This window comes from Patiria miniata, unplaced genomic scaffold, assembly GCF_015706575.1.
Source record: "Patiria miniata isolate m_02_andy unplaced genomic scaffold, ASM1570657v1 HiC_scaffold_14, whole genome shotgun sequence".
Lineage (NCBI taxonomy): Eukaryota > Metazoa > Echinodermata > Asteroidea > Valvatida > Asterinidae > Patiria > Patiria miniata.
The window spans coordinates 13,727,228-13,799,316 of record NW_024037052.1 but is presented as its reverse complement, the minus strand read 5'-3'; the positions used below and the strand labels follow the sequence as shown (position 1 = coordinate 13,799,316).

Genomic DNA, 72,089 nt, shown 5'->3' with positions numbered 1-72,089 from the left:
GAAGGAAGGTGTGAGTGCATCTGCATCAAAGTACACGCTGTCGCACGAGACCCCGAAGCTTCCTGGATGCTCCTCTCTAGAGCTGTTATTGAGGTGACAGATGTGACGGATTGGGAGATAGTTGACCGACAAGCAGCCAGAATCAGCATGGCAATCTCTCACACACAACACGTGAGATTTTGCGAGAGTTTGTTGGTATGAAGCTACCTGCAGGCGTCTGCTAACCGCTGGTAAGAATTCCCTTTTCACCTGATGACTACATGACAATGTCCCAATTGCAGTAGTGACCGCTACAGCAGCAAAGGCAAGAATCACAAATTGAAAAGAGCAAGGGACTTGCAGCTGTTGAGCATACGCGGCCATTTTTGCTCGTACGATGATTTCGTTTCTGTCTTGTGCAAAAACTGTGACAGTCTCAGCCAAACGTCAACCGTAGTGGTGATACTGATCAAATCGAGTGGAACGATCGCCTGCTCGCGATTGCTGGAGCTCAACTAAAGTGACAGTAGGCAAGAATGGAAACTCATTTTGTTTTTGTCGCACACAATAAGACAGAATACGCGCACAATAAGACAGGCTCGTCTGTATCATCGACGACGACGGGTATCTGGTAAATTACTATCGATTGCTCAGCCCTAGACAACAACAGTTTTTTTTTGTAAAGGAAGCGTAAAATCCATGCACGTGATTGCAATTTCTGGACCGTACGCCTGATAAGTGAGGGTCTGGAGAATATAATTGCACCGACCGGCCTTCCTCTATGATGGAACTGGAACGCGTAGTCACCAAACGGGGTAAATACAGGGTTTTTGTATCTCAAATCACGAGCAGGAGCTACCTCGTTCCCATGGTGTCGAGCAGTGCATTCCCACCACTACCTGCTTTCACATCCAGTGTTATTTTATCATTTTGCAAATCTGGCACACGTGTGCGAATTGGGTTAGGTGCGGAAAAGGAATAGTCTGATGCCCGGCTGCGTTTTAAATCGGTGTATGCGGAGTCTGGGTATTCGTTGCGACGTGAGATCCGAAAACACTATTTTCTATTCAGTCAAATTTAAATGTTACAATCTTATCCATCCAATATGCAGTGTCACACTACATATTATTATAAGCAAAATGGAGAAGGGAGGTTTTTGGTAGGTGGAGTGGACGTAATAATTCAGTGAACGTTAAAATATACATATTTTTTTCCATTTATATTATATAAATTCACTACTTGCTATTGCTATAACGAATCAAGATGCAGGAAGCAAATTTCTTACTCAGTGATTACTATTGGAAACGGGGCTGACAATATTGTAACCCGTGGGGACGAGGTTGGAGCAGGGGTTGTTTTGAAGCCAGTCTGTACTGGCGAAGATGAGATTTCTGGTAAATTTGTAATTATCGGTTGCTCTGCCCCAGCAATAATTGTGGTGTTTTTCCCGAAAGACTCCACGTGATTGCAATTCCTGCTCACAATACGCGCAATACACGAGGCTCGGCCGGTAAATAGTATTGCTTCGACTTTCCCCTTCTTCTATACTTCCTGGCAACGCGTACCAAACAGGCTAATTAGCTTTTGATTGCAAATCACGACCATGAAATGTTTTGAAATCGGTCTGCCTGGTTCTCTGAGTTTGAATTTTTATGGCAAAAGGCGTTTTCTTTAGCATTTATAGACAAGAAAATCTATTTGAACTGTATGAAGTATTCTAAAACAACCATTATTCTTCTCGAAAAAAAAAACATTTATGAATGGGAATAAAAGAGTAACGACTCTGTCATAACGGCCGCTTCAAACCTTGCAGGGTCGTGGCCGTGATGACTTGCAGGTTACAGGTCAGGCAAAATCTATCCAATCAGAGCGTAAATTTATTAGCCCTTCCCAGCGCCCTGTTTGCAGGGCGGTGGGTACGAGCGAAGGATCATTCGGTGCGTGACGCCGTGACTGTAGATTAGATCTAGGAGGAAGACATTATGCACAAGTAAATGTGCCACCATTCCATGGCACATGACGTTAAAGACAGTGTAAGAGTTAAACGAAAGATTGGCTCCCACATACATGACATTAAATTTTTAAAACGGTTGTTTTATAACGATATCAAAGTAAGGACAATTATCTCAATGTAGAAGATTATATCTGTGGCTGCAGCACCAGTTATTATGGTCTGATCGCATGTGGTTATCAAATCGATTGATTTTGAAAGAATATTCAATCACTTAAAACAAATATAATATCCACTCGTCAGCTTGTAAATCAATACAGTTTTGCACTTGTTATTTCATTTGAAATAATGATTTCAATAATTCATTTTATATTGAAAACTGTTGAGAACTTGCAGGTAACAGGTTGGGAAGCACAGCGATTTCCTGACACATGAACATGAAATTCAATTACTTTCCCTCTATCCAGACATCCAATACTACACATTCATATAGCCAACACCCGAGTCAATTCAGAACGCGGAAACTATTTCAATACTGAGATAAAATCGTTTCATGCTCAAAAATAGAATCGAAACAGAAGTTAATGTTGCCCACCATACGCTTATCAAGGAAGTTGATCAGGAACTGTCGCCTTGTTTATATGGTAAGACGAACACAACGGAGACAGTGAATCATATAAAATCATCACATATGGGGGTCTGTTTTCCAATTTGTGCCACATCTATGCAAACAGCCGAAACTGGTCATTCTTCGACACAACATGGTTTTCCGATACAACGGAGCCACTCCAACCAATATCTGCAGAACCGCTTCACACAAGACCTGATTGTCAAAGGAGAAGGTTTATTGTGAGTTTGTCTAATGACTTTATGTCTTTTTTTTTAACTTCAGTGAAGATTAACCATGTTGCCACTTGTTAGCATGCTCCTGTCTATTTTTGTGTGTGTGGCAAACGGTGGTCACTTTTTCCTCCAACCGAGCAGCACTGAGGTGATCGAGGGAAGTACTGTAACATTCACTTGCGGCACCAGGTCTGTAGTTAATTGCCCTGGTGATGGCATACAGTGGCATAGATACATTGCAACAACGAATTTTGTTGCTAAATGTTACAGGGTAGAACCCAATTCTGAGGAGCGGGTGACTGTTGAGCTTGATATGCGTACTGGAAAGTATCAGCTTCATATCAACAACGTGCGGATAGAAGACAGTGGGGAATACTGGTGTCTCCTCTATGTCGATGATTACACTCAACACGCTTCTAACCATGCCTTACTGGTAGTAAAATCAACTCAATCGTCGTATTTGCCGTCAACTGGTCCCTCTACTGTTACACCTGACTTTAAAACATCTGTGGTATACGGAAACAATGTTGACGATTCATCGTCTTTTACATCGCAGGCGCAAGACGAATCTCCCACCACAGACACTTCTGAGGAGCAATCAACAGACGGTTCACCACCCACTTCCGCATCACAAGACGAATTCATCACCACCCTGTTCATGCGGCAACACGAACATTCATCGTCTTTTACATCGCAGGTGCAAGACGAATCTCCCACCACAGACACTTTTGAGGAGCAATCAACAGACGGTTCACCATCCACTTCCGCATCACAAGCCGAATTCATCACCACCATGTTCTTGCGGGAAAACGAACATGCATCGCCTCTTATGGCTGTGACTCCAGATCAGTTCATCCCATCCACCCAAACCGACTCTATCAACACAACACCCAGCCCACTACCCGCAGCAACAGTGACGACACTGCAAAACCCCACCAACAACGAAGACTCAGTACATGAAACAGTCAACACATCTCTTACCAGTACAGAACCCACACACACTCCAAACTCCAATCAGCATCCACCTACTATCCCAACGTCACAAGACCCCAAGCCCGACGATGATGAAGACAACGGTATTGTCTCTCAGCCATATCCAGTATGGATCATCCTCGGTTGCTCCCTCGCTCTTGCCCTCCTTCTGGTTGCCATCGTTTCTTGTACGAGATTCCTGGTCAAGAAAACTCGAAAAGTCGCGAGATCACGCGATGCGCAGGAGAGCCAGGGTCAGGGACATCCCGGCTATGAGGAAGTGACGGTTTCCACGTCCGTGTTTCAAATCAACCCCATCTATGAAGGTCTCGCACAAGACTCGGAGGCTCAACTCAACCAGCAGGATGCGAGAGAGACGCCCGTGGATGAGGCAGGCCCAGCGGTCTTGTACGCCGCACCCGACAAGACTGGACGGGGTGTGATTCGCCATTACACGGCGCCAGCGATGGGCAATAACAGCAGAGCCGGCGAGGCATCGGTGATTGGCACTTCAGTTGCTGAAGGAGTTACCACTGGTGACCCAATCTACGCCAAATCATATAAAGGCGGCAAGAACTAGAGCCACAGGTAATGCGGCATTCTAACCTATTTATTTATTTATTTCTTAGTAACCGAGGATGATCCATACTGGATATGGCTGAGAGACACTAGCCTAATTTGGTAACAGGCAGATATAATGGTTAAACAGGAGGAAACTTTTCTTTAGTCAAAATGTTATCTGAAAGTAACTCATCATTACTCGGTTCAGTAATCACTTTTAATGGATCAGGACATATTTTCACCCCCAAAAAATTCATAAAACCCACCGCCTGAAGAATGTGTTGAATTTAGTTGAAAGCAGACGGGAGTATACATTTGGGTTTTGTTCTCCGACATGATTGTTATAAATGCTGTAGGCCTATACTCAGTGCTGCCCGAGGGCTTGCAAGAAAAAAAATCATTATTTTACTCAGATGGGACTCAAAACCAAGACATGCTCCTGCTCATGATCATGATCTATAGTGCAGACATTGTAACACTCGACTACTGAGCTTGCCGGGGTCTGTTAGCTGAACAGGGGCTACCAATGTAAAACGACGACTTGGAGATATATTGTTCATTAAAATACATGTGTCATAATCGGGCGAGGTTTAACTAACATTTACTTGGAAATCATAATCTTCTAGACTCCACTGTACAATATATATTAAAGTTATTCTAACGCACAAAGCTATCTGTGAAAGTCATGTTTCTACTGAGGAAAATGCAAGTTAAATTAGAATGAGAAATGAAGAATCCTTGTTGTATCATAACTGGAGTACCAAAGTCTGAAAAAAATCCGTATATTCAAGAAAAAAGTTAATTGTTAAAGTCGGTTATTATGTTATTTGCCATTTTGTCTTATTTTAATACTGTAATTCTTTAGCAATTATACTTTTCTTTAGCACTTTCTGTGGAAATGTTCACAAGTATCAAGAAACGAGTACCACAAGTTTCAGGTGTCAGAAAATCTCTTTGGAAGCTCGTCGTAGCAAATTCGAAGGGGGGGGGGGGGAGAACCATTATTTGAACATTAGGGCCGCCCTTCTCAATGTTCGCATCTTTCTCCGTTTTATTACTTCACAAAACCGTAGAGGCCAAGGCGGGCTTCCGCTTATCATGACATTGTTTCCGGTTACACTTTATAGTTTTCCAACAAAAGATGCAGCTAAGGAGAAGGAAACAGTGTCAGTTATTGTGACGTTACGAAATAATGTCGGTTGACGGTACGGATATGATGATGTGGGAGGGGCAGGGAGCAATGAACTCGATGCTGCTTTCAATTCAGGGGACTGATCTTCCTTCGCACTGCTACTGTCCATTCACAACGAGAAATTGTCGTTGGCGTGTGACTTTACGTTTATGCTCAACTTTGAATGTCGTTAATTCAAACTAAACACTGAGGGGCGTCCACAGCTGATCTTACCTTCAGGAAACAGGAGGTGTTTTTCTTCTTAAACCTGCTGTACAATTAAAAGAGATAACACTTCATTTAAGTGTAAGAAATGGTATCAGCAATGCTGTTTTTGCATTCCTGCTTATCGAGCCACGCTCTGTGATGCATATGACATTGACTTATACTTCTCCATCCAGTTTGACGGTTGATGCTGGCAGCAATGTCACACTGACTTGTTGGTCCCCATATGCAACCGGTTCCTGCCTCTATGACCTATCGTGGTACCACAGACGAAACGGGCAAACGACAGAACAAAGATTAGTCTCTTGTACCACGGTGCAAATTGCTCACCTCTTGACACGGATAACAGCTCGAACAGACGACCGTGATTATGATAATAGATATTACCAGATTGATATCCGTAACGTAAAGCCAGAAGACAGTATACAAATAATGAATAAAAATAGTGACCAAGGTTTAAGTACAAAATAGTATGTTCCAGCAATTCCAAAATAGCATTCCTACGCTTCCAAATAGAATTCAATCTTTCCAGGAACAATACAGTTACAGAAAATCTGATATTTAACTTCAAACTATTAATCTTTAAAATACAAAGTATGTTTTCTACTCAAGATGTCCCAGCAGAAGGCGCATATCTCCAGCCATATGGTTGCGAAGGGCGATTTCTAAAGGTTACGTAACACTTTATTTTGAATGAAACTACATGTTCACAGACATGTTCCACATTGGCGGGTGAAATCTTTGAAAATTAATTTCTGCCGTTTGGAAGACTTTCAGAATTCCCCTATAATGATCCAAGTATGTGCTAAAAGTTGTTGCGATGTGTTCATTACTTTTCGTTGAATTGGAAAATAGGCCTCGCTGAAATAACAACTTGGGTAAATTCCTAGAAATTGGGATAAATACATACATTTGGGGAAGTTTTCAAACGATTTCTTCCAGACTTGAAGGTCAGCTTTGACAGTAACCTGTATTGACGTTTCAGCATTGACGACGGCGATTTTTTTTCATTGACGTGCAGTTCAGAATTTCTTCTTTAGTTACCGAATGTAACATTTCAATCATAGCAAGCATATTTTCTGAGAAACACAACGTTCAAAAGGCCATGTTTTCGGGGGTTCACGAATTTCAATGCTCTATTACAGCGTCTTAATACGTAGTCGGATTAGCTTTCCCTGACAACGACCGACGCTTTATCATAGCAACCATATGGCTGTCTCATGATCAGCCGCCTCAGACTCATTTTCCCACCAATAAATGCACAGACAGCCTAAAAATGTCGTCTCTGGATAGCAGTTAAAAGGCAGGCACAGCGACCAAAGTTGAAATATAATTAGCGCGGCTTGGTTCGAAACAACACTTCAAATTCTCCCTGTCTCTGTTCAGTGCTCACTGCATGATCTCTGAGATTTGACTGACACTCCCTCAAAGTCCTGACATGCTAACAGAACTTTCACTGCATACCATTGCTCATTCATGAAGCGCACAAACACAAAAGAAAGTAAAAGTGGTTTAACCTGAACCTATAATCGTAACCAAATTAAAATAATCGTAACCAAATTAGCAAAATTAGCAAAAGGAGGAAAGATCACAAAAGAGAATTATAAATATTCAAGAGTATACTTTAAAGTGAAGTTTGAAGGGGCTGCATCTACAAAATAAACATACAAATGATTAAATAGACTCAAATTCTGACACGAGGGATACGACACTACACGGTATCATCTCCAACCAACACCGACAGCCGTGACGTGAGCGGCCAGCCCCGAAGCACCGAGGGGACAGACGCAGCGAGTAGCGGCCCAGTCATCCACGCAACCTGCCACCCTACCTCCGGAGTCCGGACGGGACACGGCAGGAGCAGACGGTGAATATGCTCAGTCAAAAGACACCGGTCGACAACAGGGACTCGTTTACTCTGACTTGGATCTCAAGGAGCAAACAGAGGCCAGTCATATGATTCACGACCGGGCTGAGAAGACACTCTACGCTGAGGTTCGTGGTGATGTATAAAACACCTTACGAAAGTATTAAGAACTGCATTTATAGGCCTAATGTAACCAACAGTGTTATAGGCTTCCACGCGTATTTTAAGCAAACATAAGTTTGTAAAACCATTGCGTGTGATTTTGTACTTAGGATAAATGGGAATTACTGGACGTGATTTTAACAACGCAATAACCGCAAATCAGCTGAGGATCAGAAGTCACATTATATTTAATACCAGAACCTGACAATTGATTGGACAACTGTTGATTCAACCTCACAATTTGCTCTCCTTTCACTTTGAATACAAAAATCACACACAGGGGTTTACAGTTAATAACGATATATCCAATGAGACATTCTGTAGCTTTAATTTTGGAAAGAAGGTGGTGGTCATGTTCTTTGAAGTACGTAGCATAAAGTAGTTTGATTTTACCTCATATTTAGAAGTACCTTAATTAGGCGATGTTATGGTCAATTATTTGTTTTTAATTTATGCACGAATCTGGAAGAATCTAAAAGTGATCAATATTATGCGGGACACCGTAGTTGATGGATGATGCATTGTGGTAGGTATTATTCAAAATAACTCCATAGAAATTATTATTACACCACGCCGAGATCTTCGTCCAGTCAAGAGTAACACACGAAGAAATATAAAAACCTAAATTCCATTTTTCCTTAAGGTTAAACCGAATATCTTATTTAATTTGTTTTACACTGGCCTTACAAATGTTACGGATTGAGTGTTTGGAGTGTGCCCCTAATAGTTCATGGGCTTATAAATAACCACTCTTGGCCTACATACCATGTCTGTTTAGACAATCATGATGACATCGATACTTTTATTTCCTTGCACAAGTGGGAGTAATGGCTGGGTCAACAGGATGAGACATGTTGAACTTGGCACAATGCCAAGATGACATGTGGGCCCAGAGCAGTGTAATAATACTAATTTTCACCTCATATTAATCGAAGTACTAACGGAAATTTCCAAGAATGCGTCTTTACATGCATCGTTGAAAACGGCCTTCTTTCATTGTTTTCTTCAAAATGACAGCATGCCAGAAAGAATAATTTCACAGGGAGTTTGGTCCCCTTACTATCTTTAAACCAAGTATGTTTTTCAACGATACTTTCGTCAGTTACTTTTTGGATGTCTGCAAAATGATGGACTGTAGCTTAAAGGGCATGTTAAACAAACATTGGCGGGAGGAAATGAAGTTCATGATCTGCCGAGTGTTATTTTCAGTAAAAAAAGAAATAGGGAATATTATACTTCGACCCGTCCGGTAAAACAAAACGGGGATAATACAGTTTCCCCGAATTAAAGCCATTGACATACATTTTTGTAAAAACTGGTTGATAGAAAGAATAACTTGTTTAATAAATGTGCATGTTACATTGCTTTCATTATATAGTAAAGGTAATACTGTAAGTCTAATTTGCATATTTGAAATTTCAACGTGATATCTAATAATACAATAAAAAATGGAGCACTTCGTCCCAATACATGCTGCATTTAGTTAGTTTGGAAAGGGATAGAAGAAAGGAAAACGCTACAGCGGAAGAGTAACTTGGTTGAAATAATTACGATTTCAATACACTGTACATGTGGGAGATAGTTCAACCTTGCAAATTGACACATTGAATACAAACCCAGTTGTGTATTGTTCACTTTTGTAACAATTTTAAGGCAAAGATAATTAATTTGTTCTTAACTGTTCGAGTATGATGTAAAGCTTGGCGTGATAGAATTTCATTACAGTTTGCATACGCGCAAACTGAGTATTTGATTTTACTTTTGAAGAGGTGGGGGTGTATATGATTTTACTTTTTCTTCAGATTTCATTCGTATTGTAATTTATATGTTTTGTTTCAGAAACAATATGAAAAGTGGAACACAACATCGTTCTTATTTGGAATTATATACACCGTTTTACTATAACTGCACGGGAAAAACTCTGTTTACCGATTAAATACTTCTCTACAATCTATGATACAAACTATACCCGGCAGGTTTTGCTCGTTTTTTGTGTTTGTCATGGCACTTTTTCCGGTTTCACTTCATAATCCATAAAAAAAAATTAAAGGAAAGAGTAAATGACTTTTTTTTATTGGTCGTTTCATTTCCGGTTGGGGAAGGGCTGGGGAGCTATAAATAAAGAGCTGTTTTCGGTTCAGGCCAGTTGTTTGTCCATGCACAGCAGGGTGATGTTTTAAATGTCAGTTGTTCATATGCGATTATCATTCGATCAAACCAAAGACTCGAGCCGTCTTCGATGAAATTTTATCCCACGTTTGGTGAACTATAGAAGTATTTCTGCCCTACACTTTGTATTTCTAATTAAAAACCAAAATGATGTTTTTTGCATTTCTGCTTATCGGAGCAACGCTCTGTAATGCGGATGATATTTTCACTAGAATTTCTCCATCCAGTTTGACGGTCGATGCTGGCAGCAATGTCACACTGACTTGTTGGTCCGAGTATGCATCCAGTTACTGTGTCTTTCAACTATCGTGGTACCACAGACAAAACGGGCAAATGACAGGAGACAGATTAGTCCGTTGTGTCAAGGTACTAACTACTCAGCTTGAGACGCGGATAACAGCTCGAATAACCGACAGTGTTTATGACAATAGACATTACCAGATTGATATCCGTAACGTACAGCCAGAAGACAGTGGGCAATACTGGTGTTATCTTTACAAAGGTGCTTCTCGTACGTCTGAAGAGATCTCACTGATAGTCAATCGTTCACCACCAAGGATTGCTCCTTCGTGTCAGGTAGACCCTCCGCTTCCCATCATCGGTACAAGGATCTCATTGAGATGCACTCTCTCTCAGGAAGATCCACCGAGCATCTTGACATGGTACCAAACACCATCATATGGTCCTGCTGAGCAAATAGATCCTGCACGTGAAACAAATCCAAGAAATGTCAATTTGATTGAGCTCGTCCTGAACGAAACTGATAACATGAAGGAGTTCACATGTGTAGCCGGTCCCGATATCAGTGGCCCAAACTGCTCCCTGACACCTCTCCAAATACCAACAGTTGTTTCTGTCTCCCCTTCATCAGTTACTTTCTCGGCACATGAGGAGTCTCCCACACAAGGCAGCTCTGCTCAGAAACCCGATGTCTCAACAACAAACAGTGCATCAGTCACCCCCAATTCACCAAACGAATTCATCTCGACAACAGAATCAAACAACATTAATTTCGCCGATTGTAATCCACCTGAAGGTCTCACGTTTGGGGTAGTCTTTGCAGGCACTCTTGCGTTGATTTTCCTTCTCCTTGTCGTCGTACTCTCATGCTGCTTGGTGAAGTACAAAAAGACTGCCGAGAGATCGCACCAAGCTGAGAGTTCCACTAGAGAAGACCGGTGCACCGGTTCTACGAGAGCTCAGGAGAATTCACAGACGTACCAAGACCTGCAAGAACCTCGGGTACACCACACGTATCAAGACCTTCTACAAGATCCTCGTGTGAAAAGTATTAACACAAACTTTGTAAATGGCAAAAAGTGGGATAATTCTGTAAGATTCATTAGAGCCCTTTGTTTTAATAGGTTAAAGGTAAAATGATTTGGAGGCGAATAATATAAACATTTCGTTAAATGTTCTTGTACATTTCGTGGTTAAAACAAAACAAAACTATTGTTTCAAAATTGGAGCAACTTCCATCTGAAATTTCATTTTTAATCAAAAAAGAATAGGTTTACAACGATTGTAGAAAAATAATCTACGGCACAATATGGATTTCATTATAATGCTTAAGGTTTATTTGTAAATTTGTAATTTTCATAAGCAGGCATATAATCAGTGAGATGTAATTGTTGTTCGGAAACACAGATGTGATGTATCCACGTTTCCGATATAGGCCTATATAAATGTTAATTTGTCTGATTTTTTTTGTAAATTTTGTTAAATAAGCAGTGGCGTATCCAGGGGGCAGATATTGTTGAAAATAAAAAAAATCAGTAAGTATTTCAATGAAAGGTTATAGATTTCTGACATCAATCCTAAAAAAGAAAACCAGCTCAAAAACCATTACAATGCGCCGAGAAAATCGGCATATATTTTCAATTATACATAATAATGGTCAGTTTTGAAGAACGCCCCATTTCGAAGATGGGTACCAGCCCCCACTGGATACGCTATACTGTAAATATGAATGAAACAATAAGGGTGCTAAGTATTTAGCACAGATTTTGGCCTAAGAGCTTTAACACTATTTCAAACTTGTAATTTTTGTCTCGATTTTTTTCAAACGTTGCTCAGCAATTTGTATCTTATCATGCGTGTTAGTGACAAATTTAAAAATACATCACTTTATTGTTATTGTACTTTTTAAAATTGTAATCAGGTTTGTACACTTATAGTTATCTTTGCACAGAAAAGCCCACTTGATTAGAATATCCTGGAAACTATAGACAATTCTTGTATTTATTCTCCGATTTAAATTATATTGAAACATTTACAAGAATCGGTTTTGTTAAGGGAACATTTATTCACTTTATTAGCGCCTTTATATCTCTTTCAAAGTGCAGCCTTAAATGTTCAACTATAGAAAAATTCTGGCATATTTCCAGAATTTAAATTATATTGAAAATTTACAAGAACCCGAGGAGCAGCACTATTCACTAGACGACTGAACTAAAAGAGAAGTAGCCTATTTTGACAAAAAAAAAGAGTCAACAAAATGTGCACATTTCTAGACTCGGCACTCAAAGGGGGGATTTTTATTGTAGGTACCCACGATACAGTCTTAACTGCATGTTTTCAATTCCCTGAAAATATAGCAGCTATATCTTTGTACTGGTTAATGTCTATAGGAACTGTAACTGTCCAAAACGTAGGCGACAATCTGGGGGACGATAAACCCCAACCCCAAGATGTCTTCCCCCAATAATTTATCTCAGTGCAGATAATTTTTGTGCCGAAGTTACCTAAATCTTCACAATAATTCCAAGTGTAATTGCACTAGCATAGCTCGTCCTACACGTTCAAACTTGTTTGAACAGCGCCTTCTGATCTCATAGCAAGGTTACCTCCAGCCCCGGGTGGGGATGGGGGAGGGAACAGATCCCCCACCCCCTTCTCTATGGGGATAAGGACGCCATTGTGATGTCCGACTCCCCAAATTTTATCCCGAATAGGCCTACGGTTTTTCGATTTCCCAAGCTTTTCGTCCAACCCGAATGTTGACGCGGAATCGCGCTGCTGCCAAAGAGGAAGAAACTATGCAAAATATACAATGCAAATTATTTAACCAGCTTATACAAAAATAAAAAGTTTATTATTGAAACCAATTTCCTTGTCAGTAAAATAAAAACTAACGGTCGCGCTTCAATTGAATGTGGCACATTTTAAATTCATTACGCTATAAAGACAATTAAAAAGAAACAAAAGGATTTGTTTTATTATAATTAAACGGGGTTAGGGTTTTGGTAAATTGAGATTTATAAAAATGTGCATTAATTTTTGGCCAATCTGATATGTAAACTGATCACTTTACGTAATGGTACGAGTTTTTGTCAGTCCCACTTATAAAAGCTGGAATTGTAAAGTTATTGAAACTACATAATCTGCATGCTGATGGGACATAATGTAAAGGACAACGCAGTATATTAGCGTATATCCTTTAAATGCCAAACCGCAACCGTATTCCTGCATTTTTCATAATAATTCCATGAGTAATTTATTTTTTTTTTAAAAAGATGTCTGCAGGAAGCGTCATGACATTTATTCAAATCAGAGGTTTAAAACAAAAAGTCCAAATTTGGAGCGTCCTTGGCTAGAGGGTCAGGCAACTTCAGACAAGAGGTCTTTTTGTAGCAGGTTCGGTATGAAGCGGCCAAAACCCACACAGAAATCTGTCAGTCTAAATATATTCGGTGCGTGATTGCAGATTAGATCTGTATCAAAGGAGGAAGAGACTATGCAAAAATATAAAAAACTAAAAATATTGAAAGTTGTTTCCTTGTTGTTGTTTTTTCTAAAAGGAAAACTAAGGGACGCATGACACGTATAAATGTGGCACAATTCCATGCACATGATGTTGAAAGCAGTATACACAAATAAAACGAGTGAATGGCTCCCATACACTTATAATTTTTAAACGGTTGTTTTAAAGAGGTCAAAATATGAATAATGATCTCAATTTATATAAATTACATAATCATTGTGACTAGTTGTATCCTCCTGGTTATCTTAACGATTGTTTTTGAAAGAATAATCAATCACTTAAAAAATATCTTCCCGTCAGCTTGTAAATCATTACAATTTTGCACTTGTAATTCCATTTAGAACTATGATTTCAATCATTGTGTTTATATTGCAACTTTTGAGGACTTGCAGGAAACAGGTTTGAAAGCACAGCGATTTCCTGACACAGGAACATGAAATTTAATTACTTTCATTCTATCCAGACATCCAATATTACACATTCATAAAGCCAACACCCGAGTCAATTTAAAACGCGGAAACTATTTTAATACTGAGATAAAATCAATTCGTGATCAAGAAGAGATTTTAATGTTACCCGTAATACGCTTATCAGGAAAACTGATCAGGAACTGGTTTGTTGATATGGTATGACGTACACAACGGAGACAGTCAATCATATAAAACCCACATATACGTGAGTCTATTTTCCCATGTGTGCCACATTAACACAAAGAGACGAAACTGGTGATTCTTCTTCACTATGACTTTCCGACACAAGTTACCGGTATCTACTCCAACCAATCTCCGCAGTACATGTATGGCTGCTGTACACGAGGCGTATTTATCAAAGAAGAGGGTTTATTGAGATTTTTCTAATGACTCAATCTTATTTACTTCAGTGAAGAAGAAAACTATGTTGGCACTTATTAGCTTTCTTTTTACTACTCTGCTCTGTGCGGCGAGCGAGGATCACTTTTTCCTTCATCCAAACAGCACTGAGGTGACCGAGGGAAACAATGTAACATTCACTTGCGGCACCAGGTCTGCCAAGGACAGTTTACAGTGGCAAAGGAACGTTACAACATTTGAGGTTCTAGGTTCTGAAATAGAACCCAACTTTGAAAGGCGTATGACTGTCGAACTTGATCAGAAGGCAAACAAGTATCATCTTCATATCTACAACGTGCAATTAGAAGACAACGGGACATACTGGTGTCAGCTGTTTAGTAATCCAAAAACTCTCTCCCGCGAAGCAGTCCTCACGGTAAAGCCAATTCCATCGACGTTTTTGCCGTCAACTGATCCTTCCGTACTTCCGGAGTACTTTAGTACAAGCAGTGGATACGAAAGCAGTGTTGACAAATTGTCATCTTTTACCGTGACACTGACGACGCCAGACAAATCTCCCACGGACATTTCTGAGGAGAAACCAACAGCAGATGGTGCACCTTATCCCGAATCACAAGACGAATTAATCACCATCACCCCTCAAATAGCAGATGAAGACAATACCAATACAAAGTACGCCAGCACACTACCCACAGCAACAGCAACAACACAGCAAAACCCAATCAGCAACGACGACTCAGTACGTGAAACAGGCAACACATCTCTTGCCAGTATAGTACCCTCGCACTCCTCACACCCCGATCAGCCTCAACCTACCAAGCCAACGTTGCAAGACCTCGATAGTCAGTTATATCCAGTATGGATTATCCTCGGATGTTCACTCGGCCTTGCCCTCCTTCTGGTTGCCATAGTTTCTTGTACAAGATTCCTGGTCATGAAAACTAGAAAAGTCGCGATATCACGTGAGGCAGACGAGGGCCTACACCAAGAACAACCCAGCGATGAGGGAGTGACGGTTTCCATGGCTGTGTTACAAATCAACCCCATCTACGAAGGTCTCGCACAAGACTCGGAAGCTCAACTCGACCAGCAGGATGCGAGAGAGACGCCCGTGGATGAGGCAGGCCAAGCGGTCTTGTACGCCGCACCCGACAAGACTGGACATGGTGTGATTCGCCATTACGCGGCGCCTGCGACAGACAATAACAGCAGAGCTAGCGTGGCATCGGTGATTGGCACCACTGGTGACCCAATCTACGCCAAGCCATGTAAAGGCGGCAAGAACTAGAGCCACAGGTAATGCGGCATTCTAGCCTAATTTGTTAACAGGCAGATCATAATTGTTAAATAGGAGGCAACTTTTCTCCAGTCAAAATGTTATCCAAAAGCAATTCGTCAGTACTCAGTTCAGCGATCACTATTATGCAGATCAGGAAATTTACACCAAAACAAATCATAACACCCACCACCTGAAGAATGTGTTGAATTTACTTGAAAGCAGACGGAGTATAAATGTGGGTTTTGTCCCGACATGATTTTTATAAACAATGTATACTCAGTGTTGCCCAAGGGCTTGTGAGAAAAATAATAAAATCACTTGTTTACTCTGGTGGGACTCGAACCCACGACATGACCCTGCTCATGATCATGATCTGGTGCAGACATCGTACCACTCGACCAGCGAGCTAACCGGGGTTTTTATAGGTGGCTCGACAGGGTCTACCAATGTAAATATACAACTTGAAAATTATAGTAGGCCTACATTAAAGTACATGTGTCACAATCAAGCGAGGTTTCGCTAACATTTACTTTAAAAATAATCACAATTTCTAGACTCCAGTGTACAATACATATTCAAAATATTCTTATCCACAAAGCTATGAGATGAGAAACAATGAGAAATTAACAATCCTCGACGTATCACAACTGGACTTCTAGAGTCTTTGGAAAAAAAATTGTTATTCAAGAAAAAAAGTTATTGTTAAAATCGGCTATTATGTTATTTGCGCATGTATAATAGGCCTTAGTTTGTTATTCGTATAAACTTTATATGTGAATGCTTCTAAATAAGATAAATCGCTTGATTTTTTTTAACGGTGCAGTTTTAGTATTAGTCATGTAGGATAGTAATATTATAACAGCTTACTATTCTGCAATATAATCACAAACACTAAAGACCGACAATTGTTATAGCTCTTTCTTGAAAACTGTATTTTCATTGGCCTAGAACGATCGCGCGTTAAGTTTATAAAAAAAGTCATAGCACACTTCCCTGTGGGATATCCATAGGGAGTGTGCTATGACTTTGTACGTATACGGTGTGAAAAGTTTTTATCTTTGGTACCCACACTATTTTCACCATCTTTCCACACATGAGTGGGAGCAGCGAACTAGCAGACGATCAGCTGTTTCGAGCACGCGACATGCATGGAGTTGCCGTTAGATTGTTATGATTGGTGTGTTTACTGCTGTTTGTTTTCGTGATTTTTACATCAAAATCCAAAGAATCCAAGACAGAGGTATAACAAACAAAAATGTTGACTGCTATGTGCTGTGGGATTTAAAACAAAAATAATAATCTCATTATTATCGTCTGCTTGAAAATGGTGAAGAAATGATTTTTTTTTTATGAAATATCCATTTTTTTTTTCATTTTACATTAAAAATGCGGTTGTTTTAGCTTGAGAACATTATACTGCATATATTGAAATGCCTAGAAGAGCAAGGATGCTATAGACCAATCTGGGCACGCTATCACTTCTATCACGGAGGCCCCCTTCAATGGCGACTGCTATTGTATTAAAATAACTCACATAGCAATTGCATGGTACAATATGGCGTGCACAATGGGTTCTCAATGGAGGAGGCCTCGTGAGTATAGACCAATCCTGGCACGATATCAATTCCATCACGGAGGCCCCCTTCAATGGCGAAAGCATTGTGCTAGCTATTGTATTAAACGAACTCACAGAGCAATTGCATGGTGCAATTGCGTGAACAATGGGTTCTCAATAGAAGGGGTCTCGTGCCCTGATTCATCTTTGCCACATCATTTAACGTGAGGGCGCTCTTTCTAAACGACAGTGCACGAACTACACAAGGAAACATGCCTTGTTTCAAAATTGCTTGTTAATATCCAAGGACAAATCTTGTTAATTACAAAGACAGCAATGACAAATACCCTTAATTTAAAAAGGGTTGAGAAATATTCAACCCGTAAGTTGTTCAAGTTAATATCAAATTAAAACTTCATTTAGGCTTACCGCAGTGTTTCACTTTCTGTTCATTTTGGGGATAAATTATAATCCGTTGTCCATTGGATGATATTTCCCACCGAAGTTCATAGATGTAACTTATAAAAGCAATCTTGTATGCCATTGTCATTTGGTAAAACAATCGCGCCCTTTTCAAAATCGAGTGATGTTTCGATCCAATTAAATTTTCATTCTCAGAAGCTCCTGTTCAAAATCCTGGTTGAAAGTGCAACCCTTGCCATACATTTTGCAAAAAGCCTGTCATGCAAGGGCCACAATGGTCAGTGACAGCAATAAAAAAAACGGAGATTTGCTCAGCAAAGCTAATTTCCAGGCGTATATTCACGGGTCTGCAAGCATAAAGGGATACAAGAAAAACAGTAAGATTTGAGGCTTTGCATGGTGAAGATACTAAATAATGAAAGGTTTGCGGAAACACCATGTGCGAATAATTTCTCAACTAAGAGAATGGTTCTGAAAAGAACCAGAGGTATAAACTCGACGTTCCGGTCAGTATGCTCTGACCGTCTTCAGGAGAGTGCCTAAACTCTAAGAAAGTGAATACTTAAGTAGCAAAAGGTGAAATCAATGGAGTGTGAAGTTGCATCCTGTGAGGATGCCAAGTAGACAGGATCCCTGAGCAAGCTTGGTGCCCACTGAAGTGGAACAGTAGGGTTGCAGTGTCAGTGGAGGGAGGACCTAGGGTATAGGAGACCCATCAGTCTAAGGTAGTGGCTGAGGACCTAGGGTATAGGAGACCCATCAGTCTGGAGAAGTGGGAGCCAGATGTCGTTGAGATGAAACCCGATGTCTTGCGGAACTGTGTTGTGCTTGCGGATCTCGATGGCTTCCCGTATGCGTCTTGGATGCCAGAACTGGATCGGTGCGATGAGTTCGGCCGCATCCCAATCAACTTTGTGGTCGTTGATGTGGGAATGTTTGACAATGGCCGATTTGTCAAAATCCCCTCGCCGTCCATGTGCTCTGTGTTCCTTGAGCCTAGTGGGAAGGTTCCGACCGGTTTCGCCGATGTAGACTTTGCCGCATTCGCACGGAATGCGGTAGACTCCCGGCTTGGACGAGGAGGCTGAGTATGGAGGCTGCCTTGGAGCTTGTTGCCAGATGAGTGGTACACCTTGACGCCGGCTTGTCGGAGGATGCGTTGCAGATGATGAGAAGCTGGACCTATGTAAGGAAGAGTGACTGAGGGAGATACAGTGGGGGGACCTTGGGTATAGGGGACCCGTTGGTCAGGTTTGCTGATCTTGATGCGGTTGGGTTTGTAGCCGTTCCGTTGTAGTGACGTCTGGATGTGCTTGAGTTCACGCTTGAGGTTGTCTTGGTCGCAGACCTCGAAGGCTCTCTGTACTAGGGTGCGGTTGACCGATGACTTGATGCTGGGGTGATGGAACGACCGCTGGTGGAGATAGCGGTCGGTGTGGGTGGGTTTCCTGTAGACGCTGTGTCCCAGGGTGCCATCCGGATTCCTGGAGATCTTGACGTCCAGGAAAGGAATGGTGCCATGCTGTTCTTGTTCCATGGTGAAGCTGATGCTGGTGTGTTGCTTGTTGAGGTACTGGAGGAAGTCTTGGAGTGTGTCCGGGCCATGGGGCCACACTACGAAGGTGTCATCAACGTAGCGTAGCCACAGGGTTGGCCGAAGATCCGCTGTGAGTAGGGAGGAAGACTCGAACTCCTCCATGAAGATGTCGGCTAGGACCGGGGATAAAGGAGATCCCATGGAGGTCCCAGCCGTTTGCTCGTAGAACTTGCCTTGCCACTGAAAACAACTGGAAGAAATACATGTTAGTAACAGATCATGAATTTGGTCGGGGGACAGGTCTGTGCGTTCAGCGAGAGTGGTATCATGTTCAAGTCTTTCCTTAGCTAGTTTGCAGGCCTCGCCTGTGGGAACATTGGTGAAGAGTGAGACGACGTCTAAACTGACAAGCAAGTCAGTGGGTTGGACAGTGAGGTTTCTGGTGATGCTGACAAACTGGGAAGAGTTGGACACATGGTGTGGTGTCTGACCCACCAAGGGTCTGAGGATTTTGGCTAAGTGTTGGGCTGTGTGGTAAGTGGGGGAACCTCGAGAGGCAACTATGGGGCGCAGAGGGATCTCAGGTTTGTGAATCTTTGGTTGACCAAAGAACCTGGGACAGATCGAACTGGAGGGTCTGAGTCGTCTGTAGAGGGGGGTGGATAATGCATCTGCTCGATGCAAGAGGAGAAGTTGGCTGGCAACTCGCTTCTCGATGGCGGGGATGGGGTTCTTGGGGAGTGGGCGGTATGAACCAGAAGAAAGTATGTCTTTTACCTTGTTGCTGTAGTCCTCCCTGTCCATGACGACGGTGGCGTTGCCCTTGTCCGCTGTGAGGATGTGGATGGAGTTGTCTCGGCGAAGGTCACTGACAGCGAACCGCTCTGGTTTGGTCAGATTAGGTTTAGCTGGGCGAGCCTTGCGGAGGACTTCATTCATCTTGATGCGGACGTCGTTGGCTGCTGTCTTGGTGAGGTGTCTGAGGGCTGGCTCCGGGCCAGGCCATCATTAGTCTTGTTCCTAGACGTTACTGTGTTGTTTGTTAGGCATGAACAGGGGCGGCGGAACCGGGAGCGGCACTTGCCATCCCCAACCCAACCCCCCCCCCCCACTCAATTTCACAGGCCAACAAATGTGCCCCCTCCCCCCTCGAGATGAAAACAAAAATGCCCCTCAAACGCACACAAATGAAAGCATGATTGTGCTACAAAAAAATATGACTCCTCTCTTGTAAAAGAAATTTGCCCCTCACAAACACAAGTGCCCCTCTCGCATTAACTAGATTGTGCACCTTCTCGAGAACTAGAAGGAAAAGTAGCCCTCGAAAGCGCCAATACCCCTCTCGCGATAATAAAATTGAGCCCCTCTCGAGATGGAAAATTGGCCATCAAAAACAATAATGCTGCTCTCGCGAAAACTTCTCAAAATAGAAAACCGCCCCTCAAAAGCACAATTAGTGCCCCGCACGCAACATTAAAATTATGCTCCTCTAAAGATGGAAAACTTGCCCCTAAAAATAATATTGCTCTTCATGCGAATAAAATAGTGAAGCAACAGCGCCTCTCTCACGATAAAAAGAAATGGTCTCTCTACATAAGTAGATAAAAGAAACACAAAGAGCGAGATGGACATCGTATTCATAATTTGTTTCTCGTCATATAGGTTTATAGCAAAATTAACGGGACCATGTTCTTTTCCTCCACTTTCACACCGATGGAAGGTGCCCCTTTCTCTGAGCAAGTGTCCCTAATTCTTGGTGTTGCCCCCTCCAGTTTGAAAAGCGTTCCTCCGCCCCTGGGCATGAACATTTACACTTTGGCAAACTAGTGAGGTTTTGCGGTAACACCACGCTGAGTAATCTCTTTTTAGAAGTTGTGCGGTACTGAACAGCAGTGTTGTAGGTCTCGAGACCGGTCTCGAGGTCTCGAGACCACTTTTTGCTGGTCTCGGTCTCGGTCTCGGTCTCGGAAGCTGTGATCTCGGTCTTGGTCTCGGTCTCGGTCCCCTTTGGTCTCGATATTTTGTCTGGTCTCGGGTCGAGACCGGCAATATGTAGCTTTTACAGCTCGATCGATTACTTTGTGTTCACTTCGTTCAGTACCGTTATATATTGCGGTCGGTTTGGACTCGACTGCACGTTGGCAAGTCCCCAAAGTACTAGCCTTGACCAAGGCTATCAACTTGTTCCCATATGAGCTTGTTCCCGCTACCGCACACCGCGCGCGCAGCAACACAATGTTGTTCTATATACCGTTAGCACCAACGACCCTTGCGTGTGCTTTGTGTGCATGTACGTACGCCCCACACTCACTTCCGCAAACAGCCGTACAGTAAATCGAGGTATCTGCCGCCTCGATTTACTATACGGCTGTTTGCGGAAGTGTGTGTGGGGCGTACGTACATGCACACAAAGCACACGCAAGGGTCGTTGAGGCTAACGGTATAGTACAACTAGTGATTGTGTAGCGGCGCGCGCGGTGGTGTGCGGTAGCGGGAACAAGCTCGTATGGGAACAAGCTGATAGCCTTGGTCAAGGCTACCAAAGTACATGTAAAACTGCAGCAGTACCAGTCACACAACGATTTGGAACAAGTTCGGCATTTATCTGTTGAGTCGGCCACATAAAGCAAAGTATAAACTTGTAACAATTTATGCAATAAGGGTCAACCATTTTCGGGGATTGTGTAGTTTAGCCCACCCCTGTGGGCGTAATCACTTGCATTTTGTATTCTGATAATAAATGAGGTGCATGGGCGTCGCGAGGAGGGGGGGGGGGGGGGCAAGGGGGGGCACTTGCCCCCCCCCCCCGAAAAGGATAAAAAAAAAATTAAAAAGGAAGAAAAAAAAAAAAAAGAGGCGCGAAGACAACGTGGTGTAAATGTAATGAGTTGGGGGGATGTCCCTGCCCCCCTCTAAAACTGATAAATCGAGAATGTGTTGAGAAATACAAGCATTTTTTGGCAAAAGAATTTTTTTGCCCCCCTCTAGAAAAAATCCTGGCGACGCCCATGATGAGGTGCTTCAAATTAGTTATATTTTCGACCCCACACAATATTCTTTTTAATTTGGGACAGTGTTTTGAAGAAAAAGTAAATTTTCCTACCTGATTTTCCAGCTTTGAACTCACACACTCTGACCAGTTACCACTCACTGTTGCCATGAGAGTGTATGATGAGACCCCATTTTCTGGCTGCTCATTTTGAAGTACCCCATTATTCCTCAAAAATTAAAAATCCCGTTCAGAAAAAAATTAAAAATCCATATCTGGCACATTCTGGCTACCACCTCGCAACTTGTGGGTCTACATGTACAAGTCCACATTCTGTGACAAAAATTTAAAAATTAATTCAACATTTTCTAGCTCCCATTTTTTAAAATCAAGTACACAAGTCTTGTTAGAAGTTAAGTCCTAAATTTATTTTAGGAAAAAAAGGCAATGTAAAATTAAAATTGCATCTTTAAATATCCATTAGAAGTCATAGCTGAAACCAAGGGGTGACTGTGGAGTTTAGGATCCGAGTTCCTATAAAACATCTACCTATGAAACATCTACCTTTAACTTTTTACTTTTGTCACGATTGGGTGTAGACAACATGTCAAAGCCCACATTTCTTAAGTGTAACTACTTTTTGCTCAAGTAAGGTGTCATGTATCAATTTGTCAACATTGCCACTGGTCAAAATTTTGGTCTGTATTCTTTGTGAATAGAAAGGTTACATTTTTCAACTATAATAACGTGTCTTGTTTTTTTTATTTCGACTATTGTTATTTATTATCAGCGGTCTCGGTCTCGGTCTCGGTCTCGGTCTCGGTCTCGGACCATATTGGTCTCGGTCTCGGTCCGCCTTGAAGGGGCTGGTCTCGGTCTCGGTCTCGGTCTCGAATCTTCAGGTCTCGGTCTTGGTCTCGGTCGCGGACTATCCGGTCTCGACTACAACACTGCTGAACAGAACCGGTTATGGCTGTGAAACTCCTGAAAAGAACCGGTTGGTTGTGAAACTCATTTCAAAACCGCCCATCTTGCTCCTCATTGTTACCGCAAACCCTCACTAGCTTACACAACCGCCATGCACAGTTTCAACTCTTATTCACACTTTCGCACTAACATATTCCAGCATCAAAGTGGGCAATGATTTACAGGGACAGAGCGCTAAGGGACGGCAACGCTACTGACCAAATTCCAATACAAGTCAAAGGGAATTGATAACGTGCACTAGGGAACATGATCCATTACATAATCGAATACATTATGGAATCGATATAATCAAACAATTTCAGAGTAGTTTCTGTGTCTTAAATAATTTTATGAATGGGGGTGACATCTGAGAGAAGGACAAAGCCTTCTGTAGAGGAGCACCTTAGACTGCTGTCAAATTACAAAAAAATATGCATGTAATTATACAATCTATTTCGGTTGCAAAACTTACATTGAGATGATGCTCATTTCCGGGTTTAATAAATACAAAGTAACGGATAACAAATAACAATTATTCATACTGCAGTACTATATCTTATATTAAGCCTATTACTCGGAACTCGATGATTTAGAATGGAGAAATCACACAAATGTTAGTTTGAAAACTCTTGCAACATTAAGATTCTCTTAATAAGCCGAAACTCGAGTGGAAGTCAATCGTTTTGCTTGAACGAATTTCGGAGTGGAGTGAATTTCCACTTGGTTGAAGTAAGAGACACGGGATCTTAGGTAAATAATCCTTTGAAGCGAGTGACTTTGGTTATTCTTTGCGTCACCTAGAATCGGAACTTTCGAAAGGTGCCAGATTGAGGTGTCCTTCGGAGATGAGGATTTTTTTTTTTATATCAACGATATCGTCCCCTTGTCCCTCTACAATTTGTTTGTGAAATGTAAATTAAAAGAAAGATACAAAGGTACAGAAAGAGTGCCCTAATGTTCATAACATTAAACGAGGTTCTCAGTCCCCCTCCTCCCCGCTTTTCAAATTTGCAGCGACGAGCTTTCCGTAAGAAACAGTGGCGTAGCACGATCATTTTTCTTGGGATGGTAAACATTTCTTGAAAAGGGCACTTGCACATCCGTGCTGGAATGTAGACACGTTTTTCTAAGGACACTTTGCGTCCATAAAATCAAATAGGGGGGTTGGCGGGGGTGGAAGGTACCATCTTTCGATGGAGCTCTGTTCAAAACCGACGATTATGCACAATAACGGACAATTATATGGTGCTTTTTAGGGCAATACATGCGCGAAATTTAAAAAGGTACCCGGTACGGCCGATGGCACGAAAAAGGGCACGACTTCGTTTTAAAAAGAGCACATCTTCAGAAAAATAGGGCACTTGTTAAAAAAAGGGCACTCTAGACAAAATATGAGAGGAGATGGGAAATGGATGTCGTTTGGGAAAAAAACATCAGCGGCCGGGGAAGGGGGATCTTCCGCTCAATGAATCTCTAAATAATTATCAGCACCCAGACTCCAAGCGGTCTTAAACAGAGTGATTAAAACCTTCCGATAACACATGTATTCCCTTAATTACACATGATGGCGGTGTTTTTGCAAACAGATGATGTCAATTGGGTTAATTAGATAATAGCAGTTATACCGGGGAGGTACACAAATCTGGAAGATTATCAACTTGGGGTGTTAGATGAAATAAAACGCTGATTTGCTTTTCTTTGTTTAAGTCACTGCAGTTTTATTAATGCTTCATTTTGAATTACGGAAATTACTCGAAAGGCAAGAGACGTGTCGATTGAGCGTGAGGGCACTCTTTTTACCCGCCAGAGCATATAGACGAATCGGGCAGGTGCTCACTCTACACGTACGATCTGAAGCCCAATTCAGAGCTGGTATTGGCAAATATACTCTGAATTTTTAGCAGAACATAGCTGCATCTTAATAAACCAAGGCTAGCTTGGAAGTAGTGTGCCGGGAATTGGTAGCATTGCGGAAAATCATCATCGTCGTTTTCTTGAATCGAGACGGTATCAGCGTAGCACCACTTAGGCCAACAAAAGTCTCCGGTTTCTGGTATGCGCGCGTCGCCGTAGCCATGCGTGCGTCGGCAAAATGAAAAAGTTTTCTTTTCAGTGTAAGATGATGTCTCAAACCCGCCAAACTCACTGGTTTGACTGGAATCCTGCTGCTGCACAATTTTTTAGATGGGGTTACGATCCAGTGTAAGCTTTATGTGGCCTCTGGACTTCCATATATTTTGCACTTAATTTAGTCTGGCACCAATTGCAGTCATCAGCCAACATTTGAGGGGAAAAAAGTTTTTAAAAAACCGCGTCTCCGCACTACTTTTGGGGCAAGCTCCTTACCAGAAACCGGAGACTCTTTTGACCTTATTAACGGCTACTTGAATACAGACTAGCTTGATAGCAAATTTGTCAGTCGTGTCAGCTTTGACATAGAACAAGACACCATCCGGGTTCATCGGTTGTCACCATGGGATGTCACTTCCCGACAAAATCTCAATAACCTTGCGTGCCGGATGCGCTGGGTGGGCTAAAACCACATGAGATAGGAAAACCATGACCTTTACAGAACACTGCATACTGCCAATTGTAACAAGGTGATCCCTCGTGTTTGTGTATTACTTTGTTCGCGCAGTGTCACCAGGTTATTGGTTCCCTGAATGGATATAACATATTGAGGTTCAAAGCCAGCTTCACACATTGACGTCTAATTAACGTCAATTGGCAACTGCTTTCAGAAGTAAGCTCGATGAAATGACAGCTGTTGCACTAAGGAGTGTCAAAGGTACCATGGAGATACACCTGTCGACCGTGTTGCATCTTGTCAGCATCCTGACCTCCATTGAATGTGTGGACTTTACGAGCAACCCAGCAAACCAAACGGTAGTGGAGGGAAGAAGTGTACGGTTATCCTGTGGCTCGTCCTATGCCACCTCAAACACATGTAGTTCGTACTTGCTGTCTTGGTTTTACAGACCCAGTGGTACCAGTCCTGTCAGCAGAGTGGCTGACTGCGATGAGGTGTACACTCCCTTCAATCGGCGCTCGATAACAGCTGGCGTTGACAGGCTATATTATCATCTTGATATCCCTGACGTTCAGCCAATAGACAGTGGCCAATATTGGTGCAATCTGTATTTCAGCCCAGGTAGTATCCACAACAGGGTATCTGCAATGGCTTGGTTGACAGTAAACCCACCCCTACCCAGATTCTCCCCATCATGTGAGGTACAGCCCCAGCAGACCAGCGTCGGCACTGAAATATCCTTGACGTGCACTCTCAATGAAAATGACCCAATCAGTTTCTTGACTTGGTACGAGGCTAAGACAGAGAATGAACAGCTTGCAATTTCATCGCAAAAAACGCAGCCAGGGCAGACATACACGATACAACGAGTCTTGCGACCGACTGATAACATGCAGGAATTCACCTGTACTGCTGGACCTCACACCAATGGACCGAGCTGCAACCTGACGCCTCTTCAAATACAACCCCATATTACCATCGCGCCTCCCTACCTGACTCTCTATGAACGAGATAGGGCGGTGTTCACCTGCAACTTGGAGGCGATTCCCCCTGCCACTCCTGAAATGTTTGGCTGGATGGTTTATCTGGAGGGCTCATGGGTAGATGTAACACCAGACAGTCCCGACCACCAGTTTGAATTGTCATCTGGAAGACAAATTCTCGAGATCCAGCAAGTTACGGTCGATGAGTTTGACAAGGCTAGGATAAGATGCATTGTATTGCTGTACGGAGACCAATACCTGAGTGCCAATGACTCTTTCTTGACAGTTTTACCGTCTGAAAACAAATCACCAGAAACTGGTCCAAATGACGACGCGTCTCAGGGACCTTCGGCAGAAGGGATCGTGGGAGGCACCATAGCAGTCGTCTTGTCTCTTGTCGGCATAGTTTTCCTTCTCATCTATTGGGTTAAGATTAAGCGAACCCATCCAGAAAAGGCGGTGGGCAATCAGATAGAGATGCCAGGCAGGACAAATCAGCTTCATGACGGTACTACAGAACCCGGGAATTCCCCTACATATGAAAACATCCTGCTAGACAACGAGCAACCTCCCGAACCTCAACACGGTACTGCGACAAATGAAAACCCGGCGGATACAGAAGGGGTCATGTATTCTCTTGCGGGTCACACAGGGAGCGGTAGGATCCGGAGATACAAAGTACCGATCTCGACCATCGAAAAAGACGCCGAGTCACCGGCGGTCAATGCACACGCCTCGGGGCCAGCTTTAGACAACAGTGAGCAGGTGATTTATGCCATGCCCTTCGAAGACGAAGAAACGCCCACTGCATCTGGGTTGGACGCTGATGCTACCAGTTGCAGCAGAGCATCAGAGGGTGATGGGACTACAGAGAACAGCAAGCAGCCTCCCGAACCCCAAAACGGCACTGCGACAAATGAAAACCCGGCGGATACAGAAGGGGTCATGTATTCTCTTGCGGGTCATACAGGGAGCGGTAGGATACGGAGATACAAAGTACCGATCTCGACCATCGAAAAAGACGCCGAGTCACCGGCGGTCAACGCAGACGCCTCGGGGCCAGCTGTAGACAACAGTGGGCAGGTGATTTATGCCATGCCCTTCGAAGACGAAGAAATGCCCACTGCATCTGGGTCGGACGCGGAGGCTCCGAGTGGCAGCAGAGCATCAGAGAGAATTGGGACTACAGAGAGCGCTGCAGCGGAGGGCGAGCAAACTATGGCAGCAGGGGGCGCCCTCTATGCTGACCTGGACGTAGATGACCCTTCGGGAGCAAGGACAAGGCGCGAACAAGAGGCTCCACCTGCTGCAACATACGGGGAGATAGTGTACGCTGAAATACACAATGTCCCATAGAGAAGAACTGTGTGTTGACGTATTTTAACACATTGAACTATATGCCCCTAAGATATGCTATTTTGCCGAAATTGTTAATGATGTAATCAATAAACAGCAAGACTAGTGATTAGAAACTAATTACACATAAGAGAAGCCATGTACTGAGAAGTCATACTTATTGAGATTACATTTTATTGCTGAAACTATATCTAACTTTAAATACTCTCTTTCTTGGAATTTGGTCACACTAGCATCAAATGGGATAGGCCTATACAATATTTGCTTTTGATGTTATTTTCAGAAATGGACGGATTTGGGAGTTGGTATTTTTAGCAGATATTGATATACTGACTTGTTTAAAGTTTTGTGCTCGTAGACGCTGGAAAAACCAGGAAAAACAATCATGTTTTTGTAGTCTGGTGACCTGACCCTACTTACGATGAAAAGGAGCAATTTATGGACGGGGAACTGTAAGGTTGGGAAATCGTCTGGCTGGAAGGTGTGTAATTGATTGCAAACAAAATGTAGACTAACTTCATATTGTAAATTAGGGGCAGTATTTTAAAAAGAACAGTTTTGTCCAACGCTGGTCGGCCGACCAGCGTTGGAAATTGATACAAAATACCACTTTTCTTGAAAGCGACAGTACACCAGGTGCCATGATTTTACAGGACGCAATAGACGTTATAGATGTAATTCAGTAACAATCCAGTAAGGTTTTCCATAACAATTTGGTATAAGTTTTGTTTTCTTGATGTTTGCAAATGTTGAATATTCTCTTAAAGGGTATGCAACATCGATAAATAAGGAAATCGTTGTTTGATGCCTGTGCGTTTAAAACAAAGTCATTTATTAGAACATTTTTTTGTTGAGTAATGTCTACCTGGAAAGTATTTGATTTTCTCTTCGTAGCGGAAGTTCCCCGGCTAGTTATTTCACCAAGCAAGCATAAAAGGACGGGATGCGACAGGACGCATTCTTTTTGAACTTGCTTTTCAGTAAATGGGTTATCCATGACTACAGTTGCCTCGTTTCGAAGTGTTGGTTCAATTTACTTGGGATAAAAAGCAACAGACACAAGAGGAAATGGGGTAAACGTGCGGTAAACATTGAAAATTGTCGATTTATTCTTGATAATGTCAGGCTTATTGATATGTACAACAAGCATTCTGTTAAAATCATATTGCCCCATCGCTAAGTCTAAATAATAATATTTATACTCTTTAAGAGTCGCTTTATATGATATTTTATTGTGATATAATCTCCATAATTTCATTTTAAGGGAAACGTAAAAAAAAAAATAATAATAATCCCTCCAAACCTTGTACTCGGTCGAGAGAGTTGGGAGGCGAAGATTGGATACAAGGTTTGTTGAATTTGAATATTAATGCTATTCCACAATCGATTAACTTATGATTTTAAACTTTAATCTGATCTTCTCCCTCCCAATGTTATATCGTGTAGCCTGACCTGTCAACAAGAACCCTCGCTTTTCAATACTAAGAAAATTGTCACAGGGTTCTGTTGGGTTTCCGAGGGGGAGAACGAACAGTTTGAATCTGACTTGTAGAAGAATCTAAAAGAGCCTCCCAGGCCTCCAACTTTACCACCCCTGTGGCTGTTTCATGCTATGCCCAGTACTTTAGTAGAATTTGAAGTATTAATTCATAACAACTATACACGTCATCTGTAAGTTAAACTTTGTTTCGAAAGCATATTAAAGCAAGCATGTGGCACGAGTCTAATCACGGTTCAAATGCCATGTTTCAACAGTGATAAATCAACATGGTCGTTCTGAAATTTCATTGTAAATAATTACCAAATACATGTATAGAGGTTTATCAAAATGGATCGCATATTCTGAGCCAACAATGCTATGCTAAATACAGAAATAATAATTACTGTGTACTAGATGGAATTCAAATTAAAGCTATTCCCCACCTTTACAATGAATCAATGGCAGTAAGTTCTAATGTGGCCGAATCACAACCACAAAGAAGCAACGTTCAAACAAAAGGGAACAAAAGAAGGAAAGGGGCAGGTCCTCATGAGTGTAGTAAAAACGAGCTGGTGTGTGCGTACAAGCATTAAATTCACTGTGTGGACTTTCGAACAAAAGATGTCCACATAAACCAGGTAGCAGCGACGTTGTGTGGACTTGCCCACGTCCGCACAATGTTTCACCCTCTCTAGAAAACAGGTTAAGAGGCATTTGGGGGTTTTATCCTTTTTTTTAAATGAAGAGAAACACACAGGGGATTCATAGTAAAACAAATTGGGTTGGAAGAGTTTTCACAGTGCGAGTAAAGTGTTTTTGATTTCACTGGTTTTTCTTAACTACATTTGTTAAATTCTTATCTCCAGTCCTCCATGTCGGTGTTCCTCAAGATCATTGTCGCCAGTAATGCTCGATGTTCACTGTTGTTACCAGGTTTGGGTCCAAAGGGAAAGGAGAGCAGTGTACATTTTAGTAGAAAGTAGCACCAAGTTGGTATCGTTCGTAAAAATGGTAAAAAGAGGATTATTCTTAGATGTGGTTTTTAGGTGCTGGCGCGTTTATTTCGAAAACACCAAACACAAGCACTGGAAAAGCGTCGCCAGAATGGCAAGTAGTCCACCCGTCCACTCGCTGGATACGCCACTGTCGACACCATTCCGATCTTCTGTAAAAATATAATTGAAAAAAAAAAAACACACAATTACCCAACCGAAAGCACATGACTAGATCCTTTGCTACATTTCGCTTGATCAGGGGCGGGGGGAGCAGGGGGCACTTGCCCCCCAGATTTTCCCAGGCCAACAAAAGTGTCCCTTTCGCAGTTACAATTGTGCCACCTCGAGATAAAAACAAAACTGCCCCTCAAACGCACACGTATGAAAGCATAAATTCTGATGGCGCTTCAAAGAAAATTGTCTCCTCTCTTGTAATGCAGAACTGCCCTTCAAAAACACAAGTACCCCTTTCGCATTAGATTGTGCACCTTCTCGAGATGGAAAACTACCCCTCGAAAGCACAAATATCCCTCTCGCAATAATACAATTGTGCCCCCTCGAGATGGAAAATTGACAATCATAAACAATAGTACTCCTCTCGCGATCACTTCTCGAGATGTAAAACTGCCCCTTCGAAAGCACATTGCCCGCTCGCAACATTAATTGTGCCTCCTCTCAAGATGGAAAACAGGGGCGGATCCAGGAATTTTCGCAGGGGGGTGTTTCATAGGCAAAAAAATCAGAAATGTAGACAGGGTTTTTTCTCCGGACATTTGGCCTCTGAAAATCAAAGGGGGGGGGGGGGCCTTGCACCATACTTTTAATGGGGGCGCTGTTCAAATCCGACGTTTATTAACACTATAAAGTGTACATAATACCCACTAACCAAGCTGGCTCTGTAAGTATTTTGTGCAAAGGCGGACATTATTACCCGTAAAAAATTCTTGGAAGTCACAGCAGGGGGGGATTTCGCATTTTGTTATAAATTTCTTTGAAAAAAAAATTGACAGAGCTAGAGCTTTTTTTATTTTTTTGAACTCCAAGCCCCCCCCCCCCCCGATCCGCGCCTGCCTAAAAAAAATTATAGTGTTCTTCACGCGACTAAAATGGTCACTGAAATGGCAGTGGCAATCAAAAGCAACAGTGCACCTCTCGCAATAAAAAAAAATGGCCTTTCTACATAACTACGTAAAAGAAACACAAAGAGCAAGATGGACAACGTATGCATAATTTGTTCCTCGTCATAGGTTTATAGCGAAATGAACGGGACAATATCTTTCCTCCACTTTCGCACCGACGAAGAGTACCCCTTATCTGAGCAAGAGCCTGTTTTTGGTGTCCCCCCCCCACCCCCAGTTTAAAAAGCGTTCTGCCGTCCCTGCATGCTTGACGTAGATTGAATCATGTTCTTACCTAACATTGCCCGAAGATCCTCCACGTAATTATTCCAGAAGTAACACTGGTCACTCTTGAGAGCTCGGCTTGAAGATAGGTTCAGGTCTAGCACCTTGTACTCCAAACCGGGGCTACTGAAAACGGGCCAGATGTACTCTAAAATCGGCGGAGAATTCGGGGACTCCTTGCTCGGATTACTGAAACAAAAACAGTGATACATAGAAACACGTCCAATGAATGAAGTGCGGTTCGCTTAAACTGTTCCTGCTGCACAAGATATTGTCTGAGATGAAATGGCGCAAGGTATAACAAAGGGAAAGGTTCCATTATGTTCACTTTTACTTTTAGGTGAACAATCGACCATGTCACATTTGTTTGCAAAATTTCGTGTTGTGGTAACGAGGCAACGCCTTCACAGGGAAATGACAGTGCATGTCTCTGGAACTATGGATAGAAAGAAAATAATTTCGGACATTCATGTAGCAGCATATTGTTACATTGGAAAAACATGAGGACATGAGACTGATAATAGAGGAATATGGTTTGTATATTTCAGAGAAACTCATCGCAATGTCCGACAAGGGTTTGTTTCTTTGTTTACTCACCCACTCTTAGCGAAATTGGTCCACAATTTCATGAAGTTGACAGAGAGCACTTTCTCGTCATTCGTTAGATTGACCGAGGGGTTTCCGGGCACGAAGGCCGCACCGAAGACGAAGGGGAGCTCCTCAGCGTGGCCCGCCCCGACCCAACCCGGCTGAACCCCCTGGAATTTATAGTAGGACACGGTCGGGACGTGTGGCATCAGGTAGCGGTACACTTTGTCCTTGGTCGAGTGAAGTCGGGCGAGTTTGTCGACGTTGCATGTGAAGAGCCAGTCGCCTGAAAATTCCACCATTGAGTGGAAATAATCAGCGGCTTCGTACTCGGCTTGCGACCAGTCAATGTACTTCATTTCGGCAGCATCAAACACTGCTTTGTCATAAAGATCTATGGAAACAAAACAAAACAAACACAAATACGTAGTGATTACACGTACTTCTGTTAAAGTTGAGTAATTTCGGACTGTCGCTCGAGTCCCACCTATCAGGCCGGTACGAGGATTCCTCGGCGTTAAACGACGGAGGATATCATCCGCTCCTCCTGGGAGGGATGCCAGTCCAACGCAGGTATGGCTAGGCTTACATACTTCTGTGGTACTGTCGGTATCGATTAATTAAACTCTTATGAAAGACAACAAGTAGCTATACCGAGAAACAATTGACAAGCATTACATGACATAGGCTATATGACTTAAAGCTTTGCATGGCGGATGAAATAAATTAGAAAGTTTGCGGGTAACACCATATGGAAAGTAATCTCTTCTTTGAAGAAGTGTTATTCTAAAAAGAACTGATTGGTTGAGTTTAGGACTTGACGCAATGACAAGCAACTAGATTTAAAATCCCCACCTATCCTCTGATTTGAGTCGCAAAAGCTAATGCCAACACGTGCATTATACTAAACCCGATTTTTCACCCACTTTCATATTTCGTAATACAGAAGCTTAAAAATCTTACCGAACAACTTGAAGGTGTACACAACGAGCGCATCAAACAGTGTCCTGTTGACAAAGGGCGGGTTCTTGTCGGTCAGGTACTCAACAAATAAGGGATTAAACGCAAAGAACAAAGTTCCCTCGTCACGATTCGTACCAATGAGCATCGGCACGTGGTTGTAGGTTCCAGAGGCGTACGCTTCGAGCGGGGTCATGGTCAGGAATGTCCCGTCGACGTTAGGATACATTCGATCGTAAACCTGCAAGCAATAAGCAATTCTGACTTAGGACTAATTTGTGAATACAAAGATGAGCATTTCCTCGGCGCATCCCATAGTTGGGCATGCCTCGGAAGTACAGGGATGACATATTGATTCGACTAATCGCAGCATGGAAGGCTATCCTGGACGGGTTTGTTAATCGGAAAATGTCCAACAAAATCTTGATAGTCAGCACAATGGTAACTGAAAGGAAATCAATGAAGTCAAGTTCCCACCTCGTGTAAAATAACATGGGGATTTTCTCTATCAAAATGTGAAATTGATCATTAAACATTCTCTTCATTTAATAGGACTTTTAAGCTGAAGGAAATCAACGTCGGTGATGTCATACCGCTAATTGAGCCTGTATAAGATCATTGCCGTCTACGTCTTGCAGACAGGTTATTAGAGCTGCGCTGTCCGAGGTACTGCAGCCAACAGTCTCGCCCAACTGGAAGGCCCTCTCGCGGAGCACCTTGTCACCGTCTTCGGTTAATGGCCCAACCTCTTGTGAAATTGACCCACCACTCTACAGAAAACAATGTTGATATAGTAATTACATTTAATGATACAGGGTGAGTAAAAACTGCAATAATGCAAAGGAGCAATCTTTTTTTCCTTCAAAGCCAATTGAACCTTCTAAGAATGACATATTCGTGAGTAACCTTGGGTGAACAAAATAAAGTTAAATTGCATTTACCGTTTGCCATTGTGAACCTTTTTAGTGCGGCACCCGATTTACGTTTTTGTCCAGGAGGCAACAGAATTTTGCATAAGAGCGGAAACGGTACAATGAAAGACATTAGAGACAACACATATTTAAAACTGACTGAACCTTCGCTTAAGCAATTTTTCTGTTTCACTTCTTTATGTTTATGCAAAGTTTCTGTGGTCTACACTGTAGTTACTGTGTCCTTCATTGCTCACAAAATTGCCGCTCTGCCCTCTACTTGGCAACCCTGCAAGGCAATGCATGTCTCAGCTCTAGACATCATGGAATAACGGCTCTGGGGGACACATTTTGTACCCTTATGCAATTTTTAGACGCCTCGTGGACAAAGATGTAAATCGGATACCGTAGTTAAAAGGTTCGTAAAAGACAAACGGTAAATGCGATTAACTTCCTTTTTTTACACAAAGTTATAACGAATATGTCATATTTACAAGGTTTAAAAGTTCAAAAATTCAACTTTGTTTTGAAAACAGTGTTTTTTTTTCGTATTGCTGGGGTTTCTTTTACTCACCCCGTATCAAGAAGTTTTGCACGCACTGCATAATACGTATATGGTCAAAAGTGGTAGGCTGGCTTTAAATTCTCCCAAATGACTAACGAGGTTAACGTTGTTATTGTTTAAAATAAAAATTAGGGCAATTTTGGAATACACCCCCAAAATAGATGTGCCAAATACGTATAAATGATGTGAACGGCAGCAGTGTCACTATTTTCTCAATTATTTCTTAATCACTGTTTACCTCTATTATTGCTTGACTAAACAGTCCTTTAGCCATCTCAGACAGCACGAGGAATCCGACATTAACTGCTCCAGCACTCTCACCGAAGATCGTGACCCGCTGCTTGTCGCCGCCGAAAGCTGTCGGACGGAGCATTTATCTCGTTAGCATTGGAAAAGATTTCATTTCACTTGATACTTGAATTGAATTTTGCAAGCTGCTTACTGACTGGACTGATCTGAAGAATAAGCTGATTATATTTCAATTCATAGAGCTAGCTACAACACTTCAGACTTAATTTCTCGTTCTTGAAAATCGCTGAGAAGCTATACGATGCACGTCAATTCATAGCATATTGGTGACAGGATAGCCTCAATGATCATCAGCTTCTTAAAGAGCATCAGCGCGGTTCCACTTCCTTTTGGGTTTTTACATTTTAAGTAGCATTTGTTTTGTTACGTATAGATCGAGGACTTCACACGTTTTATACATGCTTGCTTTACAAAGCGTGGACGTTAAGTCCACAGTCTGTTTAAGCTTATAGCCTACCTTCTATGTTCTGTTGGACCCACTTCAAAGCCATGACATTATCCAACATTGCAATATTGCCTGGTGATGCTTCATCATCTGTAGTCAGAAAAAATATATAAGGTAAAAAGAAAAAGAACAGGGTACCCCTACTACAACCATAATTGCAAAAAAACTATACATGGTGAAACCCCCCCCCCAAAAAAAATGCAACCCTGATACATTTGCCTTTAAAAAAAGGGGGATTGGTGGATTTTTTTGTTTTTGGTATCAGATGAAAAGCTTAGAGCATTTTACCTGTTGACAGGAATCCGAAGACGCCGAGGCGATAGTTGACGGTGACTATGATGACGTCACCCACAGCAGCCAATGGCAGTCCATTATAGACCCGCTGTACCGCAGACCCAAAGGTGAATCCTCCACCATGGATCCAGACCATAACAGCAGCTCCACCAGCCTGAAAATACAACCATGTATGATAGTAAACATTTTACCAAAAAAAACCCAGAATGCTGCGGGTTCACACCAAAAAATCAAGCACTTTGGTTCCATGTTAAGCTTCAGAAACATTATTCATATGAGACCAATGATTATTGCACTTCCATTTGGTTTTGACTTTGCAATGATTCTAATGATGGGAAGCTAAAATATAAAAGGAACCGAGGTCGAAAATAATAACATCACTTAGTACATCACAGATCAATCCAACATTCCATACGGTGACATTCACAGCCTACTATGAAACAAAAATAAGTTGGTCTCTGGTCAGCGCGCGTGTCGATTTTAATCATGCGCGTCAATCTTTTTTTTTTCCAAAATGTTCCGCGGTAGCTCCAACAGCGCCCTCTATTGCCGCACCTCCTCATTTTTTTTTTACTAAAGAGCACCAAGGAATGGAAAATTGCACCAAGGCAAATGATCGAAAGCACTGAGGCAGACCACCTTGTCTGTACAATCCAAGCTTGAAAAAAAAAAGCCGCGTCGCCGCGTCAATTCCGGAACTTCGGTCTGACCAGAGACCGTATATTTTTTTTGGCCTAATGTTGCTTTATCCTATGTGACTTGCACTTAGACTGACAACCCCTGCCCCATTCATCCACTAGATGACGAGGACATTAAAATAAGGTAATTCTGACGTCAGCCCATGCTTACGGAAGGACAATCCTCCCACTTTGACTCACCACTCGTTGGTTTGGAGCGAAGATATTGAGCTGAAGACAGTCCTCGTCCATCTCAAAACCCAACGTGTAAGCGTAGAAGGGATCTTGAAGACAAGCAGGCCTGAGGTAGGTGGCATCAAAGACCCCACTCCATGCCGTCTTCTGTACTGGAGGCTTGAAGCGCAGCTCACCGAGAGGCGGCTCAGCAAACGGTATCCCCTTGAAGACATCCACCTTCGTGCCTCCTGCTCCAGTGAACTCATCTTCCATAAAGGTCTCGGTTGTGCCCTCAATTACACCTTGCTCCACGGTCACCCTGGGCTGGGAAGTTGTGACTGCTACTAAAAAGCTGAGGACGATCAGGGATTTACCCAACAGAAACACAAAGAATGTGTGTCTACTCATTGTGAAGTTGACGTTTGCTTCGACAAAAAAATTCTAGTTGTTACACTGATGCACGTTCACTCGCTAGCGCTTCGAAAGTGACGATGCAGACGAAACACGTTCCTTTTTATGAACAGCGTTCCAGGTTCGTGTACCGTGCCCCACAGGCTGTAATCTAAATCACGTGAAAATGTTCATCGTGTGCAAAACAGTACGAAAATGTGTGCAAAATGATAACAGTCTGTAAAGGCACGGCAATGCGTTCTGCCATGGCTCTGTTAATAACTAACCTTGTCCACACAAACCACGGACCTCTTACCGTATTGCGCATGCCCCATGCGCAATGAACTGAGAGAACTCACACGCACAATGTCATTAACGCGGGGCCGGTGTCATATGAAAATCCGACTCCTATGAAAATCGGACTCCTTTTCCCTATTATTTGTTAATCCCTCACACACTCTCTTACGTATATAGGCCTATAAATATGCTATTAACGCCTGCGCAATACTACCAATAAGTCCATATTTCATGGAGTTGGATATTCACGCTACACCGGCTACGAATCCAAACGTTAATTGTATAGAACCGGATTTCTATAGACTTTATAATTTCATAGGCCACCGGTGACAAGGTCAGCTATTGTTGTTTTGTTCAAGTCTGTCGAGTATTGGTTTAAATATAGCACACGAGCCACGAGGACAGCAAGCTATCTACCCGTTGCACTCTCTGTTACCTTTTGCTTATAGAAATAAGTTCATGGCAAAAAAGAGGGAAAAGCATTCAACGCCTCCACTACACCTGCACCCTGTGAACCTTTGTATAGAGGGCCACACAGTGCCTGCGGTGTCTGTTTACATACACTTTTGTTTAGTACTAATTGCGAGAATCATCAATGTTATGGGCAATAATAAAATGCTAACTGGCAATCTGAAAGTTTTAGACACGGTCCTAACTCAGGCGATTCAGACTGCAGTGCGTTACCAAGACTTTGCCATGGTGAGTCCATTTTTAAAGCTTATGGTCGACAAAACATGGCCCATTTGAATGAGTGTCTGTAGACAACTTGAGCTAATTCGTTATAGATTGGGGCCCGGCATAGCGTTCTGCCACCTTACCCCCAAAAAGCCACCGTATTGATAACAAGAAAGAAATAGGGCAAAAAAATATCCTCGAAAAACACGATTACGAAACTACTGACCGGAAAAACGAACAATTTCAAATGTTCCGCGCTGCGAATTTGTCGACCATCTCCCACAATGCACTGCGAAAAATTAACCTTCCGTGGCAAACTTTTGGTGACGCACTGCATTGTGAATCGCCAGAATTGTTTGATAGTACGGATGAGAGGGTTTGTTACCCCAGGTACGGCACGTGATTAACTTTGCAACTGTTTCGTGTTTCGTGTTTATGAATCACGTGAACGTTAACATCGTGTGTGGCCATGACACGAGATAATGAACACCGTTCGCACGCCATGTCACTGCGCTCAAGTTCGTGGAACCCATCCGCCCAAAACCAAAGTACTCCATGAACATACGGGCCTTTGATCGTATGGCTTATAACTCAATGTGACAAACAACGTCAGAGAACTCACAGACTAGATAAGTATGAGGCTGGGAATCCTGAGCAGGTCCAAGTACGGCGCTGGTATAAGTTCAACCAACTTTAAATTTGGTTTAGTAGATCTAAGTGGACAAAAGTGAACTTTTTTCGACCTTGTCATGACCATTGTTTGGGTCTATGATTAACTTGACAGACAGTGTGGTTAAAAAGCCAGCTTCTCAATAAGCGTGATGCAATAGGCAAAAACATTTCAACAGAGACGAAAAAATCAAAGATTTGTCATATTATAACAGAGCCTAACCAGCCCAGTTTAAGGGTGGGTCTTCATAGTTTGCTAATAGTTAAAGAGGTTGTGAAATGCTCGAAGACATTTCCGTCATTTTTTTGGGTATATGTAGCCTAAGGTGTGATGAAATAAAAACGACTATTGTTTCTGTCATGAAATGAGTACAAAAGGTACTTTTTAGAGCTGTTTTTCAGGTCCTGTTTCGACCCGAATGTGCAATTTGTGTAAAAGTCGTCGTTGCGGGCAGCAAACAAAACACAGTAAATCGTGACGTAATAAACAGGACTCGTATATGCTACTCTACATCAAGAGTCCTATTTATTACGTCACGATTTACTGTGTTTTGTTTGCTGCCCGCAACGACGACTTTTACACAAATGGCACGTTCGGGTCGAAACAGGCATAACAGGACTTGAAAAACAGCTCTCAAAAGTACATTTTGTACTCATTTTATGACAGAAACAATAGTCGCTTTTATTTCATCACACCTTTGGCTACATATACCCGAAAAATGACAGAAATGTCTTCGAGCATTCCACAACCTCTTTAAGAATGATTTTTTTCTGCCGGAATTTCAATGAAAATCATGAACTTGCGTAAAAAGATGATTTAAAAAATTTGTTTTACTTCTAAATTAGGATGTTAAAACTGACAAAAAAACAGCTTCAATAAACCCATGTTGAATTTGCGGATGGTCGTTCAAGCCTTCTTGATCCTGTTGCTATCCGGGGCTGTACAATGTGATGTGATGCAAGAACGTTTTGCATAAAGATTTCTTTTAAGTAACAAAACATTTCTGCTTCTAGCGTAAAACCCTGGGTAACTGCTACCTAGAACTGTACTCATGACAAGGCACTCTTACTCGTACTCATGGCAAGGGACTTATACTTGTACTCATCGCAAGGTACTCTTACTCGTACTTGAAAGGTACTCATACTGGTACTCATGGCAAGGCAGCCTTACTCGTACTCATGACAAGGTACTCATACTTGTACTCATCGCAAGGTACTCTTACTCGTACTTGAAAGGTACTCATACTTGTACTCAACGCCAGGTACTCTTACTCGTACTTGAAAGGTACTCATAACTGGTACTCATGGCAAGGTAGTTTTTACTCGTACTCATTGCAAGGTACTCTTACTCGTACTTTAAAGGTACTCATACTGGTACTCATGGCAAGGTAGTCTTTACTCGTACTCATGGCAAGGTACTCATACTGGTACTCATGGCAAGGTACTCTTACTCGTACTTATGGCAAGGCACTCATACTCTCACTCATAATTATGGCAAGGTACTCTTACATCGTACTCACGGCAAGGTACTCTTCGTACTCATGACCACAGGTGCTAAAATCTGTGCCTGGGATTGGGGGATGACTAAAATCACAAAATTTCCCGGCTGTGGAAATTCGAAAAGCGGGGGGTGGGGGATGGGGGTGGGGGCCGGGGCTTGGTTGCTGGACACCACATGACACTAGGGGGCGCTGTTTATGATACAGATGTACATCTTATGTTTACTTACGCATTTAAAGCAATTTTGTACTTATTTGCTCTTTTTTCAGTACTGTTAAATACATTTTGTTTGTTAAAATGTTCGAAAATTACCTCAATATCCTTCTTTTTTTGTTTCTTAACACGAAAAGTAGGGGACGATCCAATGGCCCATCCCCGGCCCCTTGATGTCCTGTTACTCGTAATCATGGCAATGTACTCGTCATGGCAATGCACTCGTCATGGCAAGGTTCTCGTACTCGCATGACAGGGTACTTATCCTTGCACTCATGCCATGGCAATTACTCGTTCTCATGACAAGGTTCTCTATCTCGTTCTAAATGACATGGTGTTCGTACTCGTATTCATGGCGAAGTACTCCTACTCGTTCTCATGCATGGCAAGGTACTCTTACTCGTTCTCATGACAAGGTACTCTAACTCGTACTAAATGGCATGGTACTTGTACTTGTATTCATGGCGAAGTACTCCTACTCGTTCTCATGCATGGCAAGGTACTCTTACTCGTTCTCATGACAAGGTACTCTAACTCGTACTAAATGGCATGGTACTCGTACTCGTATTCATGGCGAAGTACTCCTACTCGTTCTCATGCATGACAAGGTACTCTTACTCGTTCTCATGACAAGGTACTCTAACTCGTACTAATTGGCATGGTACTTGTACTTGTATTCATGGCGAAGTACTCCTACTCGTTCTCATGCATGGCAAGGTACTCTTACTCGTTCTCATGACAAGGTACTCTAACTCGTACTAAATGGCATGGTACTCGTACTCGTATTCATGGCGAAGTAGTCCTACTCGTTCTCATGCATGGCAATGTACTCCTACTCGTTCTAATGGCAAGGTACTCTATTTCGTACTAAATGTCATGGTACTCGTACTCGTATTCATCACCTACTCGTTCTCATGCATAACAAGGTACTCTTACTCGTACTCATGACAAGGTACATAAAGTTACTCATGGCAAGGTAAGGTACTCATGGCAATTGGTTCTCATGGCAAGGCACTCTTACTCTTACTCATACTCGTACTTAGTACGATGACCATTTTCAAGCTCCGAGAGTACTACACATTTAAATGTATTTTGAAGAAAAAAAACTGAAATAAATACACAGGTGTTTTTGATAATTGGCCTTGTAATAACACCCCCATTTATACAGCAGAATTCCAGTCTTATATTGTTCAGGCTCATAGCAAATACCCGAGGGAGTTCGCACTGCCCTCCACCAATTGGGTTTATTGGAATTTTTTCTTTTTTTCTAATTAATACTTGACAAAAAAACAAAATATCTTATAAATTATTACCCGATGCCATTTCCAGAATCACGCTGTGAACACTAAATCGCATTTGGGAAAAAGGTAAAAATTGCGTTACAACGGAAAAGCATATTACAACGGGTTTGCTACGGGCAGTGGCGTAGTAGCCCTGGGGAGGGGGGACGATAACGTCGCCATTCCCATCAACCGCCTCTAAATTCAAGTGTGCCCCGCCACTTATTTTGCTCAATATTGAACCTTTAAACAGTCATCTCAATCAATGATATTATCATTGCTTCAATCAATAATGTTTCTTGCATCTGTTTCGTGGCGAGTGACTTAACTTAGCGCACGCATCCTCACATGTCCGAGTTCTCGTTCTTCAGGGCGCTGCGTCTGATGAATGAGTCGTGCGCAATGCAGCCAAACTAGAAATATTAAAAAAGTCAACTTTGCACACTGTCCTCAGTCTCATTTGAAAAATGAAAAAAAAAGTTACATGAGTATTTATAAATGTATCTATTAGGCCAAGCTCTGTGGTGCACGTGTGAGTAGTGTTAAAACATTGCGTGACATGGCCACACACGATGTACGAACGTGATTCGAGCACAAGTCACAGGCTTCATGGTTCCAGCAAGACTGATCACCTGACCTATTTTCTGTTGCATTGCATGTTATTCTTTAGCACACTGTCTACCACGAATTACTCACAGGGACACATCGTCCTGAAATCGCCGATATTGGTGGGTTGTTAAGATCGTTTACCTATCTTTTTCAAATGTCTGGTTGAAAGCAGGGGCGGAGGAATGGGGTCACTCCCCCCCCCCCCCTCCCCAAGATTTACCCAAGTGCCCGTCTTGCCGACATAAAAGTGCCCCCTCAAGATGAAAACAAAACTGGCCCTAATATTTTAGATAATTTTATTCAGTAACCAGTTCCAAAATGATATAGAGAGTTCTGATATGAACGAGGAATATGAAAGTCAAGCTCCAAAACCCTAACATAATAAGAAGTAGGTTTTGAAGCGCGCGCCTAATTTTGGAAGATGGTGCCAGGCCAGCCCCCGCCTCCCCCTTCAAGTAGTCCTGTAGCCCATAGCCATTTTGAAAATTATGCCTGCGCTCCATTGCAAAATAGAGCAATATTTTAGGGCCCAATTTTATCCGAATTTCACAGTTCAAGGTGAGTACGAAAAAAAAACCCGAAATGTCGGGACCATTTTTTAGTGAAGTTCTGCATGTAGCACTTTCACAATCTAGGATATAAAAGCCCAATTCATAAGCTTTCGCTTAGTACAAGAATCATTCAAATCACTTATGTACTTTTCAAGTTACGGAATTTTAAACACAACCACCGTTTTAAGGTTCTGTCCACGGATCACAAAAAAGTTCAGTGTTCTTTCAGCAAAACGAAAACAAATCACAAAGGGATGTGTGTGAATTGTTTACGTTTTGATGAAAGAACGCACGCCTTTTTTTGTAATCCGCGGACAGAACTTTAAAACGGTGCATGTGTTTAAAATTCCGTAACTTGAAAAGTACATGAGTGATTAGAATGATTCTTAAACTGAAAAGAAAGCTTATGAATTGGGCTTTTATATCCTAGATTGTGAAAGTGCTACATGCAGAACTTCACTGAAACATTGGTCCCGACATTTGGGTTTCGTGGGTTTTTTTTTGACTCACCCTGTATAGTACGAGCTCGCACTCCTGTGCACGGGTTCTGCCCATCTTTTTTACAAACCTTCAAGCTCATGGTCCACAAAATGCTCGAATAGCAAAGAAATTGAGGGCATATATACAGATTGTGATTGGGCATTCAAATCGTGATTTGGCCGCGTAGTCAATTCTGGGCCCATTGATAGGTACAGTCTGCACCAGTCAGTGTGATGGCGACATCATCTGAAAGCGCGCCCTCTCTAATTTTGCGATGTGTATAGTTATGGTGTATGGGCTGGATGGACAGGACGCGGGGTTTTCATTTGCAGCACATATCTTCAATGGATCATGATTATTCCGCTCGTTCGCTATTTATTCATAACAAAATACGAATGACGTTACACCATTGCAATCACTCAGTCATGCATGTACATTTTAAAGTATTTCAAAGAACGGCTTTCGTGGAGCTGCCACAGTGGCCGGGGCCTGTATCGCAAGATGTGGGGTTCGAACCCATGTCCGTTTTCATCATATATTTTTGTTGTTTGGGATAGGTTGTCAATTTGAATTGAAAGAAAACACAACGAGAATCCACACAGCGTGCGTGTGGTTATTGGTTAAAATACGATGTAGGCCTATGCAGCAGGGGGAAAAAACGCGGACAGGACTTATTTCGTTTTAGGATTAGGTAGGGACGGATTAGGAGAACACTCTGAGTGAGATGGTCGGTAGGCGTTTGTTTATGGTGTAAATCGAGGACACGCACGTGCAACATCTTCGGTGAATCAAGGACAGGTAGACGACAGGAACCAAATCGAGACCACCTCGATTAGAAAACGTGTACAAAACCAATGAGAGCTGTTGCAAAAAGTACAAAGGAAAAGGAAAGAGGAATAAAAGAAAATTCCCGATTTACACCATAAACAAAGGTGTATGTATGGTGTGTGCGTGAGTTTGTTTCTGTAAAGGGGCCCAAATTCCCGAAGGTCCCCAATTTGGCGATCAAGTTCAAAACATATGGGAGTTCTTCCCAAAATGTTCAAACAAGAGAGGGACAAAAAGGAGATTAAAGGCAAATACACACTTATAGGGGTATGAGAGGGGGCTAGACTGATATTCTATCCGTACTTTTAAGAGAAAACTGTGGTTCGGATAATGTGCTGAAGATTTCGCCCGATTTCGCGTTGATGTCAAGGTAGGGACAATAAGAAAACTGTTGTGACATGGTCCGGGTCTGTCTGGAGGGGGGGTGCCTCGGTATAATTGAAATTTTTGATGATGGTGTATTGAATTAACTCTCGCTGAGGGTCGAGCTATGATGAGTGTTAGTATGACATGTGCAACATTGTGTGGATACTTTTATGTTAGTGGAGTTGGGCGTTGAAACTAACCACCCCAAAATTAAATTTAGCGGCTGACTAATGTCATGATACTAGTCAATCGGGATGGGGGAATAGTTCCAAAATGTATTCATCAATTATTGCTTTATAATGCATGAGAGAGCATCTTAGATTTCAACATTTCCGAGGCCATACCTTCGGACCCCTTAGCAAAGCGTGCCCTCTGTACCGTGCTTCTATGCAGAATTATCGTCTGTTCCCGATGGCGTACTCAAGTTGTAATAAAGCCGCCCTCAGGTGCGCAACGACGGAACAGTCGGTATCAAGCAGAAACAAAACAGGTCACAAAACTGAGAAATCCTGTGATGGTCACAGAACACATCGCAGAAGTTGAAATTGTTATACTCTTGCGACTGGTGATTTTCTTTTGAGCGCCAACTGATGCCGATCGCTTTAATATCGTCGCAGTTACACTCAGGTCGCACAAAATCGGCGACTGAGTTGTTCCCGACGCTCGTAGCTCAGACGCAGCTTGATCCTGAAAAGTCAGTCGCCGACTGATCTGTGTCGTCGCAAGGTCGACCTGAGGCCAGCTTTAGGTATAGTACCGCGCGAAAAGCATATGCAGTTATCAAACGCCAATGTCTAGCGTTAATTTGGGGAATCCCTAGTTTATATTTATCTCTACTATAAGTAAATTCTTGTAATCGACCTACACCCTCAGGCCTATCCCAGCACTGCTAAAATTAACAATGACAGGCATTCGAAGCTGCAGCAGTATAATCACTGTCAAGGCAAAGGGCAATCGATATCCAGGCAACGATATATCATGCAAAATACGGTATTTCGCACAGTCGAAAGATTAAAGAGAACTACGTCTTGTAAAGAGTCAATCTGGGCAACAAAATGCGATTTAAACGAATTGTCCCTTGGATAGGGCCATTTAATCGCACAATTTTATGATAAATCTTAATATTATTTCTGTTGTAGGGTACCTTGGGACATTTGAAAATGCTGCTCTCAAGTTGTACAGCCGGTATTTTTGCTTTCCAGCTCAAAAACTGTTTGTTTGGTTTTTTTTTGGGGGGGGGCTTATTTTTTGAGAAACAGCTAAAATCATATGTTGGGCCTCTGTTCTCTCAAAAATGGTGACCAAATTTTGTCTAGCCCCCAAAAATAAATTCCTTAAAAAAACAAATGCACTAGCAAAATGTAAGAATGTGAGGTACATGCCAACATAAATAAATAGTAATGAGAAGGGTGCATTGTACACTTTTAGTTAATATAGTATGCCTGATTGTAGGAATTTATCAGCGCTCCCCATTGAAAATATGGCACTGTGTTGGGTTTTTATTTTCCAAAAACATTGCGACATGAGGTAAGTTTCCTTTCAAACAGAGCTTTGAAATAAGTAAAAATCTTAAACATAATATTGGCGATTTCAGGACGATGTGCCCCATTAAACTACCGTTGGTATGTGTCGAAAATGTTACTTATCAACAGATCGTTATTAATCATTGCCATACAATGAACACATTTTTGGCAGTGTCAGTGGGTGGAGTCGCCATTATGGAATAGAACACACCGATATCTCAACGGGAACATTCTGCACATCAACACGATGACTGGAAAGACATTTTTTGTGTTCCTGATCATCCGCAGCTTAGTAGTAGCCACAACATCCCAGCCCGTGGTTACGGTGCAGCAGGGTGCAATCAAGGGCACAACCCATATCTTCATAGAAGATGAGTTCACAGGAGCAGGAGGCACGAAGGTGGATGTCTTCAAGGGGATACCGTTTGCTGAGCCGCCTCTCGGTGAGCTGCGCTTCAAGCCTCCGGTAGAGAAGACGGAGTGGAGTGGCATCTATGTTGCAACCTACTTCAGGCCTGCTTGTCTTCAAGATCGTAACGTCGGGTTGAGTTTGGTGATAAACGAAGACTGTCTTTATCTCAATGTCTTCGCACCCAATCAACGGATGGTGAGTCGAAGTTGGAGGATACTCGCCACATAGGCCCGAGAATGTTTTTATGTCCATTATATGTTTTAACAGAAAAGGAAGGGGTGTCTGTCGTAGGTATGCGAGTCACACATGCTTGGACAAGTTAGCGGTCTCAATTCTTCTTAAGCTTGTCATGAACCCTAAATATGGCTGTCACATTTGCCGGGACTCTCACAATAAGACAAATGAACTATATCCTTTATATTTACAAATTACTCTTACAAATTTATTTGACAAATTTACACAACATCAAAATCGTACGTTCTGAAATGTCAAGGGGAAATCTTCGTTATGAAATCGTATTAATAATCAGCTTATAGGTACATATAAAACCACCTCAAAATATCAATTCAGTTTATGCAATGGAATTATAGCAGGTAAGTAAATTCACTGTTTAAAATATCTAGCAATCTACTTTCCGTTTTTCACAGCAAATACAACTGACCGATTCAAACTTCCAATTCAATATCTACAATCAAATATCTACGGTCAGTATCAGCATCCAGTATATATATGTACGTGCCTAGCAATAAATCCACACTATTAACAATTCAATCCATAAATCCACACTATTAACAATCCGTTCTGTGTTCACCTAAACATCACTGGCTGCTTAAAACTTTCCTATTCAAAACCTACAAGTCAATATCCAATTCAACGATTCAATCAAAATCACATAGAATGACAATTCCTGGGGTTTTCTCACAAATATTAAACTAAACCAATTCAACAATCTCCATTCCTTTTAAGTCAAAGAACACTGCTACATGTAGCTGGACACCACAGGTTACATCAATACATCAATACACAATATTCACAAATTATACATGTACATCCAAACAACAGCACCTGTGCAGCAATACACAAGAGTATATGCACAAAATAATGCTCTTAATATCCAGGCAAATAGTTGCATCAAACTATTAATTTATATGAAATGGTACACTCAAAATGTGCGTAAATATATCAGGTGATCAAAGTGCAAAAAGTATCATTAAGAAACTATACGATTCTAAATCAATATGCTGTTGAAGTTTTGCTGATAGGGCTTGTCACATCTGCGGTAGGTATCCCGCTCTCATCGTCTAGGTCAGAGATGGGCCAATCCAGTCAGAGGGACATGGCGTTGCAAGTCGGCGGTCATGGGACCAACCCTCAGAATTCACCACTTAATAGGGCCAGGTAGTACATCACAAGTACATCAACTTCAGGTACATCCATATAAGGACCATCTCTAATTAAAATAATTAACCAACTCGATGCCAGTATTTTCTCCAAAGAAAACATATTCACATATTTCAAGGCTTGTTCAAGCAACAACAACCAATACTCAATAACCAATAATTCAAGCAATAATGGAGAAACAACAAAAGGAAATGTAACTTATGATTGTCCAATTGTCACGCTGACCTATGCTTGTCCGAGCCACACCTAAGAACCTCACAGAACTGCAACTTTTATGCTGATGGCCGAGGGACGGCACAAGCTGCCAAAAATGGCTACGCCAGCATGCACTCCAAAACACAGTGCTAACGCAACAATAGCATGTATAGCAATACTCACACACACCCACTTTGCTCCGTCTTATATCAGCCAACACCCACATTTACCGCATACTGGAAAGCACTCAAGCTCGCCAACTAAATTCCAGCACCAAGCCCAGGCTGAACAACAAAAGTCTACTGGCCAGTGTAGAGGATTAAGTTAGGATTACAAAAGATTAACTGTACAATTTGCAACGACAATCATGGTCCTGCTGTGGAAACTTAGAATAGTTAGAAAAGTTATGCTTAATCAGAATCAGCTGTGACAATGGCTCAATTTCATTTGTAGATTTGTTTTACAGTCAGTCCGCACTGCACGCACAAGCCGTTCAATTTATTTGCTACGCATTCATAGTTCGTCGTGCGTTACCCTTGATTAATGAATATTCATGAACTCTGGTATCTTAAAGAATTTCGCCGATTGTGCTTATTTCAGTGGGTTTTGACTTTCAAAAAGGTTGTTTAATGATGAATTGAATACTGTACATTAATGTCAATGGTTATTTTATTACCAGTATGTGTTATTTATTGGTGTAAAACGTCTTTGAAATGTAGGTCTCAAAACGACAAAATATGTATGACAAAAATCGTAGAATTTTCATCTTTTTTCAATGGCACCACAACTCGTCTTCACACAAAATAGACAGATTATTTCATATTGTTCCAAAATCAGTACGTATTTAAACAATTGCCTGTTTACCTGGGTCAGGGCACATCGATTTTCCAGCGATCTCCGAAAACATCGAAGCGATCATGCCGCCATGATCGCAGGAAATTTTCCTGCTCGCTGATTGGTCGAGGCAATCGCTTCTTACAATTCCCGGATGTACATGTAAACATGTAGTTCGTGTGCAAGTTATGGATTTGTTTATCGTTTTCTGTCCAGAATTGTTTTAACTTGGGAAGTTTTGGGGGGATACTGATGTAACAATCACCTTACTTATAAATTGGTTTTATTATTTATTATTTCATTTTTAAAGCTATCCTTTCGGCAGTCATATATCTTAACTGAAAACATGTCTGGAATCTCACCCCACCCCAAAATGTGAACATTTGCAATGAAGGAGAAAGTAAATCTGAAATCTTTTTTTTTCGACTGTTAACTCTTTTATTTCGTTACAAACAACATTGTTACATTACACAAATTCAAAACATAAAAAAATTGACACTATAGAAAACCTCTTTATCACCAACTGCAATATTTTACCCTGCTGTTTTGTGCACACTCTGTATTCATTTCGTACCATAAAATTTAAGAGTAACTAAAAAGTTTCATAAAGAAAATGAAACAGTCTGACACCGGCCAAAAAAACTGCATTTCACACTGATTGGAAATCATATTACCCGTATTAGTACGCAAGTACATGTACATGTATTATCACAATCTCCATCATATATCAACCATACCGGTGGTTTTGTTTCTGAAAAAAAGTGCAGAATCAATAACTGCATGATTGACACATACACAATAACAAGTCTGCATCAAAAACTCAACTATACATAAACACAGTTAATGATAAAATGATAAAAAGTCTTTTCTCTTGGAAAATTAAACTTATGGCATGTACAGTGGATATGAAACTAAAATAAAAAATATATGTCATAATGTTCACTTTAACTTCCAATACAACCGTTTACTTGGAAACCCGTATAGAGTAAATGGTACTCGTCTAAGATATTTTGCAATGCATAAATAAATAGTTTTGAATACTTTCTTTTTGGTATTTAAACAACTTAATTAGCAAAGAGTATTTATAGTTGAAGCACACATTAATAACTCAGCTGCTGTACTGGCAATTAAGTAAGATAGCACCTTTGCTTTACCTGAAAGACTTGAAATATTAACAACAAAGTAAACCGCAGCAAGTTTCAGAACATAAAACCAAAATATTTCACATGCATTAAAATAAGTTTGCATTCAAATTACATAACCCGCTTCATTTTACTCCCTTTGAATTAACATAATGAAGTGTATTTGAATTATACCGATTAAATTACTTGAACTTGTGCCAGAATAATGGTTTTACACTAAACATTTAGCTAGAATATAAATGAAAATAAAAGCTCTACTACTTACATTGTACGCTACAAGTGTTTAAAAGACAACACACTAAAACATTTAACAGATTACAAAAGAAATTCACCACTTTTCATTGATATTGTAATCAGGCCTAAGATACATATTTGTAGTTTCAAAGCTCATCTTCTGACATACTGTCTTCAGAGAAGAAACTGTCGGTTAGATCACCGATATCATTAGAAGGCACAGAAACGTCATTGTCTACAAACTCTTCATCACTGCTGGATGAGCAAGAGAGCAGAGACTCATCATCAGAAATAACAGGCTCTGGTGTAGGCAAATGTACACTTGATACAGGTAAATTACCACAATTTCTGCATGTGCATCCAGGCCCACATGCTTTGTTAATTTTCCTACATTTGCACTGTTTCGTCAAACACTTGCTTTTGGCACATGCGCAACCTCTTGTTAAGTGCAATACATTTTTACAAATTTTGTCCATGTTTGCTGGTGAATCCCATACAATCTGTACTTCATCAGAATCATTATCATGTTGCCAACCATACAGATTTAAGTCTGGGTAATTGAACATCGGCTGCATTGCTGTGCCCCACACTTGGCTTACCCAACATGATCTCAGCCAATGGAAGGACAGTGCAGAGTCAGAGGGTAGCAATGTATCCTCATAAACACCCTGCCAAGATGCTTTGCGGATAATGGACAGAAATTTACAGTGATGTTCAAATACTGTTGACGCCTCAATACTATTGAAAAGCTCGACAGGATTACTGGCATGTTGATTTAAAGAAGCACGATTTGCTTGGAAATAAACACAACCAACTAATCTATAAAATGATAGCAGTCCAAGCTCATGATTAACATGAAGATCAGTAAAAGATAGCTGACCACATGTCTCCGGTAGAGAACTTCCTGATATAAAACCTGAAAACTGAAAAAATACTTTCAAAAAGGTACTTTTCCCAAGCCGTGCAAAGTAAGAAACAAAATCGCAGCCAGTAACAATATATAAGATTTGGATTATCTTATGAACATCGTGTCCTTGTTTCAATAAAGGCGCAAGGTCTGTATCACTTGAAAGAGCAGATCTGAGAACATCAATACCAAGAAATTTTTCTTCTGTTGAAGAGGCCTTGAATTGAATTACAACAATTTTATTACGAAAATTAAACGGCAATCCAATCATACCTATATCCCGATCTAATGAGTATATGTTGGACATGCAGTTTCTCTTACATGTAAGCAGATTTGGGTGTCACTTTCTTCATGATTATGAATTATTTCATGTGGGACTACTCCATTCATAGAAACACACATTCCTGTCATATCATGTGTGACAGACTCATCATCTATGAAGCCGCCCGATGTAACAAAAAGTTGATCAGATGACTGTAAAGTGGATGGGACAATTTCTAAAAATTTGTGTGATAGATATTTACAAAGTTTCTGTTTATTTTGCCTTATTTTCAGAAACTTTGACCAACTTGTTGGGAGAGGAGTTTTGTCAGCTATGAGTGAATAAACTTCTACTTCATCGTCTATCCCAGCGTCCCTTCTTTGCCTTTCAAAACTTTTGGGAGATATACCTTGTGAGCATACTTGATCAAAAAGGATGCGCACTTCCATATATTTTTTTCTTAAAAAATGGCGTCACCCATCTTGACACAATCATCTGAGCATATTCTACAAAGGTTTTGAAGCCTGGCAGGGGATTTGAATAAATAATATTCATACCTTCTGCTATTAAACATGTGCCTGAGGGGAAAACATATGCATCTTTCACAGGTGAGCATGTCCCTGCATACCTCTTGCCAAGAAGGCCATACATCACATACTTAGCACCTTTGCAGGGTAAACCAGATGGAGTACAAAGAGCTCTAGGTGTTTCAATAAATTGGAGCAATTGATTGATAGGCTGGTTGTGTTCTTCGGAAAATGCGATTGTCCGTTTATAACAGAGTGTTATTAATTTTTTTTCTTTTTCCAGGTAATTAATTGTTCGCTTTGTGACTTTCTCCTTTGCAAAAGTTCGAAGACGATGTTTCCTTGTTACAGGTTTAGCTAAACTGGACTCTTTCAAAATGCAGAAACGAACGTAATTGTCATATGACGACAGTCCAACATCTCTGTACGATAACAAACTTTTTTGCTGAACCTTTGAGGCAGGTTTAGCTTCAAAGGCGTGCATCAAAATTGGTTGCTGATCATTCTGAAAGATAATGCTTTCGCTAGCCTTAGAAAAGTAAGTTTTCACATTTTCCAGTTCAGCTTTGATCACAGAAGGAGAAAAATCTCTTTGAAGATGTCCCAATGAAGAGTGAAATGAAATTTGCTGCTGAAAATTATCAACAAGACGGGCTTGAAATTCTATTGTTCCTGTAATCTTGTCCATATTTGTTGGCAATCCTCGAGACAATGCCATTTTACAATCCTTGTTTATGAGCATTTCATGAGCTTCATCAAAACCAACAGAGGAAAAATTCACCCCACGTATGCTAGATACAAAACCTCCATTCTTAAAGTGGTCAAGTATGTACTCTGGAAGGCCATGCATGTGACTTAAATGAACAGGAATAATTTTTGAATAATTCTGCCTGTCAAAGGCATAGAACAAAGGAACCATTTTCTTTAGGGCAACCTGACGCATATTCCAATCGCCAGTTCTTATGGCGATCCACAACTGTATGTAGCCAAAACAATCTTCTTTCAGGAATCTATTCCAGAATTTGAATGTTTCATATTTTTCTGCCATAGTATTACAAAACTCGGAAAACTCATTAAGCAAGGCTGGTAAAAACTCATGGAGTCTTACATGTATCCTGGCAACAAATTCCTCCATCCCTGCATACTCACAGAAGTCACCTTGAACATGCACTAGATCCACAACATTTTGGACAATTTTGTGTAACTCTTCATTATCGATGGTGCACAGTGTATCTGGTTTACCCTGTCTAAAATCAAGGAAACACTTGAACTGATAAATATATATTGCCTCATAAACTTGAAGCAAAAATCGGTGTGTTCTTTTAAAGTTTCCACCAGATTTTAAGTTGGTCAGGGTGTTGCCTTTATGCGTTGTCTTGGCAATGTCTTTGAGCCCAGCATCCCAAAATATTTTCATCAACACCTCTTGGAAATTTTTTAATATATGCCAGTCTCCTACATATGGAATGACCCAGTCAAGTATGTCTCCATACTCCTTTTTCACATCAAGCAATATCTTTACTGTTGCTCCATCCCCAGCTAGAACGAGGTGATTGATTGATTTTGACACTTTAAACAAGTCATACAAAAGGCCAATCACCGATTTAAGAGTCTGGGTGCAATCAGCCTTTTCATTTAAGACATGTAAATATGCAAATTTGGACTGTTCACATCGAGGTTTTGAATGCAGCATCATATTACATTTCATACCGGGTACATAGTGCTCTGTGAATTTGACGACAGAAACATACCTCTCAATTATATGCATGAAAACGTCACGCTCCAATTTTCTTTCACAGACTTTTTCTTCATCAGATGGAAAGAAACTGTCTACAGTCAACTGCTGTCGTATAAATGTTTTAAAGAGAGGTGATGAAAAATGAGACTTCTCGGGGACAGTCAAATTGAAATCCTGAACAAGTCTTCTAACTGAGGGCTTATGATTGACGGCGCTACCCTGTTTAGAGATAAATGCATTGTCACATGGTGATGATACCGAATCAACTGCATGTACAACTGGGTCATGTTCATTCGACTTATCAGGTTCAGCTACACTTCCTGATATGAGCTCAATTAAATCAGGCTTTGTTTGAGCATTGGATTCATGGACTGCAACATGCCAATTAGTGAAATAATCTTCCAGTTCATAACCATGTACCGGTACATGCAAGCCCTGATTCTCATTTACCGTATAAACCACAGTCCACTGCACGTAAACTGTTTTTGTTTCTGTTTTAAGGCTGGGGGAGCTGCTGTTATGGTCTGGATCCATGGCGGTGGATTCACGTTTGGGTCTGCAATAGAATCCGTCTATAATGGGCTGCCATTGGCTGCTGTGGGTGACGTCATTGTAGTTACCGTCAACTATCGCTTAGGCGTCTTCGGATTTCTGTCAACAGGTAAGATGTTTTCGCCCAAGAACCCTTATTCAAGACCATGGCTGCATGAGGTCCTCATAATGTGAGCTCACTGATGAATACACATTCCTGTCAATGCTACACAAATAACAAAAGGGAGAGTATTCCCCTTCTGCCTCATAGGAAACGACACACATCAATGGGCAAAGAAAGTCATGAGATAAAGATTTACGGTGGCACCATGCATGTGACAATTAAATCTCTTTTCTGAGTACGAAGGTTCTGAAATGCTAATAGCAAATACCATTGTTATACCTCTGTCTTGAATACTTTATTTTCGTTGGCCTAGAACGATCTCGTGTTCAGTTAATAAAAGGTCAATGCACACTCCCTTTGGAATATCACAGTGTGCTATGACTTTGCATGTACGGTACGTACGGTGCAGTGTGAAACGCTTGTATCGTTGGTATCCACGCTATTTGTACCATGTTTTCGCAAATGAGTGGGAGCAGCGAACTAGCAGACGATCCGCTATTTTGAGCATAAATAACAATACACCATCACCACACCTTCAGGCTTATTTTGTTGTATAGCAATCGTGTTTGCAAGAGAGTAGTGACCTGATATCAGCACCTCATCTTTTACAAACAATTTTCTCCCGACTGCAGATGACAAAGCATCGCCAGGCAATGTGGCACTGTGGGATAATGTCATGGCTTTGAAGTGGGTCCAACAGAACATAGAAGGTAGGAGGATAAGCTAGTTTACATATAATAGCGTCCTTGATTTATGAAAAGCATGTTCAAGACGTGCTGAGTCCTTGATCTTAACGGGGGAAAAAAACAAGTAGTCGATATTTACATATCCGGCATCAGTGGCGTAAATCTGTGCCGGTGACTGCAGAACGGGTTATTACTAAAATTACAAAGCCCAGCCGTGGACATTCGAAAAGCGTGGGGGGGGGGGGCTTGCTGGGCACCACATGACAATAGGGGCGCTGTTGATTAGACCGATGTACAACTTATGTATACTTACGCCCCTTAACCTTACATCAAAACAGCGTATTTAAAGCTTTTGTACTTTTCCTCCATTTTTCAGTACTACTGAATACATTGTGGTTGTTGGAAAGTTGGAAAAATACCTTTCGAAAAATCCGCCTTTCATGTTTCTAAATCTCACCACGACAAAAGGGGGGGTGAACTAACAGCCCATCCCCCGGTCAAAAAGTGGGGGATATAATTATACCCACACCTTCTTCCCCTCCCCCCCCCCTTGATTTACGCCCCTGTCCATTATGCTGGAAAAGGAAGTGAAAACTGCTAATCTTTGAAAAAAAATGGCTTACAAGTTCCCTCTATGCAGAGTCTACGTAGCCACTATAGCTTAGATTTTCAAATGCCGGAAAGTAAATAAGGTTGGCAAACTATAACTGTATCTCAAACACAAACTTTTTTCATTACTATTCGAGATGCATTCTCTGTCCAACAGCATTCGGCGGCGACAAGCAGCGGGTCACGATCTTCGGTGAGGGTGCTGGAGCAGAAATGGTCGGATTCCTCGTGCTGTCCGACATGGCTAAGGGGTTGTTCAGTCAAGCAATAATACAGGTAGGCTAAACAGTCACCGAGAAATAATTTTGAAAATCACGACATTGATTATAATCCCAAGCCTATACATTTGACACCATCTATAGGTATTTGGGTCCGTGTATATGTGTTAAAAACCGTGTAAACCTTTGGTGATATGATAGGATTTTTATCCAAAGACTGCCCAAATGATTCTCGCAACCGCGTTTACTTGTAACTGCTGGTACGTTTAAAAAAATGACGGCTATTAAATAAAATCTTAGCACTAAGCGTATTCTTCGTGGAATTCTAAGACAGCCTAATTCGTTTGGATCGTTACAATGATGCATATCTTACCAATGTAAGGAACGTAATGATGACCAGATTGATATTTTTTCTGTAGAGTAATGGGCCAATTTCGCCAGATGTTGGGCCATTAACCGAAGAATGTGACAAGGTGCTCCGCCAGAAGGCCTTCCAGTTGGGCGAGACTGTTGGCTGCAGTACCTCGGACAGCGCAGCTCTGATAACCTGTCTGCAAGATGTAGACGGCAATGATCTTATACAGGCTCAATTAGCGGTATGACATCACCAATGTTGATTTCCTTCAGCTTAAAACCCTAAATTTTACACTTTAATGCAAAAGTCCCCTGTTATTTTACACGAGGTGGGAACTTGACTGCGCTGTATCACTTTCAGTCACCCCTGTGCTAACTGCAAATTGCAAGGATTTTGTTTAACATTCTCCGATAAACAAAGCACCCGGCGTCCAGGATAGCCTAACGAGGTACAACTTATCGAATCAAGATGCCATACCTAGACTTCCCTGGCATGCCAACGTTTTGGGATACGCCACTGAAACGCCACATTGTGCCCACGGAAGTAGTCCTAAGTCATAACTGTTTGTGAATTTCAGATTTATGAATGGATTTATCCTGTCGTCGACGGTATATTCCTGACCATGACCCCGCTGGAAGCGTACGCCTCTGGAACATACAACCACGTGCCGATGCTCATAGGCTCAAATGCTGAAAAGGGAACGTTTTTCTTTGCGTCCAACCCCATGTTTGCCGAGTACCTGACTCAACCAGACCCGCCCTTTGTCAACAGGACATTGTTTGATGAGCTCCTTGCGAGCACCTTCAAGACATTCGGTAGGTTTTAAGAAAGTTCGGTACATTTTTTAAAGATATATCTCTTCAACCGTTTTCCCTTTATAAAGTATTTTTCCATTGCATGAATGTGCATTCATTATTTGTTTTACACAACACCTGAATAAATCCTCGTCATCTGATTGGTCAGAGCTGCCAAAATTGTGATTGTGCAATGGAACTTCTATTCACCGTAGAGTAGAACAAATTAGATGGTAGGGATATATTCAGGCAGTGCACAAAGGAGTCACCGTCTGTTAGACATCCATCCTGGAGGAATAGATGATAATTCTCCGTCGTTCAATGCGAGGAAACCTTTCACCGGCCTGATGAGTGTGAATCGAGACAGTATTAAATTACTCAACTTAGTACTGTCAAAAAAGAACAGTGGTTTGATAGTTCATCCTTAGCAAGGACTTCTTCAGAAGCTTCTTCTTTGCTTATTTTCAACTAAGTACTGTGTGTAATCAGTACATTTGGGGCTTTTGTTTTGCTTTCACAGCTGTCGGTGAAGGAGCAGTGTTGAATGCCACCAAAATGAGGTACATTGACTGGTCGCAAGCCGAGTACGAAGACGCGGATTACTACCCTTCACTTATGCAGTTAGCAGGAGACCTGTTCTTCACATGCACCGTCGACACAACCGCCCGACATCATTCGTCAAAGAATAAAGTGTACCGCTACTTGATGACACACGTTCCGACCGTGTCCTACTATAACTATGCCGGAGTTGTGCCGGGACCTCGCTGGATCGGGGCGGGTCACGCGGAAGAACTCGCGTTCGTCTTCGGTGGGGCGTTCGCGCAAGGGAGCCTCTGGGCTTATCTAACAGACGATGAGAAAGTACTCTCTGTCAACTTCATGAAATTGTGGACTAATTTTGCCAAGAGTGGGTGAGTAACTAAGAATGTAACTTACGTGAGCACTGTGATACTCAACAAGTCTTACGGTACTCTAATTGGTATACATACCGACTGGCAAACCGCCCCCTAAGCGTCTTTCTCATGTTTTTCTAATGTTGCAGTATATTTTTAAGTCCATTATTTCAGACTGACCATTACTTCTAGGAAAATACTGTTGCACTTTTCACTGTTAAAGCTTTGCCACTTGGCATCGGTAAGCATAACGGTCGATTGTTGTATGGCTATATCACCTAAAAGTAACTGGGAACAAAATGGTTCCCGTCCCAATGTGCCAAGTTTTGCGTGCTCATGTTGCGGCCTGTACATGGAGACTCATCCAAATAGTTCTTTTTCAAGCACAAGTTGTCATTGATTGAACATCTCCTTGTGCTATTTTGTACCGTTTCATCTCAGAAAATGTTCTTGTGCAGCAGTCAAGATAGATTGTTTTGACCTCGGTAATATGGAATAATGATGTCTTTGCGTCCATCGTAATAACTATTACTGATGACCATAGTGTTTCAGGCAGTATTTTACGTAACCGGTCTGACCGGACTAATGGCTAAATCAATTGGATTTTTTTCAAACTATCGCTGTTTTGTTTTTGATCAGTGATCCAAGCAAGGAGTCCCCGAGTTCTCCGCCGATTTCACAGTACATCTGGCCCGAGTTCAGCAGTCCCGGTTTGGAGTACAAGGTGCTTGACCTGAACCTATCTACAAGCCGAGCTCTCCGGAGTGACCAATGTTACTTCTGGAATAATTACGTGGAGGATCTTCGGGCAATGTTGGGTAAGAACATAATATCTACGTCAAGGGCGGATCCAGGGGGGCCAAAGGGGGCCATGTGCCCCCCCCCCTCCCGAAAAAAGAACCCAATTTTATTTTATTTTTAAGGGAAGTCGCAATAAAGACAGGCACTGCGTACACCACCATCTTTTCCTAAAAGAAATTGGTTGAAGTCGTCAGAAATTGCCTCAAATCGCACCACAGAGCATCTAGAATCCAAAACTTTAGCGGGCCCCGTACCCCACGCCGTAATTTTTGAGAACCACTTTTTTTGAGGACCAAAATTTGTTTCCCCCCCCCCCAAAAAAATGGGGTTCTGGGTCCGCCTTTGATCTACGTCAAGCGATATGTAGTAAATGGTATTTTCATGTGCCTTCGGTACAACTTCAAGGGCGTAAATATCCCCCAGTTGCGGGGGGGGGGGGGGGGGGGGGCATGGGGGCATTTGCCCCCGCCCCAGTTTGTTCATGTCCCACCCAGTTTTCTACAAACACTTTATCAACAAATAGATAAATTATGTTTATCTTCTGCGGTGTTAAGATTCTTAATATGTGGACACATTTTGGGCTAATGAAAGCATTATAAACATATTGGTACTCTAGTAGACAAAACACGTCACACATGCATTTATACAGTACAGCCGTAGATAGTGTGCAGCCAATCCAATGTCTTTGTACATTTGTAATAAATACACCATTCTGCTGTTTGATGCATTTCTCATTCATAAAAACGAGTACACTTCTAAGCTGCTCTTATTTATATTTTTCCGGACCATAGACAATGGGCACGCACGCGCGTTCACAGGCTTACGATTTTATTTTGACACCCCCCCCCCAAAAAAAATGTCCTTGTGAAGTTGTCCCCCAATTGTATGATTTTGAGTTTGATCATTTCCCCTCCCCCTTTTTGCCGACATGGATTTACGCCACTACTGCAGTTGGGTAATTGTGGTTGTTTATTCTTTCAGATGATGAGAATTGTGTCGACAGTGGCGGATCCAGCCAGTGGGCAAGTGGACAACTTATCATCATCGCGACATTCATTTTCCAGTTTTTGTTTTAATGTGTTTTGTTAAGATGATGTATAATTAATATTTATTCCAGAGTTGTAGAATTGTATTATTTATTGGTGGAATGTAAAACTGTATTACATAATATCGGTTTTCTTGTTCAAGAAAATAGTGGCTGGAACGATGTCTTAAACCTTTTCAACTATTCAAGGGGCGAGCAGTTTAACCCAATTGGGGCGAGCAGTTTAGATATGCAAATTAGAATGAACAATCGTTAAAAATTCGGAGAGCGGAAAGTAATAGAATTTACGGTATGCATCGGGTGTGCCTGGAATGTTCGTCCCCATATAAAATGGATCGTCGAGCTTTGGGGTGTGCCTTTCATCCCATACCATCGGACGGAGAGGACCGTGAGTTTCACGACTGTGCCCACTGCCGGCTGTTGGGGAGTTTTCTCCGGGGCACGCGCCTGAAGACCAAGACCGGGAGTCTGCTGTCTGATGATCTCCCCCTGAATGTCGCTCGTCGACTGGACAGCAGATTGGAGCTTCAAGGAAGTTTGGAGTTTGCACCGCTAGGGTGCTGCCTGGTTTGGGTTTGGCGACTTCGTCGGACAAGAGACTTGGGTCTGAGTTACCGGACCCTGACGTCACTTCACGGGGGTACTGATCCGACGTGCGTGAACTCACGAGTACGGCGTACTGACCATACTAGCTGCCTAACGGGAGGACCCGTTAGAGGAACCCCTTTCCCCTTTTCCTGCTGCTCATCACCGGAGTCATCATAGAGCAACCACCAAGACAAAAACTATGAACTTTTTGTTATACCCCCTGCTCGCCCCACCAGTCACTCTCTGGTAATCTATCATGGTATATTGGTATTCTCGTAAATTGAATTTGTGTGTAAAGTGTTTTGTATTGGTTCTGTTGAAATAATAATATTAATTGTTAATTAAGGTGTGAACTGGTTTGCCTTTGCTTTATTCATGTCCACTTTGTTTTGGTTCCGTTTCTGGGAAGTAAATTTCGGGGTTGGGTTTACTCTTTGGTTTGGGGGACATAACAGTTTTCACCTCAAAACCGCTACTAGTTTAATATCAATTTTGTAACGAAACGGAATGCGAGGGTTTTCTTCATTTTTGTTCACCAAAACATTAACTGTAGGCCTACATAGCATGAAGCTGAAGAAATAGGATTCTTCAATACTACTACTGTCCTAGGAAAAGCATGTAACGACGCAGGGTTGGTAAAATTGGAGGCCTGAGCTGACCTTCTAATGTAGTTTTCTCTATGCTTAGATTCCATCTCTTCAAAGTATAAACCAGAGATACTATCCCTCAGAAACCTAGACTGGTCCCCCCCCCCCCAATAAATTTGGGAATCGGTATAGTTCCTATTTAAGGCCATTGATTGGATCACCTCCGCGCGTGCGCAGTATTTGGGTTTTTTTTATTATGATTGAAACTTTGCGCATGGAAAGTTATTAGAACCAGTTGGCAAATCACCAGTGTCCCCACGAAGGCAACTTTCAACCGTGCAATTGCATAGGTTTTACTGAAAGTTTGGCCCCTCTTGTTTTGCATAAACCTCAAACGACATATTTTAAATGAATCCGGTTTTTAATCAGTTCTGAGGGGACGGTTTGGGATATGATAGCTGTTTATACATGTAGCTACACTTTTAGTAATCATCATGTGTAACTGTTTGGTTTATATGTGGTTTTTGGTTAGGTTACATGCACTGTTGTCGGACTTTATGCAAATCTTTGAGGAATGACAAGGCATTTATTTTACAGTCTGACTTTTTTCTTTCTGAGCATTTTATTTTTGACGTGTAAATCGGGATAATTGTGATGTTTTGCTTTTTACTAGCACTGCTTTTTTTAGGTTTACTGGGGGACTCCATGTAATTCCATGTAATTCCATGTAATGATTTTCATTGTACATGTGCAAATGTATATGTGCAATAAGTGTTTTTATGCTCTCTGTTAGTTTTTACTCATACTGTATGTTTTGTGTAAATAATTTTCTTTTTTTGGAAAGTCTTGTCTATTTTTGTAATTTTATTTTCTTTGTTTCATTCTGTTTTCATGTAATTTTAATGTGAGGGCTCCTTTGGAAAGCAGTTTTTTAATCTGAAATGGACTACCCTCGTTAAAAATTACAATAAATAAAATAAAATAAATCTCTGTATTGATAGTATTTATATTTAGGGCGATTCACAATGCAGTGCGCCACCAAGAGTTTGCCGCGGAGAGTTCATTTTTCGCAGTGCATTGTGGGAGAGAGTCGACAAATTCGCAGTGCGGGACATTTGAAATTGTTAGTTTTTCCGGTCAGTAGTTTCGGAAGCGTATTATTCGAGGATCTGTTTGCCTTTTTTTATGCCCCGCGGCGAAGCCGAAGGGGCATACTGTTTCCGCCTTGTCCTTCCGTGGGTGGGTGGGTGGGTGGGTGGGTGTGTGGGTGTGTGTGTGGGTGGGTGTGTGGGTGTGTGTGTCCGGACAAATCTTGTCAGCACGATAACTTAAGAAATACTTAACATATGAACTTCAAATTTGGTCTGTGTATTGTTCTTGGTAATCCTAAGAGGCCTATTGCATTTGGGGCCGAAAGGTCAAGGGTCAAGGTCACAGTGGCTGAAACAATAGAAATTTTGTCAGCGCGATAACTTGAGAAATACTTTACATATGAACTTCAAATTTGGTTTGTGGATTGTCCTTGGCAATCCTGAGAAGCCTTTTGCATTTGGGGCCGAAAGGTCAAGGGTCAAGGTCACAGTGGCTAAAACAATAGAAATTTTGTCAGCGTGATAACTTGAGATATACTTTACATATGAACTTCAAATTTGGTTTGTGGATTTTCCTTGGCAATCCTAAGAGGCCTATTGCATTTGGGGCTGAAAGGTCAAGGGTCAAGGTCACAGTGGCTGAAACAATAGAAATTTTGTCAGCGCGATAACTTGAGAAATACTTTACATATGAACTTCAAATTTGGTTTGTGGATTGTCCTTGGCAATCCTGAGAAGCCTTTTGCATTTGGGGCCGAAAGGTCAAGGGTCAAGGTCACAGTGGCTAAAACAATAGAAATTTTGTCAGCGTGATAACTTGAGATATACTTTACATATGAACTTCAAATTTGGTTTGTGGATTGTCCTTGGCAATCCTAAGAAGCCTATTGCATTTGGGGCCGAAAGGTCAAGGGTCAAGGTCACAGTGGCTAAAACAAAAGAAATTTTGTCAGCGCGATAAGTTGAGAAATACTTTACATATGAACTTCAAATTTGGTTTGTGGATTGTCCTTGGTAATCCTAAGAAGCCTTTTGCATTTGGGGCCAAAAGGTCAAGGGTCTAGGTCACAGTGGCTAAAGCAATCGAAATCTTGTATTTATTCTGAGATCATAGGGATTAGGGATTAATTCATATAAAACCTACAGAAGACACTAATGCTGTCAATGAACATTCCATGTGACCAAGGTACATGTAAGTTGATGTTAAAAGAGTGGTGTTATGTCATGGGAACAGTCACGGTTGCGGGGCATTTGTGTTTGTAAACACACCTGACTTGTTTTTCTTTTTATCAACATGTTTTTTTTGTAAGGCGGCAGAACGCCATGCCCTAATCTATACTATATTAGCTCAAGTTGTCTACTGACACTCATTCAAATGGGCCATGTTTTGTCGACCGTAAACTTGAAAAATGTACTCTCCATGGCAAGCTCTTGGTGGCGCAATGCAATGGAATCGCCCGAATCCAGCGAAAATCGTAGCTGATCACAAAATAAATTGCACTAAGGGGTAGCCTTGTTGCCATTTTGCAATAAGCTGGTTCCGAGCTAATATCGTAGTTGTGATTTTGTATTCAGGGGTGGGAATCAGACCTAGACTAGTCCAGCATATTCATTGCCCGCTACAGGTTTGTCCCTGCATTCGAAGTCCGAAGGACAATTGAGGGACCGGGAACCAGTCTATCACAAACTAGACTAAAGTTATAATTGTACAGTGCATGTATTATTACCATATATCTTACTGAGTAGTTCTGAACTTCGGCCGAGAATTACTATGAGAAGGAAAGAGAAATCGTATTATTTAACGCTGTGTCATTTGATTGAAAATATTCCCAAGAGTCAGAATATTAAGTAATATTTTATAAAATGTTTCAGTTTAAAGGCAAATCACTTATTTAAAGGTGCAGTTTTTCTGCAGTGGGATTTTTGCCCATTGACTTTGTACACGTTTTCAAGCCACCATTTTTATAACTTGGCGATCTGGAATCGTCATCAAAGTTACAGCAAAGGAAGACCCTCATACAAAAATTATGCCAAGACTATGACGTCATTCTGTTTCCAAAATTGCACACTTTCTTTCATCGGATCGACTGTAAACTTGGTTCAAACCAAGACCACAATGACAAAATGTGCATTGAGAAGGATTTTCAAGATGACGTCGTCGCAGGGCATGTGACGTCATGTCAAAAAAGCTTTATTTTTGGAAATATTCTAAGCATTAACTACCTTTAACCGTCTGTATTAAAAGCTAAAAAGTGACTGCAAAGGACAAACATAGCAAAACATTTATAAAATGCGAAAAAGCCCTGTGTTTTGTTTTCAAACAGACATACAGCTCTAGTTTTTCCTTTTTTTCTTCAAATATCGGCTGATGACTGCATAATTATGGTGCCCGACTAAATTTAGTGTATGGGAGCCAAGAGAGGCCACATAAAGTTTATACTCGATCGTAACCCCATCTAAAATACGTTCAATTATGCAGCAGCAGGTTTCCAGTCGAACCAGTGAGCTTTGCGGTTTTGAGACATCATCTTACATTGAAAAAAAATAATAATAATTTTGCCGACGCGCATGCATGGCTACTGCGACGCGCGCGCATACCAGAAACCGGAGACTTTTTTGGGGGGGCCTTATCGCTGCCCCCTAAAAGTATTATTGATTATCGTGAACCAATAGCAGCAGAAATTCGTTCGAATTCAACCCGAAATTACAAGATAACTAGTCCTCTGAAGGTAATTTTAAAAAAAAACCGTTGAATTCATTATGAATTCAATTTTTCCCTATTAAGCAGTTGTAGACGTTATTGTGTAAGTATAAAGTAACAAAATAATTCCAATCTTAATTTGATGTTCTGCTCCACTAGCAACGGGACCTTCCATGCACAGGGCATATGGCAAATTAGTTGCTGATATACGGAGGTAGTCCAGTATGTGAATGTATTTCAGCCACATTAACGGGCTGTGCGGCGCCATGTTGGATAAACGACACAAATCTGCTTATGATGAAGTTCCAAACTAGCTTTACACAAAAATCAACCTAGCTATGTGTGGAATATATACAACAATAATAAAGTTTGGATGATACCAAAATTATCTAAAACAAAAAAATCTCGTAACTGAAGGTCGGTTGAAACGGTCAGTCCAACACACGACAATGTTTGCCGGTCAGTCCAACACACGACAATGTTTGCCGCGTGGTGGCGCTGTAACCGCTCCAATAGACCTTTCTGCGCTTGGTTGGCAAACTGCATTTTTGCCAACCACGGCCTGCAAAACTTTGGAAGGTCCAACACTGCAAAAATGAAGAAGAGTTATTACAGATCACCAAAATATTATTCGATACTTGAAAGTACAACATTTTCAGCAAAGCTACAAAATAATTCCTACACATGTCTTTTTACTATGTGTTAACGGCGTTATGAGGATTTTTTTTGGAAAAATACGTTGCCAACCACGGCTTCAATTTATGCGCTTACGGCAGCCCATACAAAATGGCGCCAATGTTTACAAACAAAAGAAAGGCCTATAGATGGACGAGTGAGCCATGAGCGGGCCAGTGATGCCTTAACGATCCCGCATAATACGTTTAACGTGTCTGCAGTTTTTCCACAAAGAATGTTTCTAACCGTCTTAAAGGGAAAATACAACATTTGCAAACATCGAAAAATCAAACTACCAAGTTGTTACGAAATACCTTACTAGGATGTTGGTAAATGACAGTCTAAAGCATCCTGTAAATCTATGACACCTGGTGTGAAGTCATTTTGAAGAAACTGGTATTTTTGTATACAATTCCAACGGTGGTCGGCCGACCACTGTTGGAAAAACCTAACTTATTTTCAACTACTGCTCCAACTTTACCATTTTTTCAGTAAAAATTGTGTTTGCTATTGGTTACATGTTCATGAACGGGTGCAGGCCAGCTATACTGGTTCCCTTATCTTACAGTTTTCCGGCGTCTTTAAATGATACATCTGTACCTTTAGTGGAGTCAAGGAACCAGCTAGACTACGTGAAAATATTTATTTTTCTTGGTTTTTCAAGCATTTTTTACACAAACCTTCAAACATGTCAGTGTAACAATATCTATGATACTAACCCCTCAAATAATTCATTTCTGAAAATTACAGGAAAAGCCAATCATGTACATTCCCTTTAAAAGTGCACCTTAAAACACTTGCAGAACCCGTTCATCAGAAACAATATTAAACTATATACACGTTTGGAAAAAAATATTCAGTCAAGTAATGCAAAAACTCAATTAACGTTTCTCAACAAGATGCAACGCAGCCAACGGTACTTTATTTTACCTCAATTAATGCAACATACGGTTCATAAAACCTGTCATTGCCCAGTCATGAATATTTCAAATTTACGTAGCCAGTTCCATCATTTTGGTATTTGACATCTTGCCAAAATGACTTTGCATTTGTGTGCAATATTGCTGACAAAGTTTAAATGGGATGGTTTTTTTTCAAAATACATTGTATTTCATTAACTGTCGGGGGAAAAAAGTTAATCGGTATTCTAAAACTAAAAATTAATCTTAAGAAATTGAACAAAATAGAATTGAAAGAACGCCAAGGTTTTGCCAAAAGGACCTTGCGATTTTATAGCCCATCTGTACTTGAAATTTATAACTTTGGTCACGTGACTCTGAGTCATGAATGTGCACGTTCAGGGACTTACATAAGCGATTGCTACCAATGTTAGGAATCATAACTGCTCCGACGAAAGTTTTCAGGCGCACAGCCCCAAATCACGCTAAGCACGATTAACTGACTTGGTTTCAAGCCGGACTTCGATCTCAACCGACAGCTCTTGGTCAACCTCTGCCCGCATTGCCATCATGTCTCCTGTTACCGCCTGTCTGCTGGCCCTGCTGACGGTGGGGTTCCTCGTGGTCAAGCAAGACGCCTTGGTGCTCGAAGAGGTTGAAGCTGACGCCTTGGTGGTGCAAGAAGCCGAACGTGGTGGTATGTATCGTTAAACCCAGTAATTTGTGGTCCTGCATCTTAAGCAGAATATCAGGGTGAGAGGGGGAAGGGGGTTCAATAGCATAGAACAAGATTCCACACAATGTCTACAAGCAGTGTCTGAAGAGCAAAATAGAATGGTGGACCCATTTTAAATCCTTACTCTTTTCTGGGAGGGGACGGATTTCGAAATGTGGCAATTTCAAAACGTCAGGGGCTGGGTCTAATTTTTGGACGCATACCAGGGCACAGGAGAAACACTTTGGAATCAGACAATGTGATTGAAATCCATTTGTATTTGAATGTGTGGGTGTAATCTGTAATTCTCACTCAACTCAGGATCAATAGCTTCCAATGGCGTTCCATGGACAGCTATATGAAAATAGGTCTTAAACATGCTTAACTTCTGATAGCTTGGATCAATTTCAGTAATTCCTTTTTTAAGATGAGTGGAAGAACATGCTCTTAAGAAATACTTCATTCCTGTATTAAATTCAATTGCTTTTAAGAAAACAAAAAGTATTAATCCAGGTTACTTTCTTTCTGACTCACCCTGTAATTATATATATAAAAATCAGAGTGTGATACCAATGTAAGGTGCCGAGTCGTAAGTGTTTGTTCAAAGAAGTGGGACAAAAATGTTGTATAATTTGTGTCCAGTCCATAATTTGTTTTCAACATCAGCTTTCATATCCTGGTGATGAATTTTGAGGTCCCATTTTGGGGGACTCTGTCTCATATGTGTTCTCTTCGAAATGCGTTCTCTGCGGAATGTAGGGCCTACATTAAATCCTATAATATGTAAAACCCAGGTTTAATAGGGTATCATTTTTGGGGTGAAAATTAAAGGCTTTCCAAATAATTCTGGAGCCGGGGTCATATGAAATATGGACTCATGTGAAATCTTAGCTCCTTTACCAGTAGCCCATGGCCAAGACCCCAAATTCACCACCCGAGGTGGCAAACTCTAGTTGCTATTTTCTTTTCTTTTTTTTATTGTTGTACATCTCTAGCTTATATCTTGATGATTACAGCCTTTTCAATGTGGTAGCTTATTAGTGGTTATCACCCCTCGAATATCCAGACCCCTTTAACGTTAACCCTGTGGGTGCCAATGGACTACATGTTATACAAATATGTAATGCGTCAATAGACCAAAGATTGCATTACCTTGAAAGACTGATCAATATGATAATTAAGTTCAATTGTTATGGCGTTTTTCGTAGTTGTCAATTTGATTTATATTCATGAACTTCATAATATGCACATTCATTACATTTGGAATATGTATTATATGGGTCGTGAATTCATTAATAGTCAAATGCTTTCGAATACGGCACAGATGAGTTGTGTGTTGTTGACAATTACGTCAAGGGTTGGTAATTGGTTTACTGCCATGTACTGACACATCATATAATCACCAAATTAAAGAAATTTATGACAGCAAAATATCCAAAATTCTAGCAACTTTTTTTCCTGAAATAGCCGTGTTTTCTAATGAATATGAAACTTTGCATTTGCATAGAAACGGGTAAGGCACCAAAAACACCCATCAAAATGGAAAATAAAACTTTCAAATAAGGTTAAATGTAACACAAAGATGTATTTTCAAGGTTTGCATTGAAATCTTTGCATGGGCCCTGTGAATATGGTAAGTGTTCGGTCAGACATACGCAAGAAAACATTTAAGAAATAACACAAGAGAAGTGTTCCCGACGGTATTATTTCGTTGCATCTTGTTTCCCTCATATCAGTTGATTGGTAACATTGTACATTTTACAGTCATCAAAATTTAGGGGGGGGGAATGAACCTCGGAGAAAAATAGGGGGAAAAATGATTAAAAAATCTTACTAATTTAAATGACCAAACGATGAAAGCGATTGTCCATAAACGAATAAGAAACGAAAAGCATGGTTATACGTTATAAGCGCACAGATGTTCGCTAATTTGAATGCGTCAACCGTCAAAAGGTTGCAAAGACTTAATTTAAGACTGCTACAAGTTAAGTCTTGAATGCACCAAAACGAAAGAGGCTGCACGAAAACGAAAACGAACATTCACAGCAAAATATTGGCTGCCTAAAAATGAAATTGAATGAACCCCAAATGAAAAAGAAACCGCAATTGGACCACATGTGCAAAACTCACGCGAAATTGAATGGCAGATAATGAAACTGATTAGAAGAATTCGGAAATTCGCCGGGAAAACCTATATTATTATTTCTTAAAAAATATATCGTTGTTGTGTTAACTTTGTTTGAAATGTGCAGTGTCAGAAACGATAACGCAGTTGACCCAGGAAATGGAGGCGTGTGCAGACAACGAAGACATGGACTGCATTTTGGCGTATTTCGCCGATGATGTCCGAACGATGCGGGAGGGAGCCGCGGGAGTTGACATTGGAAAAGCCGGTAAGTTCTCCGTCACTTTTACGGCAATATAGCCTTGTTTAACGCGTTCTTCGTAATAGTGTCCGTGAGAGTATCTAGCCGCTAAACTAGCCACGCTATAGCTGAGTATGTTTGGGGGACCCCCGGTGCCCCCCCCCCCCCCAACTCAGAACTAACTTTCACCAATTTTTGGGGTGCCTTTTATGGTCCTAAGAAACAATTTGGATGTTAACAGAAAAAAGAAAATCCGATGCGAAGGTGATAATCCAAGATGACGGCCAATATGGCCGCCAAAAATGGTAAACACTGGAACAATAGGCATAAATCAGCCAAATTATGTGATAAAAGCATCAATAAAATGGTTTGTTATTTGTTTTAGACCCTCAAAAACTCATTTCTGGTATCTTTTTTTTCTGCTATCATGCTTCAACTATAAAATGGCGGCCAATTTGGTGGCCAATATGGCCGTAAAAATGGGGGAAAATGGAAAGAAATCATATTTTTGCCATAAAGTGTGATAAAAGCATCAATAAAATTGAGATTTTGAGTTTCTAAAAAAATTATCATTGATCTACATGACGCCATGGGCGTCAATCCTGGGGGGGGGGGGGGACAGGGGGGCATGTCCCACCCACACTTTTGGAAGGGTGGGGGACACAATATCAAATGTCCCCCCCCCCGGATTTTGAACTCGTGTCTCATTTACAGGGCCCTATTATGTACTACGGGCCCCGAACCCCACGCCTATAGCTCAGAATACCGATAGCTGATTCAATGACTCCAACCTCGAAAACGATTTTCAAATAATTATCTTTTGATAAGAAAATATTAGTTAAAGCATGGAGGAAAGTGGTAAGAAATTACTTCAGACCACACCACAGAACATCTAGAATCCAATTTTTTTAAGCGGCCCCGAACCCCTCGCATCAGTTCTGATCAGGTATGTCCCACCCCCTTTTAAGAAGCGATTGACGCCCCTGCAAGACGCCCCCCCCCCCCATGAAATGGCGCTCTATGCAAGGGGTCTACTGCCGAAAACCAAGACACACTGTTTCCTCGTTATAAAAGACGACAGCTAGTGACATATTGTCAAGAAATCTGGGATGTATAGTCAGAGCCCATCGCAATTCCATTGCAAGTCCGTCGCAAGTCCATCGCAAATCCATCGCAAGTCCATCGCATGTCCATCACGGGTCCATCACAAGTCCATCACAAGTCCATCACAAGTCCACCAGTCCGAATTCAAATCACAAGCTATTCAAATGAGCTTGGACGATATTATGCATTCCTTTCTTACTGTTCATTTCATACACTGTGAATGGACCTGAGATCTACTTGTGAAGTGGACCGTACATGGACGCCATGGGCGTCGCAAGGGGGGAAGGGGGGCATCCTAGCCACTCCCCCCCCCCCAAAAAAAATGAAGAAGGACAAAAAAGGGGGGAAAGAGGTGCTAAGCCATGTTGCTGTTAATTTGATGGGGGGGTTACGGCAAATGCTCCCCTCACGCTTGGAAAAATGATATATTGAGAATATAGTGAAACATTTGCTTTGCCCCCCCCCCCGGACAAAATCCTGGCGACGCCTATGATGGACGCGTCTACATCCCAGTGTCTGTACAAGATTTTATCTTAGGTTTTTACCCGTCGCAGACGTATTTTATAAACGCTGTATATTCTCAGTGTTATCCGCGGACTTGCGAGAGAAAAAAGTCACAAGCTTACTCAGGTGGGACTCAAACCCACGACCTCCTGCTTACTAGTGCAGACGTCTTACCACTCAACCACCGAGCTTGCCGAGGCCGGCTAACGGCAAAACCCAATGTAAAATCTACATCTCCAGTCCCAGATGCTAATTCCATCTTATAAAACAGAAAAATATGTGAAATGGGCCTGCCTCTGTATAATTATTTCAACAGAAACCCGAAAACACATGAAGTGGATTGAGCAAGATTTAGACATAACCAAGGATGTACTGGAGATCACACCTAGTACAGACGAATCCATCGTTGTGGAGCAGCTTATAATGACCATGAAATTCCCCAACGGAACTTATGCCCATAACTGGAAGTGAGTGGGCTTTGACAATGTTGAATTCATATATTAAGAAATAAGTTAATAAACTCCGTATTTTAAGTTATACTGTCTTGAGCTAATACTGTGGTCGGGGTAACGAGATTATAATTTTTCTTTAGGGGGGAGGAGGGGCGATATTAACGCGTGATTCGAAGGTTATTGAAGTACCCTTACATACACTACAAAACCATAGGGCAACCGCATTGCTCTGTGGTAAAACCCAGCGGGACTTTTGAACACATTTTGAACAGAACCGGTACCGAGGAGTTTACATTGTCGGAAAGTTTTGTTTTCCTAAATGTCAAAGCTCAGTGATAAGCAGCTGCAAAGCTTCAATCGACTGTCTGAGTTTTTGAGAGGGGGGGGGGGGTGCATGAATAGT

At 41.5% G+C, this 72,089-nt stretch overlaps 5 protein-coding genes and 1 pseudogene across 5 annotated transcripts in view; 3 read left to right on the top strand and 3 right to left on the bottom strand.

The window, feature by feature from the left end:
* The window catches only part of LOC119721813 (ficolin-1-like), a 1,041-nt gene extending 678 nt beyond the window's left edge, over positions 1 to 363 (bottom strand). Inside the window, exon 1 of the mRNA XM_038191769.1 lies at positions 1 to 363. This exon is cut by the window's left edge and continues 678 nt beyond it. Within this exon, the coding sequence (XP_038047697.1) occupies positions 1 to 363 (363 nt within the window).
* Positions 364 to 18,843: 18,480 nt separating this feature from the next.
* Positions 18,844 to 20,276, bottom strand: LOC119722167 (annotated as a pseudogene).
* Positions 20,277 to 25,813: 5,537 nt separating this feature from the next.
* LOC119722166 lies at positions 25,814 to 28,174 on the top strand. The gene has a single exon (XM_038192213.1). The coding sequence runs from the start codon at positions 26,000 to 26,002 to the stop codon at positions 28,109 to 28,111; it is 2,112 nt and encodes a 703-aa protein (XP_038048141.1). The 5' UTR covers positions 25,814 to 25,999; the 3' UTR covers positions 28,112 to 28,174.
* Positions 28,175 to 29,152: 978 nt separating this feature from the next.
* Positions 29,153 to 37,563, bottom strand: LOC119722165 (cholinesterase 1-like). The gene is made up of 9 exons (XM_038192212.1): positions 36,940 to 37,563; positions 36,056 to 36,215; positions 35,780 to 35,857; positions 35,252 to 35,370; positions 34,131 to 34,307; positions 33,541 to 33,778; positions 32,587 to 32,971; positions 32,000 to 32,178; positions 29,153 to 30,756 (listed from the first exon to the last, which is right to left on the bottom strand). Exons 1-9 carry the CDS (start codon positions 37,321 to 37,323, stop codon positions 30,650 to 30,652), a joined length of 1,827 nt encoding a protein of 608 aa, XP_038048140.1. The 5' UTR covers positions 37,324 to 37,563; the 3' UTR covers positions 29,153 to 30,649.
* An 8,980-nt stretch (positions 37,564 to 46,543) lies between these two features.
* On the top strand, positions 46,544 to 47,018 carry LOC119721812 (carboxylesterase 4A-like). The gene has a single exon (XM_038191768.1). The coding sequence runs from the start codon at positions 46,544 to 46,546 to the stop codon at positions 46,934 to 46,936; it is 393 nt and encodes a 130-aa protein (XP_038047696.1). The 3' UTR covers positions 46,937 to 47,018.
* Positions 47,019 to 48,066: 1,048 nt separating this feature from the next.
* LOC119722164 (cholinesterase 1-like) lies at positions 48,067 to 62,265 on the top strand. The gene is made up of 10 exons (XM_038192211.1): positions 48,067 to 48,135; positions 54,450 to 54,609; positions 55,236 to 55,313; positions 56,056 to 56,174; positions 56,536 to 56,712; positions 57,049 to 57,286; positions 57,786 to 58,176; positions 58,798 to 58,976; positions 59,941 to 60,039; positions 61,048 to 62,265. Exons 1-9 carry the CDS (start codon positions 48,067 to 48,069, stop codon positions 60,033 to 60,035), a joined length of 1,506 nt encoding a protein of 501 aa, XP_038048139.1. The 3' UTR covers positions 60,036 to 60,039; positions 61,048 to 62,265.
* The last annotated feature ends 9,824 nt before the right edge of the window (positions 62,266 to 72,089 follow it).

What these genes read in the sequence shown, in the direction of transcription:
- LOC119722166 (XM_038192213.1), top strand. Translation starts at nt 26,000, where the DNA reads ATGACAGCTGTTGCACTAAGGAGTGTCAAAGGTACCATGGAGATACAC.
- LOC119722165 (XM_038192212.1), bottom strand. Translation starts at nt 37,323, where the DNA reads ATGAGTAGACACACATTCTTTGTGTTTCTGTTGGGTAAATCCCTGATC. An exon ending in TCGCTCCAAACCAACGAGTG is followed by an intron (nt 36,216 to 36,939) that starts GTGAGTCAAAGT and finishes TTGTATTTTCAG; the next exon opens with GCTGGTGGAGCTGCTGTTAT. An exon ending in ACCAATTTCGCTAAGAGTGG is followed by an intron (nt 32,179 to 32,586) that starts GTGAGTAAACAA and finishes TTTTTGTTTCAG; the next exon opens with TAATCCGAGCAAGGAGTCCC.
- LOC119721812 (XM_038191768.1), top strand. Translation starts at nt 46,544, where the DNA reads ATGACTGGAAAGACATTTTTTGTGTTCCTGATCATCCGCAGCTTAGTA.
- LOC119722164 (XM_038192211.1), top strand. Translation starts at nt 48,067, where the DNA reads ATGGGACCAACCCTCAGAATTCACCACTTAATAGGGCCAGGTAGTACA. An exon ending in CTTCGGATTTCTGTCAACAG is followed by an intron (nt 54,610 to 55,235) that starts GTAAGATGTTTT and finishes TCCCGACTGCAG; the next exon opens with ATGACAAAGCATCGCCAGGC. An exon ending in ACTAATTTTGCCAAGAGTGG is followed by an intron (nt 58,177 to 58,797) that starts GTGAGTAACTAA and finishes GTTTTTGATCAG; the next exon opens with TGATCCAAGCAAGGAGTCCC.